Source organism: Cannabis sativa, chromosome 4 (assembly GCF_029168945.1).
Source record: "Cannabis sativa cultivar Pink pepper isolate KNU-18-1 chromosome 4, ASM2916894v1, whole genome shotgun sequence".
Lineage (NCBI taxonomy): Eukaryota > Viridiplantae > Streptophyta > Magnoliopsida > Rosales > Cannabaceae > Cannabis > Cannabis sativa.
Window position 1 is genome coordinate 63,718,991 of NC_083604.1, and position 72,089 is coordinate 63,791,079.

Consider the following 72,089-nt stretch of genomic DNA (forward strand, 5'->3'; position numbering starts at 1 on the left):
ATGCATATCATTCACAATATAAGCGCCACTGCGCATACTCTACGTGCTAATCACTGTCTTACCTGATGTCCTCCAATGATAGAGATTCCAAATCCCCCGGTGCTCCTGATCAGGTGCCGGTAATCCTAGTCACACAATCCGGGATTTCACAAATAGGGTTAACTCCTAACTTCATTTTCATAAATATTCACATGGCATTTAAAACTCACATATTCAGATAGAGCTCGAAAAGAGCTTTCCAACGGTATATAGAACACCCAAATCGGAGTCCGGATCACAAAGTTATGGCATATAGAAGTTTGCAAAAAGGGTCTGTCCAGAAAGAAATGGGCGCGCCGCGGCATGCTAAATACCATGCCGCGGCACGTGGGTTCAAAACCCAGAAAACTCAAAAACCAGCAACGATTTTCATGCCCAAAACTCATCCAAATCACCCCAATTCACAACCAAACTCTTAAATCAACAAATAGGGTTGCTAGCAATTATTAAGGGGTCAAAATAACATATTTCATGCATCAATTCCAACATAAAACCCCCAAAACCAGACTGCATATATATCACAAAATCATGTTTAACTAAGGAACTTCAAGCTCTTGAACAAGAGCTTCATCCTCAACAACTCAAATAATTTTCCAGCAATAACACATCTTAGAAACACATGATTCCAAGCTAGAAAATACCATAAAATCGCTGCCCAAATTCATCAAAGAAGCATACAACAACAACAAGCTCAATTTTAACAAGATTACCACTAATCCACTTAACATGCAACAAAGAACATTCAAAACTTAAAACATGCTTTTACCCCAAGAATTTCAGCAAGAATTCAACAATCAATTTCAAATAATTTCAGCAAGAAACTACCTCAATCCCAAGCTTAAAATCCTTCCAAATCAAGCTCCAAAATCAAGTAACACCAAGCAATTTTCTTCAATTCTTAAAATTGAAAATCAAGAGAGCAAGAGAGGGAGAGAGGGTCGGGTAAGAGAAAGGGATAACACCAGAAATTAATCCCATTTTTTCCAAAAAAAAAATTATCTTTATCCATCATAGAAAATAAAGGTCAAATGACCAAAGTGCCCTTAGGGCTAATGCACACTTATTCACCCACACAAGGGTATTTATGTCATTCCACACTCATTTATTTCCAAATAAATTTCAGATTTCATATTATCAAATAAAATGCCAAATAATTCAATTCAAATTGCATTTCGGGCCCGAACCCCGTTCAGCCTGAAATACCCGGTTGTGACTATACAGCGCCAACTTGTCAGAACACACCTGAAAAGACAACACAGGCGTACTATATAATAATATAGTTCTATTAAGCACATAATTAAATTAATTTCATCAATTTACCCTTCTCGGGTCATAATTACCAAAATGCCCCTGGCTCACCAACGGGGTCTTTAACATACTAAAATTCATATAAATTCACATATATTGAACTATATAATAATATAATTCCTCAATTACTCATAATTGTCTAGTCAGGGCTTTGCTAATCCTTTTTCTTAATTCCGGGTATTACAGTCAACACAGTGGAATGTGATTGTGATCATATGAATCAAAAGAATAAGTCCCTGTTTCATCAGTGTTTTTAGATTTACACTAATGTGATAATCAGCGATGATGTGTACTTACACTTCGAGTAAGTGTTATGTTCTTTCCAAGACATTAGTAAAGTATACTAGTTTCGAATGTATGGAGTATACAATGGACTGAACCGATATTGCAACTAAGTTAAGACATTACAAACTTACCGTTATATATATATATATATATATATATATATCTTTCCAAGTCAATATCAGTAGTTGATCTTAAGATTAAAAGAATCTAAATCTTGATATGCTTAGGCTCAACTCAAGAGTACTATTCATGTTCTTTGATTTATTAGTTAAGCCTACTTTTGGGTCAGGGTGATACGTATATTTTGGGAACATGATTGTATGATTGAGTGGGAGTGCTGAACATAAATATGGAATCTATAGCTTCTACTGGTGTATTGAAGTCAAGTGATGATTCCCTTCGAGCTTAGCAAATAGAAGTAAATGGATGAGCTCTTGTTTAACTGACTAATTATTAGATCACTAAACACCATTTACAGGTAGCTAAGTGTTTTAAGGGGCAAAATACATTAAGGGGTGAGAACGGTAAAGAAATCCCATCTCGATGTAGATCATCTATATAGAGGATCTTTAAATCACAATAAGATTATAACAATGGTTAAATGAGATAGCATATTGATATCGTGGAACATATAATATGCTCTATATAAGTCTAAGAGTCCAATTCTAAGTTCTAAGATTGGATTCAACGAAGAATTAATAAGTAGGAATTTACTTGGTAAATTTGGTTCACTTATTGGAAGCTCAGCATATAGATCCATGGTCCCCATTCTAGTTGAGAACGTTCTGCTTGTAAGACTCATGAATTGATTCGTGATTGATCAATTATAATTCTAAAGTTAGACTATGTCTAATTTGTGAATTTTCACTAAGCAGGGGTGAAATTGTAAAGAAAAGAGATTCTAGATTTATTTATTTATTAATGGACTTTATATGTCTAGTTAATAATTAAATTAAATGACAATATTATTTAATAATCTATTTTAGCTATTAAATAATTAGTTTTGGCATTTAAATGGTTAGAATTGGAAAATTGGCATTTTTGAGAAAATAGAAATAAAATTTGTTAAAACTGCAAAATTTAGTGGGGCCCATTATCACACCATGGCCGGCCACTAATTGTGGAAATTCAAATTAATATTTTTATTATTTTAATGCCAAATAATTCATAACCTAAACCTAGTAGTTGTCTATAAATAAAAAGTGATGGCTCAGTCAAAACAACACATTCATTAGTTATCTGACAGAAATTTCTCTCTTCAGAAAAACTGAGCCTTCCCTATTCTATTCTATTGGCCGAAATCCCTCTCTCTCTTTTCTCTTCGTATATTTCGAACCCTAGTGAAAGAGTAAGTGCCCACACACAGCAAGCAGTAACTCAATCATAGATTGGAAGACTGTGAAGGATCAAACTCAAAAAGAAGGACATTCGGGCTCAGATCTTGATAATACTCTGCGATAGAAAGGATACAAGGGTTACAGATCTGAGTGGAAGGAGACATTAATTCCGCTGCATCAATGTAAGGTTTTCTTAACTTTATATGTGTTTAATTTATCGTTTTAGAAAGTTCATATTTAGGGTGTTAAATAACATACTTGTGAGTAGATCTAAGATCCTGGTAAAATAATTTCCAACAACTGGATTCAGAGCCATGGTAATGTTGGGTTTTATGCCCTAAATAAAACTCATTTCAATATAATCAGATTTATTTATTAATATAGATCAGAAATAACATTTAATGTTGCATGGTTCACATGATTTATTTACTGATTATATGTACATAATGTATAAATTCATCTGAAACCCTTTTCACATACATGATCCTGTTTATTGTGTCGTCAACACATTGGAAAGTAAACATGACTATGTGAATAAAGTTTCCTAGATTTATCAGACATAGGGTTTTACTGATATGATAATCTACAACAGAGTTTACTTGCATTTGGAGAAGTGCTATGCTCTTTCCAGAGCATTGGTTAAAGTAAAGCTCAGGTTTGATGCATGGAGTATGCATCAGAAGGGACCAGTATTGAACTTTGACTTAGATTTAATTAAACTTACCATAAAATCTATTCAAGTCAATATCGCCAAGTTGATCCTAGATCAAATGTTCTTAATCCTGTTATGATTAGGCTCAATCTTGAAAGGCTATTCGTGTTCTTTGATTTGTTAGTTAAGCCTACTTTTAGGTCAGGGTGATACGTACATTTTGGGAACACGGTAGTGCAATTGAGTGGGAGCGCTAACATAAACATGGAATCTATAGCTTCTATCTGGCGAATAGTAAGCAAAGGATGATCTCCTTCGAGCTTGACCAAACGAACATAAATGGTGGAGTACTCATTTCACATAAGCTGAAATATCATTTATACGGGGTCAAGTGTTTTAAGGATAAAATACATTGTAGGGTGTTACGGTAATCTAATCCTTTTACAGTGTAGATCATTCATATAGAGGATCAGTGATCAAATTAGGATTATAACAATGGATAACTAATGATGCGTCTATATGGTGGAACATATAGAGCATTCTATATACTTAGAGTGCAATTCTAAGTTCTATGCGTGGATTCAACGAAGAATTAATAAGTTAGTGAATTTTAGTGCTAAATTCTTGATCTACTTATTCGAAGCTCGGTTATATAGACCCGTGGTCCCCCCACTAGTTGAGATAATATTGCTTGTAAGACTCATGTAATTGGTTTTGATTAATCAATTATAATTCTCAAATTAGACTATGTTTATTTGTGAAGTTTTCACTAAGTAAGGGCGAAATTGTAAAGAAAGAGTTTATAGGGGCATATTTGTTAATTATGATACTTTGTATGGTTCAATTAATAAATATGATAAATGACAATATTATTTAATAATTATTTATAGTTATTAAATAGTTAGAATTGGCATTTAAATGGTTGAATTAGAAAATTGGCGTTTTTGAGAAAATCAGATGCAGAAAAGATAAAAACTGCAAAATTGCAAAAAGTGAGGCCCAAATCCACTATGTAGGGCCGGCCACTTTTGTAGGGGTTTTCCCTCTGATATTTTCATTATTTTAGTGCCAAATAATTCAAACCTAACCCTAGTGGAATGCTATAAATAGATAGTGAAGGCTTCAGGAAAATTACACTTAAATTTTCTATTTTTCCTTCAGAGAAAAACCTGAGCCTTTCTCTCTCCCTATCTTTAGCTGCCACTTCTTCTTTCTCTTCCCTCTTGAATTTCAAAATTCTTAGTGTATGAGTAGTGCCCACACACAGCAAGTGATACCTCAATCATAGTGAGGAAGATCGTGAAGAAAGACTTTCAGCAAGAAGGAGTTTCAGCATCAAAGATTCACAGAAAGAGATCCAAGTTCAGATATTGATAATGCTCTGCTACAGAAAGGAATCAAGGGCTAGATATCTGAACGGAATGAGTCATTATATTCCGCTGCACCCAATGTAAGGTTTCCTAAACTTTATATGTGTTTAATTTATCGTTTTAGAATGTTCATATTTAGGGTGTTAATAAACATACTTGTGAGTAGATCTAAGATCCTGGTAAAATAAATTCCAACAACTGGCCTCAGAGCCATGGTAATTGATTTACTTGCAAGAAAATTGGACTTTAAAACGATTGTTTGTATGTTTTTGGATGGTATCATGTTGTATTGAGTGTTATTTGATGATTGATTGATGTTTGTAAATTTTCATGAAAAATAATTGCGATTCTGTTTCTGACATTATTTTTATTGGATAGTATGGAAAAAAATTAAGCAAGTTAGCCTTTTACATAACTCAATTTCGATTTTATTTGAATTAGTTATGAATTTTTGAAGATTTGAAAAAATCGGAGCTGTGCTGAAATTTTCATGCGATCGCGAAAACTGTCCGTACAGCTCACAATTTTTTCGTTTTTCTTCGATTTTTCATGCTTTTTCATGGAATTAACTTCCGATTTTTTGTGTAGTTCTATATTTATACTATTACTATTCCTAATTCAATTCTAATTATCATTTTGAATTAATTTAATAATTTTTAAATTTAATTCAAGATATTAGTGTAATTTGAATTTGAATAGAATTAGTATCTATCTTCTTGTTTTATCTATCTTATTTTAAAATTTGATTATATCTTATCTTATTTTAAATTTAAAATAAGATAATTATAATCATGTAATTTTTAAATGATATAAGATATTTTGCTAATTTTTTAAATTTTGTTATTTTATTTATTTAAATTACATTTAAAATTTGAAAAAGATATTTATTTATCTTTTCTAATTTTTTATTTAATTTTTATTTATAAAATAACATTTAAAATTTAAAAGTAGTTAGCAAATTTTTTTTTTTGAAATGATATTTAGGTTGGTTGAAACCTAATTTTTCAAAAATTGTAGGTTTAATTTTAAATTTAAATATTTAATTAAATTTCAATTTTTTTTTTAATTTTCAAATTTTTTTAAATTTTCGAAAATCTTTTTTTTTTTAATAATTTTTCGAAATTAATTATTTAATTTAAAATTAAATAAATCCTACATCCAACTATCCAACTAACCTTGTTGCAGGAGTATGTGTTTTAACTTGTGTGTAAGTTTTAAAAACCTATTATTACTTGATTGCAAATAGCCATGGTTACTTTTTGCCAGATCTAATGATCTGATGGCTCCCTTGGTCAAGATAATAATTTGTAACAGGTATATTTAGAATCTTCTTTCATCTGTGTATGACCTAGCAACATGATAGGACCAATCCAAAGTCTGCTTATGTGTTTAATTTTATTATAGATGCATATAGGTTGTTGTTGCTAAAATAAATTATCATAGTTCTTGATAGAATTTATTTAGGCCCATTTAGTTATTGGGCTTATTCAATTAATAACAGTTGTTCTTATTAAGGTTAAATTCCTCTCTTTTGGGCCTTGTGTGAGAGTTGGGAGCCATAGAAGTGGGTACGACATACTGAACCCAGCACCCCCTCACATGAACCACCCCAATTGTGAAGGCCCATTTGCCTGATTTGAACAACTGTACTAGGTTAATTACACTAGTTTAACCTAATAAAATTGATTAGCAACATAATTAATTTTATTTATTTTGAAATTAATTTAAGAAAATTATAGTTTAAAGAATTCTTTATTCTAAGCTAAACTATATGTATTTTCTTGTATTTAATTAAATATAGAATTATAACCATCTAGATTCTTTCTGGAGCTTAATTTAAATTTTTCATTAAATATTCCTATTTAAGTTGATATTTAGTTATCTACAACTAACCAACTTAAATCTGAATATCTTTTGAATTTCAAATTTCAAAATTAAGTTGAGAAATTTTAGGCATTGGTTATTAAGATTCTTTAGATATTTTTTAAGTTAATATCTTTTCAAATATTAACTTAAAATGGATTATTGAATTAAGTGGTTACAACTTAATTTTTGATATTTAATTAAATTTAAATTTGAAAAATATTTAAGTTCTATATTTTTTCTAATACAACTTAAATAGATATTTTTTTCAAATTTTGTGGAAAAGATACTTAGTCAAATAAGATATTTTCTAGATAGTTATTTCTAGACTACTTATTATTTCTAATATTCAATAGGAAAATATTATACATTGTGAAATTAATTATTTAAATAATTAATTTTGGTACAATTTATTTTTTCCTAGTATTAAACTAGAGATTAATAATTAAGCCTTCTCTACACTTAATTATTTATTTCTTGAATTTAATACATTTAATTAATTTGAAAATTAAATATCTAAGTTGATTTTCATCATGATACTTAAATATTTCTTTTTCATGACACTTAATTAAATAGAAAATTATTTTTAGTTGAAATTTATTTTTTCAACTAAATTTAAATAATTTTCAAAATATATTTTTTCTTTATTTTATTAATCAAATTTCGAAATTGCATTTCTTAAATGCTGGAATTTCGAATTTTATTTGAAAAATAAGATTAAGTTGTAAATTAATTATTTATTTTAATTAATTCTTAGATCAACTTAAATCAATGATTTTTTCATTTATTGATTAATTTAAAATAATTTGAATTAAAGTATATTGTTAGAAATTGAATTAATTAGTCAAAGAAAAATCTAGATAGATGATATTTTTGCTTGAAGTATTTTTCTAGTGTATTTAATTAAATAGAAAATTAATATTTAAGTTGATTTTCATCATCATACTTAAATATTTGAAATTTTTCTTATATATTTAATCAAATAGGAAAATTATATTTTTTGTTGTAAATTAATTTTATTAATTAATTTTGGGCCAACATTAAATTAGAATAATTTTTTCAGGATTTATTTTTTATTTTAACATGCATTTTTCGAAAATTGTATTCTTAAATACTTTAATTTTTCGAAATGCAATATATATTTATAGAAAATAAAATTTGAGTTGTAAATTAATTTAAATTAATTTTGTAACAACTTAAATTGAACATTTTTCTAAATATTTATTGGAAATTATTACTAAGATGGAAATAATTCATGTTATTTTCATATCCATCTAAGTAAAATTTATAAATATTAAATTAAAATTTATATTTAGAATTTTTCATTCTAAATTGGAAATTTTAATTAAATAAATATATATTTAAAATAAATAGAATAAATAAAGAGAATCAAAGAAAATACAACTCTCTTTAAATAATGAGCTTTATTATTAAGATATTCGATGTCCATTGTGGGTTTTACACCGCGTTTGTTTTAGTGAGTAATCCTCCCTAATGGAGGAACGTTCATTAGCAATTTCGCACCGTTTAACCTCGCATGATAAGTAGTTTGTAAGTGTTTTGTATGGTATGGATCACCCTAATGGTGGCGACCATACTTGACTTGCAAATTATGAAACAATGGTGGAAGCTCATAAGATAGAATTGCCTTGACTCTCGCCTAAACGGGACAACGCTGAATTCCAATCTTGATCGAATAAAAGGTTGCTAGAATATTTAACATTTTAGACGAGCTGACAACTCTATTCAATGAATGGTAGCTTTGACTCTCGCCTAAACGGGACAGTGATATCAGTTTGTTGAAAACTTTGGAAATTATTTAGGATTGTAAGTTTTAGTATTTTCACTTGTCATTCCTACTTGCTATATGTTTATAATTTCTGAATTGTGTATGAATTTATATTGAACCATGTTATTTTCTGTTATTAAGTTGTAGTTTAATTTCGAATCTTCATTGTTGGTCTAACTTGGCTTGTTTATCTAATGAGATAAATCCCTAGTGGATTTTCACCATTAGACATACATAATAGTGTTAGATCTCGAAAGATAAATATTGTATATGCGACATCTAGCTGTTCATCAATTGATGACACCTTAGACTAGTATTTTTACGATATGAAACAAGAAGATTGTATAAATAAGATTACTTTGACTTTCGCTAATCGAATCATCGTTGGATTCTTATTTTAAACGAAATTATCCTAATTCCTCTTAGCTTATTCATTTCGAACTAGCTCAATAATATATCATTGGAAGAATGGTCTATAAATCATTTCATGTCATTATATTTTCTCTTAAGAAATTAAATGACGCATATGATTATAATCCCGAAATTCTATTCCCAATTGATATAAATCCTCAATCTTAGAAATTTCCTACTTGTATGGGCAAATCTGACTTAGAGTTTGTATTAGTAGTGCTGGTCCAAGATAGAATTACTCATTATATTTGGTATAAATTTAAGTCTTTGACTTTAATTTTAGATTCCAAATAGAAATTTTCTTATATTTCTAATTCCAGAATACAATACAGTTACACTTTCTCAAGTGTTTAATATCCATCTTCTATTAATGGATTAAAACTGTATGGAATATGAGTTAGGTATTCTGTGACCAGGATCCACTTGCAGTATTCTAAGAACTCTTTGATGTAACTAAACCTATGTCATCAATAGACACTACCACATTTTTTTAATTTATGGCATTTGTATCTTGTTCATAGTGGATTTGACAAGATCAATCTCTGCAAAGAGTTGAAAAGCCTATATCCACTGAAAGTAGTTCATCTCATTCGCAGATGGATGTACATTCAGGGGTGGATATGAGTTTTTCGTTGTATTCTTAAAACGATAACTCTAGATTATACCTTTTACCAAGAAATTTGAAATGTTTAAAAATTTCATTAATTTCTAGCAATGGTTAAAACCATTAAGGTAAGTGGTTAAAGATCTTGTGAACTGATAGGGGTGGAGAAATAGTTAGTAGATATGCAATTCAAAGATCATTAAATTGATTTTTGAATTATATCCAAAACTTACCTCCCCAGAAATTTCAAGTTGCATATTGATGATTAGTTACTAGTCGTTACCTAATTCCTTCTATGGTAATACAATTTCAGAATGATGTAATGGTTGTATACTTAATGTAAATCATTACTAATGGATGACCTAATCAAAATCTTAAGAAAAGCTAGAACTGTTAACCATGGTTTGTTAGCTATTCTAAGTGATTAGGGGTGGACTATCCCATTGTCAATAGATAAGAAAGTGTTTGTTCAAACAAATACTACTTTTCTAAGATAATGACTAAGTCTGAAAACAAGTAGCAAATAAAGGAGATATTTTTCTTGATTCCAAAAGTGTTCTATCATCTTATATAACATATGATGATCCCACTGCCTCTGTTGTCTTGTCACAACTGAAGAGATCAATACCATTTAGTTTTCTTCGACATAATTCACGGTACCTTGTCGTAGTGGGAGAGTTTCTAGGAATTCACCTTCTCATGACTTGGGAGACACTAGTGATTAATATCCATTGTGAGTTTAAACAAATAATGGATTGTCAAGATAAGAAACTAAGAAGAAAGCCAATAGAATTATGGTTTAATCCATTCACATGGAGTAACCTAAAGTTTTCTATTACAAGGACATAAAAGGAAATTTTAGTTAATAAGTCTATTCTATGGACTTAACAAACTTCCTGTTCCTAGTATTATAGGTTTGAGTTTATCTAAACCTATGGCTTGTGGTATACCTGGTAATTGCTTACTCTAATGCAAGCAACTTACTTTAGTAAGATGCTGAAGCATTTTCTTTCTAATGGCAATCTATAGAAGCTTCACAACTTCTTAGGCATAGATTTTATTTATCTAAGGAAAAGTCTCAACTATTCCAGAAAAGATAAAGCCATGAAAGAATTTCTTATATCAACAGTGAGAGGTCTTAGATATGCTTTTGCATGCCTTAGACCAGACACCTGCTGTTGAGTGGGAGTAATGAGTAGGTATCAGATTAATCCAGGAGAAGAACATTGGAAGACAATCAAGTAAATCTTAAGATAAAGAAGAGGAACTATATGTTAGTCTATAAGGGTGTGTTTAAAACTCTTAGACTACACCATATCAGATTTCGAAATTTGCCTTTGTGCTAGTAAATCTTTCTAATAATATGGTGGTTACTCTGGGGGTGGAATAGTGATTTTGGAGAAGTGTAAAAACCTATCTGAAGTCTCTAGGTCTACCAGAGAGAGACTGAATGTTAAAGCTGCAGGAAAGGTACTTATTCAGTCTAAGGAAAGTTCTATACATTTTTCGCATCATTCCAAATTGCCTTAAACTACTAGTGTTAATTTTCTGATTAACAAAAAGTAGTTGCCAAAGATATAGAATCCAGTATCCCAAGAGAGTAGACATATAGAGAGGAATTTCACATTATCAATGATTTTGTGATTAAAGGAAGAGTAATGGTGGAGAAAAGGTTGTGTTTAATTCAACCTTTCAGATCCTATTACGAGGAGTTTACTACTACTACACTTGATTTGTATATCAAGGTGTTGAGATTATTTGAAATGCACTTTTTGTTTTATATTAGTGCAAGTGGCAGTTTGTTGGGTTTTATGCCCTAAATAAAACCCATTTCAATATAATCAGATTTATTTATTAATATAGATCAGAAATAACATTTAATGTTGCATGGTTCACATGATTTATTTCATGATTATATGTACATAATGTATAAATTCATCTGAAACCCTTTTCACATACTTGATCCTGTTTATTGTGTCGTCAACACATTGGAAAGTAAACATGACTATGTGAATAAAGTTTCCTAGATTTATCAGACATAGGGTTTTACTGATATGATAATCTACAACAGAGTTTACTTGCATTTGGAGAAGTGCTATGTTCTTTCCAGAGCATTGGTTAAAGTAAAGCTCAGGTTGGATGCATGGAGTATGCATCGGAAGGGACCGATATTGAACTTTGACTTAGATTTAATTAAACTTACCGTAAAATCTATTCAAGTCAATATCGCCAAGTTGATCCTAGATCAAATGTTCTTAATCCTGTTATGATTAGGCTCAATCTTGAAAGGCTATTCGTGTTCTTTGATTTGTTAGTTAAGCCTACTTTTAGGTCAGGGTGATACGTACATTTTGGGAACACGGTAGTGCAATTGAGTGGGAGCGCTAACATAAACATGGAATCTATAGCTTCTATCTGGCGAATAGTAAGCAAAGGATGATCTCCTTCGAGCTTGACCAAACGAAAATAAATGGTGGAGTACTCATTTCACATAAGCTGAAATATCATTTATACGGGGTCAAGTGTTTTAAGGATAAAATACATTGTAGGGTGTTACGGTAATCTAATCCCTTTACAGTGTAGATCATTCATATAGAGGATCAGTGATCAAATTAGGATTATAACAATGGATAACTAATGATGTGTCTATATGGTGGAACATATAGAGCATTCTATAAACTGAGAGTGCAATTCTAAGTTCTATGCGTGGATTCAACGAAGAATTAATAAGTTAGTGAATTTTAGTGCTAAATTCTTGATCTACTTATTGGAAGCTCGGTTATATAGACCCATGGTCCCCCCACTAGTTGAGATAATATTGCTTGTAAGACTCATGTAATTGGTTTTGATTAATCAATTATAATTCTCAAATTAGACTATGTTTATTTGTGAATTTTTCACTAAGTAAGGGCGAAATTGTAAAGAAAGAGTTTTAGTGGCATATTTGTTAATTATGATACTTTGTATGGTTCAATTAATAAATATGATAAATGACAATATTATTTAATAATTATTTATAGTTATTAAATAGTTAGAATTGGCATTTAAATGGTTGAATTATAAAATTGGCGTTTTTGAGAAAATCAGATGCAGAAAAGATAAAACTACAAAATTGCAAAAAGTGAGGCCCAAATCCACTATGTAGGGCCGGCCACTTTTGTAGGGTTTTTCCCTATGATATTTTCATTATTTTAATGCCAAATAATTCAAACCTAACCCTAGTGGAATGCTATAAATAGATAGTGAAGGCTTCAGGAAAATTACACTTAAATTTTCTATTTTTCCTTCAGAGAAAAACCTGAGCCTTTCTCTCTCCCTATCTTTAGCTGCCACTTCTTCTTTCTCTTCCCTCTTGAATTTCGAAATTCTTAGTGTATGAGTAGTGCCCACACACAGCAAGTGATACCTCAATCATAGTGAGGAAGATCGTGAAGAAAGACTTTCAACAAGAAGGAGTTTCAGCATCAAAGATTCAGAGAAAGAGATCCAGGTTCAGATATTGATAATGCTCTGCTACAGAAAGGAATCAAGGGCTAGATATCTGAACGGAAGGAGTCATTATATTTCGCTGCACCCAATGTAAGGTTTCCTAAACTTTATATGTGTTTAATTTATCGTTTTAGAAAGTTCATATTTAGGGTGTTAATAAACATACTTGTGAGTAGATCTAAGATCCTGGTAAAATAAATTCCAATAGGTAATTGATTTGCTTGCAAGAAATTTGGACTTTAAAACGATTATTTGTTATTTGGATGGTTTCATGTTGTATTGAGTGTTATATGATGATTGATTGATGTTTCTGAATTTTCGTGAAAAATAACTGAAATTTTGTTTCTGGAATTATTTTATTGGATAGTATGGAAAAAATTAAGCAAGTTACCTTTTTACAGAACTCAATTTCGATTTAATTTGAATTAGTTATGATTTTTTGAAGATTCGAAAAAAGATAAGGATGCTGAACATCACCCACGCGAGCGTGGACAGCATGAATTCAGACAAGCAACGACCGAGCTTGCTGTCTGAATCCCCCCATGCGCGCGCGAAACCTTGTCTGAAATCCCCCTACGCGCGCAGGAATGCTGCATGTTCCCCATTCCGCCGAGTTTTCTCGGCCAGCATCCCTGTGAGCGCGCGCGGACGGTATGCGCATACCGTCCGTACAACTCACAATTTTTTCGTTTTTCTTCGTTTTCTCATGCTTTTTCATGGATTTAAGTTCCAATTTTTTGTGTAGTTTTGTATTTATATATTTACTACTCCTAATTCAATTCTAATTATCATAATTAATTTATTTAATATTTTTTTTATTTTAATTAATGATATTAGTGTAATTTGAATTTAAAATTAGTAAATATCTATCTTTTTGCTTAATTATCTATCTTATTTTTAAATTTGATTATATCTTATCTTATTTTTAAATTTAAGGTCAGATATTAATTTTTTTTTAAAATTAAATTTTTTTAAATAATTTGACCTTATTTAAATTTAAAATAAGATAACTATAATCATGTAATTTTAAATAGATGTAAGATATTTTGCTAACTTTTAAATTTTGTTATTTTTATTTAAATTAAATTTAAAATCTGAAAAAAGATATTTAATTTATCTTTTTAATTTTTTATTTAATTTTTATTTATAAAATAACATTTAATTTTTAAAAGTGGTTAGCAAATTTTTGAAATGATATTTAGGTTAGTTGAAACCTAATTTTTCAAAATTGTAGGTTTAATTTTAAATATTTTTTTTTTAATTTCGAAATTAAATTAATTTTATTATATTTTTATTTTTCGAAAAATAAATTAATATTATTATTTTATTTATTTATTTATTTAATTATTTTCGAAATTTAATTATTTAAAATTAAATAAATCCTACTTCAAACTATCCAGCTAACCTTGTTGCAGGAGTATGTGGTTTTAGCTTGTGTGTAAGTTTTGAAAACCTATTATTACTTGATTGCAAATAGTCATGGTTAACTTGTTGACGGATCCAATGATCTGATTTTAACTCATGGCTCCCTTGGTCAAGTTAATAATTTGTAACAGGTAAATTTTACGATCTTCTTTCATCTGTGTATGACCTAGCAACATGATAGGATCCATCCAAAAGTGTACCTGTGTGAGCCTATATGTTTATTTTATTATATAGATGCATATAGGTTGTTGCTAAATAAAATGTCACACCATGATAGATTTTATTTAGGTCCATTTAGTTATTGGACCTATTCAATTAATGACAGTTATTTATTTTAAGGTTAAATTCCTCTCTTTTGGGCCTTGTGTGAGAGTTGGGAGCCATAGAAGTGGGTACTACATACTGAACCCAACACCCCCTCACATGAACTACCCCAATTGTGAAGGCTCATTTGCCTGATTTAAATAACTGTACTAGGTTAATTATATTAGTTTGACCTAATAAAATTGAATTAGCAACATAATTAACTTTTAAAATATATGAAAATTTATTTTCATTTTAATATTTTAAAGTTAATTTTAAGAAAAACACCTTTAGTTTTAGATATTATTTCTAGACAAAACTATTTGTATTTTTCTTGTATTTAATTAAATAAAGAATTTTAACTAACTAGATTCTTTCTGGAGCTTATTTAATTAAATATTCATATTTAAGTTATAAATTAGTTGTATCAACTCATTTTTCTTATCTAACTTAAATTTGAATATTTTATTTAAATTTTTAAATAAAGTTGAGGAATCCTAGGCATTAGTTATTAAAGATTCTTAAAATATTTTTTTAAAGTTAGTTTTAAACTTAAAATGGAATATTTTTCAAATTAAGTGGTTACAACTTAATTTTTGATATTTAATTAAATCTAAAATTTGAAATTATTTAAGTTCTAGATTTTTTCTATACAACTTAAATTAGATATTTTTCAAATTTTTGTTGAAAAGATACTTAGTCAAATAAAGATATTTTCTAGATAGTTATTTCTAGACTACTTATTATTATTAATATTTTCATAGGAAAATATTATCCATTGTGAAATTAATTATTTAAATAATTAATTTTGGTACAATTTTATTTAAGTATATTTTTTCTAGTATTAAACTAGAAATTAATAATTAAGCCATCTCTACACTTAATTATTTATTTCTTGAATTTAATACATTTCATTAAATTGAAAAATTTAAATATCTAAGTTATTTTTTATCATGATACTTAAATATTTATTTTTCATGACACTTAATTAAATAGAAAATTATTTTTAGGTTGAACTTTAATATTTCAACTTAAATTTAAATAATTTTCAATATATATTTTTTTTATTAATCAATTTCAAAAATTGCATTTTAATTATGTAATATTTTTGAATTTATCTTGAAAAATAGATTGAGTTGTAAATTAATTATTTATTTTAATTAATTCTTGGACCAACTTATATCAATGATTTTTTTATTTAATTGATTAATTTAAAATAAATGAATTTAAAATATATATTATTAGAAATTGAATTAATTAGTCAAAAGAAAATCTAGATAGGTGATACTTTTTTTTGCTTGAAGTATTTTTCTAAGAATTTATTATTTTCGAAATTTGTAAAGTTTTTATACTTTATTTTTCGAATACAATAAATATATTCTCAAGGAAATTTTTAAGTTGCTAATTAATTTAAATTAATACAACTTAAATTAATTTCCTTAATATTTATATTTAAAATTATTACTAAGATGGAAATAATTAATTTTATTTCAATCACCATCTAAGTATAATTTTATAAATATTATATTAAATTCGTATTTTTTTAGATTTTTTAATTCTAAATTTGATATTTAATGAGTATATTTATTAGAATAATAAAGAAAATACATTTTAAGGAATGAGCTTTATTATTAATAAGATATTCGATCTCCATTGTTGGTTTTACATCGCGTTTGTTTTAGTGAGTAATCCTCCCTAATGGAGGAACGTTCATTAGCAATTTCGCACTGTTTAATCTCAAAAGATAAGTAGTTTGTAAGTGTTTTATATGGTATAGATCACCCTAATGGTGGCGACCATATTTGACTTGCAAATTGCAAAACAATGGTAGTAGCTCATAAGATAGAATAGCCTTGACTGTCGCCTAAACGGGACAACGCTGGATTCCAATCTTGATCGAATAAAAGGTTGCTAGAATGTTTAACATTTTAGATGAGCTGACAACTCTATTCAATAGATGGTAGCTTTGACTCTCGCCTAAACGGGACACTGATATCAATTTGTTGAAAAACCTTGGAAATTATTTAGGATTGAATTTTTTTTTAAGTATTTTCTCATATCATTCCTACTTGCTATGTGCTTATAATTTCTGAATTGATTTTGTGTTAAACCATTATTAATTTCTATTTATTGATTTCTATTATTTTGTAGTATCCTATATTGTCATAATGAATCTCATGTTATCACTGTTGACTGAAAATAAGCTGAATGGATCTAACTTTCCTAAATGGAATGAGAACATTAATATTGCTCTCATAGGAGAAAGTGCCTTGTTTGTTTTAACTGAGCCGTCACCTGAAGTGCTTGGGGATAATGCATCCAAAGCTGTGAAAGAAAAGTATGAGCGTTGGCAGAAAGCAAATGACAAAGCTCTATACTTTATGCTTTCCAGCATGGTTGACACCCTCAAAACCCGGTTTGCTAAAACCGAGAAGGCTGCTGAAGTTATGACGAAGTTAAATGAGCTATTCGGTAAGACATCACTTCAGTCACGCTTTGACGCGACTAAGAAGTACATTAATGCACGGATGGAACCTCATCAAAACGTGCGTGACCATGTTCTCCTCATGGCAAGTTATTTCCAAGAAGCCCAGGATCATGGTGCTGAAATGGATAGTGCTACTCAAGTAAGCCTTATCTTGAATAGCCTGACTCCAGCATTTCTACCATACACATCAAATTATGTCATGAATAAGAAGGAAATAGACTTTCATGAGTTAGTCAATGACCTTCAAACTTATGAAAATTTGATTGGAGGACCCAAGAAGAAAGGGAGTGAACCTCACAATCCTGGGAATGGTAATGGGACGGTAAAACCTGAAGCAAATGTTGCCTCTGCTTCGAAACCCAAATCGAAGAAGAAGTGGAAGAACACCAAGAAGCGTGCAAAAGCCATGAAACACAAAAAGGCTGCTGCTTCTGGTGATGCTACACTTAAAGGAAAGTGTTTCTACTGCAATGAGAAAGGTCATTGGAAACCACAATGTCCTAAACTTCTTGCAAAGAAACAAGGTATTTCTATTTATAAACTTTAAGAGTTTTAGTGAATTATTATCCATTTGGATTTATGATTCTGGACTAACTTTGTTTATTTGTTTTCTTCTTCTTATAGGCCAAGCTACTTGAACTCAAATGAGTTGGATCGGAAAGCTGGACCAAGGGTGAAATCGTCCAGATGAAGATGAAGCTCTTCAAATTTTATTTGATTTAATTGTTTTAGTTTAAAGACAATTTGGATCTCAAATTTTAGTTAGGGATATTTATCCCTGTTTCTCTCATATTGTTGCAATACTTTTTTTTTATTAATAAAGTTTATAATTTTCGAAATTTACTATTGCAAATTATGAGATTGAGCTTCATTTATTTTATCTTCATCAACTATTACCAGATTATATTTATATGTTTGTATGTGTAAGTGTTTTTATTATTGATGCAAAATCTATAATATTTACAACTCTTCATAGAGTTATAGTAAATAAACACTAGAAATTAATTCTATGTTTATTAATAATTGTTAAGTCTAGTACAATTATTAAGAATTTGTTTAATAAAAGGATCTTTTGATCTGATAGGGGTGGAGAAAAGTAAAGAAAACTATGCAGTTCAACGATCTTTTATATCTAATGAACTCAGGATAGTATTCAACTCCACATAAACTTTATCACACTTAGAGAATCATGATCTTTACAACCTTCAGGGGTGGATCATAATCTCTATATACTTAGGGGTGGAGTTTATCCACAATACCCTATATGTATATGCTTAGGGGTTGAGTCTATTCCACAATTTCTATGTAACACATATTTTCTTTAAACATGGAAGTAATATAATGAATTAGCTATTATCAATATAAATCCTTGATCTTGATTGTATGTTCCATTTCGTTTTACTGTTGTATGTAAAAGTTTGATACCTATAAAAGTTCTTTGATAAAGTTTCACACTACCTTAATTGAGTGGGAGAATTTTAAAATTCTATACCCATTTTCATCAGGTTGATACTTGTGATAGGTACTTAAGAACTCTACTGAAAAGCAAATCTAACCATACACATGGATAGGTATAACTTATCAGAATTATGAGAATAAGATAAAGAACTCTGTTTCAGTCTATTCGAATGACTTGAACCTAGAATTCTTAATCCTCATAAAATTTTATGGTATCTTAATTTTGATTACTCAATCTCTGGCATGTATTTTTCACTTCAAATACTAGTATGCTATGTTGATGACTTAGTCTTAACTTAAAGTTTCAGACTAATACAAAAGTCACAACTAGGTAACTCTCTAAACAATCAGAGGTTAAAAGTATTATTTAACCAGACATCTGCTATTGAGTGGGAGCTATCTGAGATGTAATCAAATAGGGAACATTAGAAGATATTCAAGAAAGATTTATGAAAGTGATCTATATGTCAGATATTAAGGAACTGTGTATCATTTGTCCTTGTATCTCACCATCTAATTTCGAAACTCTTGAGATGGTGCTTACTTTGGGGGTGGAGGAATTATTGAATAATAATTCAAGCTCTACCAGAGAAGAATTGTAACTTGGTCTATTCGAAAGTACCAAAAATTTATATCACTGAAGAAAAGTCTACACTGTATTATCTCAATTACATATTTTAAAATATGAGAGATATGTCTTCTGTTTATCCAGATTTACTTTTAAAACAGTAAAGATTTTAGTATCCCTTGATGAGTAAAGCATATAGTAAATGATGTTTCATAAGTGTATTTATGAACTAGTTTCCAGATGTTTGGGTGGATTTAAATATACTACACTTGATCTGAAGATCAAGACATCAGATTGACCTATTTGCACAGTTTGTTTTATATTAGTGCAAGTGGGAGTTTGTTGGGTTTTATGCCCTAAATAAAACTCTTTACAATCTGATTAGTTATCAATATAAGAAATTTGAAGTGATTGATGTTTGCATGAATTCTACATGCTAATGGTTTAATATGTTTGATATGTTTATTACATTCATACACACAAAATCAGTTAAATCCAGATCATATGTTTATTCACAATTACAGTATCGTCAACACAGTGGAATGTGATTGTGATCATATGAATCAAAAGACTTGGTCCCTGTTTCATCAGTGTTATTGGATTTACACTAATGTGATAATCAGCGATGATGTATACTTACACTTGGAGTAAGTGTTATGTTCTTTCCAGGACATTAGTAAAGTATACTAGTTTCGAATGTATGGAGTATACATTGGACTGGACTGATATTGCAACTAAGTTAAGATATTACAAACTTACCGTTATACATATCTTTCCAAGTCAATATCAGTAGTTGATCTTAAGATTAAAAGAATCTAAATCCTGATATGCTTAGGCTCAACTCAGGAGTGCTATTCATGTTCTTAGATTTATTAGTTAAGCCTACTTTTGGGTCAGGGTGATACGTATATTTTGGGAACATGATAGTATGATTGAGTGGGGAGTCTTGAACATAAATATGGAATCTATAGCTTCTACTGGTGTATAGAAGTCAAGTGATGATTCCCTTCGAGCTTAGCAAATAGAAGTAAATGGATGAGCTCTTGTTTAACTGACTAATTATTAGATCACTAAATACCATTTACAGGTAGCTAAGTGTTTTAAGGGGCAAAATACATTGAGGGGTGAGAACGGTAAAGAAATCCCATCTCGATGTAGATCATCTATATAGAGGATCTTTAAATCACAATAAGATTATAACAATGGTTAAATGAGATAGTATATTGATATCGTGGAACATACAATATGCTCTATATAAGTCTGAGAGTGCAATTCTAAGTTCTAAGAGTGGATTCAACGAAGAATTAATAAGTAGGAATTTACTTGGTAAATTTGGTTCACTTATTGGAAGCTCAGCATATAGATCCATGGTCCCCATTCTAGTTGAGAACATTCTGCTTGTAAGACTCATTAATTGATTCGTGATTGATCAATTATAATTCTAAAGTTAGACTATGTCTAATTTTATGAATTTTCACTAAGCAGGGGTGAAATTGTAAAGAAAAGAGTTTCTAGGTTTATTTATTTATTAATGGACTTTATATGTCTAATTAATAATTAAATTAAATGACAATATTATTTAATAATCTATTTTAGTTATTAATATGTTTATTACATTCACACACAAAATCAGTTAAATCCAGATCATATGTTTATTCACAATTGCAATATCGTCAACACAGTGGAATGTGATTGTGATCATATGAATCAAAAGAATAAGTCTCTGTTTCATCAGTGTTTTTGGATTTACACTAATGTGAGAATCAGCGATGATGTGTACTTACACTTGGAGTAAGTGTTATGTTCTTTCCATGACATTAGTAAAGTATACTAGTTTCGAATGTATGGAGTATACATTGGACTGGACCGATATTGCAACTAAGTTAAGACATTACAAACTTACCGTTATATATATATATCTTTCCAAGTCAATATCAGTAGTTGATCTTAAGATTAAAAGAATCTAAATCCTGATATGCTTAGGCTCAACTCAGGAGTACTATTCATGTTCTTTGATTTATTAGTTAAGCCTACTTTTGGGTCAGGGTGATACATATATTTTGGGAACATGATAGTATGATTGAGTGGGAGTGCTGAACATAAATATGGAATCTATAGCTTCAACTGGTGTATAGAAGTCAAGTGATGATTCCCTTCGAGCTTAGCAAATAGAAGTAAATGGATGAGGTCTTGTTTAACTGACTAATTATTAGATCACTAAACACCATTTACAGGTAGCTAAGTGTTTAAAGGGGCAAAATACATTAAGGGGTGAGAACGGTAAAGAAATCTCATCTCGATGTAGATCATCTATATAGAGGATCTTTAAATCACAATAAGATTATAACAATGGTTAAATGAGATAGCATATTGATATCGTGGAACATATAATATGCTCTATATAAGTCTGAGAGTACAATTCTAAGTTCTAAGATTAGATTCAACGAAGAATTAATAAGTAGGAATTTACTTGGTAAATTTGGTTCACTTATTGGAAGCTCAGCATATAGATCCATGGTTCCATTCTAGTTGAGAACATTCTTCTTGTAAGACTCATTAACTGATTCGTGATTGATCAATTATAATTCTAAAGTTAGACTATGTCTAATTTGTGAATTTTCACTAAGCAGGGGTGAAATTGTAAAGAAAAGAGATTCTAGGTTTATTTATTTATTAATGGACTTTATATGTCTAGTTAATAATTAAATTAAATGACAATATTATTTAATAATCTATTTTAGTTATTAAATAATTTGTTTTGGCATTTAAATGGTTAGAATTGGAAAATTAGCATTTTTGAGAAAATAGAAATAAAATTTGTTAAAACTGCAAAATCTAGTGGGGCCCATTATCACACCATGACCGACCACTAATTGTGGAAATTCAAATTAATATTTTCATTATTTTAATGCCAAATAATTCCTAACCTAAACCTAGTAGTTGCCTATAAATAGAAAGTGATGGCTCAGTCAAAACAACACATTCATTAGTTATCTGACAGAAATTTCTCTCTTCAGAAAAACTGAGCCTTCCCTAATCTCTTCTATTGGCCGAAATCCCTCTCTCTCTTTTCTCTTCATATATTTCGAACCCTAGTGAAAGAGTAAGTGCCCACACACAGCAAGCAGTAACTCAATCATAGATTGGAAGACTGTGAAGGATCAAACTCAAAGAGAAGGACATTCGGGCTCAGATCTTGATAATACTCTGCGACAGAAAGGATACAAGGGTTAGAGATCTGAGTGGAAGGAGACATTAATTCCGCTGCATCAATGTAAGGTTTTCTTAACTTTATATGTGTTTAATTTATCGTTTTAGAAAGTTCATATTTAGGGTGTTAAACAACATACTTGTGAGTAGATCTAAGATCCTGGTAAAATAATTTCCAACAAATGATTGGGTTCTAATCATCTTTTGCTTCAAAAGAGAGAATAGTGTAATGCTTGTATTTTGAATTTTAGAGTTTTTACACTACATACTGAAATTTTTAATTTTTTTACTTTTTTACTGTGGGATGGAATTTTTTTTAAACATGTTGCGTACTGTGTTAATTTTTCACGATTGTTCTATGGTTGTTTTTTAGTTGTTCCACTGTTGTTTCAATTATTCTGTTTTGTTATTTTACGGTTATTTTATAAAAAGACAGTATTTTTGTAAAAAATTCCGCGTAATAGTAAAATTGTAAACTTTTATTCAAAATCTAGTATTTTTGTAAAAACTCCTTGAACTTTTTATTCTGTCTGGGTTCGCATTAACTGGATAGTTCATTTTTTTTGTTAATAATATATTTATGGTATTTTTCGATAAAGTTGCGGTATTCATGCGAAAGTATTTATAATCCATTTAAGAAGTTAACAGGTGATGGTAAAAAAAAATTAATATTTATAACTATATTTATTTTAATTTTAAATTTACACCTTTACTGAATCATTAGGATATTTTTTTTTCCACCACATAAATATATACCATAAGATTAATTTTTTAGCATATATCTATTCTATATAAAGTGTGCCTATATAACTGAAATTCTTGGTTTATGATAAATTTATGGGTGACTTTTTATTTTTATTTAATAAAATAATAAAATATTATTTATATATAATAAAATAAACAAATCCTATTAATATTTGAACTGATATTAAATATTCGCTTATACCATCAAAATTTGCACTGCCGATGCAAAGCTTTCGTTAATCTACGCCGGTGACGCAGGGAATAGGTACTGCTATTCTGGGTCTCTCATTGCCTCTAAAGTCGCCGGAAAGATTGTCGTTTGCGACCGTTATCTTATACCAGCGACCATGGTTGGTCAGATTAATGGTGATAAAATCAAATAGTATATAAAATCAATTGATGATCCCGCGGCACCATTATGAGTATGTCTTTCTCCCTTTGTAATCGATTTCTTTTTTTTACTACTTTGGTTTGAGTGTGGATCATTGAGCAGCTTATGATTTAGGGTTTATGAGTTGTTTGTTGTTTTCTTTTTTTCTTCCTTATACTTGTTTTCAACGGTGATTTGATTTTCATCATGTTTGTTTATATTTGGTGCTGATCGCTTTCAAATCATGATTTTCATCTTGTTTGTTTGTATGCATAATGTTCTTAGTCATATATGTTATTTCTTACTGTTTCTTTATTAATCTCTCTTTCTTGAACTTGTTATAACTATTTCATAATACTCTTCAATGTTTTACTTAACTGCTATGAATCTTTAATCCTATTTACTTCTTTAATTCCAAGATTATGAGGCTGTCTCTCTCAGTTTGTAATCGATTTCTTTTTTTCACTACATTGGTTTGAGTGTGGATCATTGAGCTTTGTGTTGTTCATTCTTTCCTGATTTGATTTTCATCCTGTTAGTTTATATTTGGTGTTGGTCGTTTTCAAATCATGATTTTCATCTTATTTGTTTATATGCATAATATTCTTCGTCATATATGCTATTTCTTACTGTTTCTTTATTAATCTCTCTTTCTCGAACTTAGTACATTAACTATTTCATACTACTCTTTAAAGATTATGAGTCTGTCTCTCTTCGTTTGTAATCAATTTTTTTTCACTACTTTGGTTCGAGTGTGGATCATTGAGCTTTGAGTTGTTCGTTTGTAATGATAGGAATCATCATCCGGTACGTTGTTTTTTTATAGTAAGTTTCACAATATATAATATATACTAAGTTTCACAATCATCATCCGGTACGTTGGTTTTTTTTTTTTTTTTTTTTTGTTTTTAGTACTGTAACTCAAAAAATCTTAAAGAATAGTATAAGGAGGGTATTAATCCGACCTGTGACCAGAGGCCAACACGATAAGAACTACACCAAAAATATAGTCTACACAGAGTTATTAGAATTATCAAGTTCAAACTAATTTGAAGTAATAACCCCATACTTATTTTTATCTATGCCTTTACTTGGGCTTTTTGAACCAAGATGAAATGAACATTTTTAAGTGTATCACCTTTTTTGAAGTGATAATTATCTTATAATGGAGTTCACTATTTTTTGGGTTTATTAAAAATATTTCGAACAGTAATAATATTTTTCTCTCAGTTATATTTGTTTAAAATTTTAAAATAACACTGATATAAGTAAAAAAAAATGTCACGCTTATAGTGTGTTTTTTAAAATAAAAATTAGTGCACCTTTTTTTGCTCAAGTTTTTCAAATGAATATTTAGTACTTACATGATAGTTACATACTACAGAAAAAAAAAAAAATAATAATTGAATGATAGTCCTAAAACATCGAGCAATTCGTAAAAAAAATATTTTTTTAAAATAAATAAATAAATTAAATTAAAGAAACGCACCATACATGCATGAGGCATGTAAGGTAAGCCTCCACTTAATTTTTATTTTTTAATAAAATTTAATCGGAAACAGAAATACATTACCTAAAACAGAAATACATTACCTAGAACAAAAACTAAATATAACAATACCTTCAAACTATCTTATTTACATTTTAAATCTTTATATATTAAAATTTAATTTGAAAAAGCTTAAAAAACAAAAATAAAGTAAAAACGTAAGAAAAAAGAAGATTTAAATAAGATAGTTTGAAGATATTTTTCCATTAATAAATTAATAATAAATAATTATTAAAATTTCATATAATTAGAATATATATTTATTCTTCTATATAAAGTGTGCCTATATAACAGAATTCATTGGTGACTTTTTATTTATATTAAAAATAAAATGATTTATTATTAAAAATAAAATAGTTTATGAGAAATTCATGGGTCACATTTTATTTATATATAATAAAATAAAAATAAAATAAATCCCATTAAATTAAAAAAAAAAAATACGGTTCTAGATTTTATCGAATTAATACAATTTTTTTTTTCTATTAATATATAACGTACGTGTGTGTACGTACACTCTTGCGATATTGAATATATATTAATTAATTATAGCTAACCTTCTAAAACTACTAACTAATTAATTAGATTAAACTAAATTATATATTACTATATATTATAGTGAAACCATATTTTTATTTGTACCCGTGAAAAAATCTTAGTACGTAGACCTACCTGTGAATATAAATATGCACAAATAATCATCATACATATTATATATATATATACATTAATTTATTAATTTTGAATAAAAAAAAATCCAAATTCATCTACAACATCTATATTTAAATGGATATTCAAATAAAATAAAAAAAAAATTAATTTATGTATATATATATATATATTACTTTTTTATTTGTTATTAGTACCTAAGGTGAATCAATTGATATATAGTGTAAATCTATATCTTACTATTATAAAAGTGTCTTAATTGTGTGATAGTTCTATAGACAATTTTGCCCCTTTGTAAAAATAAATATTAACAACTTTACCATTTTGTTGACTGGTCAAAAGTCAATTTTTAACTCTTCTTTTTTCTTCTCAAATCTAAATATTAACAATTTTCCCATTGTGTTGACCAAGTCAAGTTTTAACTCTTTTCTTTTTTTTTATTGTGTGATAGTTCTGTCTTAATTGTGTGATAGTTCTATAGACAATTTTGCCCCTTTGTAAAAATAAATATTAACAACTTTACCATTTTGTTGACTGGTCAAAAGTCAATTTTTAACTCTTCTTTTTTCTTCTCAAATCTAAATATTAACAATTTTCGCATTGTGTTGACCAAGTCAAGTTTTAACTCTTTTCTTTTTTTTTATTGTGTGATAGTTCTATAGACAATTTTGCCCTTTGTAAAAATAAATATTAACAACTTTACCATTTTGTTGACTGGTCAAAAGTCAATTTTTAACTCTTCTTTTTTCTTCTCAAATCTAAATATTAACAATTTTCCCATTGTGTTGACCAAGTCAAGTTTTAACTCTTTTCTTCTTTTTTTTGATAATTTTTTCTAAGTCTTTTTCTATCTAACCACGTCAGGATCTCTTCCTTCTCTTTCTCACCACACTACTAACATCAGATTGATGATAATAATGAAGATTATTAATGTGAAAGATGAGTGGAATAGAGCCATAGCTGACATGTATCTTGGAAAGAATGCAGCCATAAAGGGTCATCACAGTGAAGGCGCAGTGTCTTGCCTTTTCACCTTTATTTAATTCTCTCTCTTAATTGACCACTCATCTCAAAAAGTGTAATAGTCAATTGACAGCTAATGTTTTGGTTAATGTACAATTGACAGCAAAGCGTGAAGGTATATTTAATGCTTTTAATTAAGACTAAGAAATTCAAAAGCTCAAAAAGTGTAACAATTGACAGCAAAGCGTGAAGGTATATTTAATGCTTTTAATTAAGATTTTCAATTAAGATTTTCAAGGTAAAAAAAGTGTAAGAGTCAATATTAGATTATATTAACAGCTCACATATTCCTATTTTCTAATATTATATTATATTTAATTCTTTCTCCTAATATTTTGAAGGTCAATATATTAATCCTCTTTTGATATTTCTGGAAGTTTCCTTTTAAATTTTTATCTCTTCCTCTTCTTCTCTCTCTCAGTTTCTCTGCAATTACTGTGTATAGTTGGAAAATGATGAAGACAACAAATAACAACGTCCATTAGATCAATGACAAGAGAAGGCTTGCGATGGCAGCAACCACCACCAGCACCACCGAATTCATCACGGCGGTCAATATTGTCGACATGCAAACCTCCACCAGGTATGTTTATTCATTTCAAAATCTCTAAAGTTTTTTACCGTTCTTTGTCTCCATTTGCACACAAAAATATAAAATCCCCAATTTTTTTATTTGTATTTCTCACTTTTTTCTTCCAATCCCTAATTTTTTACCCCTTTTTCTCTCTATCTGTAGATATAAATATCACATATGATGAAATTTATCTGCTTTAATGTAAGTTTTTTTGTTTTCAAATTTCTTGGACTGATGCATGGATAATTTTGCCCTTAAAAGAAAAAGTTAAAAAAAATTTAGATAACGTTTTTGATTCTTTTTTCTTTAAAAAGAAAAAGAAAAAATATACAACTATTAGCTTACTCATCAAATACGTGTTACAATATTAAATTTTTGACTCATCAAATACGTGTTACAATATTAAATTTTTGATTTTTTATAATATCAAGTTTTTACTTTTCTGATTATCTGTTGGTAGAGTTTTTAAAATATTTGAAGATAAATCTTGGGTTTTATCTTACATTTTGCTACGTGTTGACCTAATTGGTATATCACTGCTTAGTCATTATACATACGTGTTATATGAGTGAAAGTTACTCTCTCTTTAAAAGTTAGTATAAATATTCTATTCTAACATGATCAAACTTATCAAATAAATTGTTTTAAGAAATAGAAGTTTGCTTCTTCAAACTCTCAGGTTTGGTTTAGTGAATCATTATATAGACTTGTTTTGATGTATACTTAAATCATGCTTTCATGTATATATGATTTTATTTGGTGAAATTTATTATTATGTATTTAAGTTTTATGCTCTGATGAGTATTATATGTGTATGTTTTTTAGTTTGTGATTGAATCTTTGTGAATTTTTTCTTATTTATATACTGGTGTAGTTGCATATGAGGCTAAACATCTCTCTCTCTCTGTTTCCTTTTTCTCTTTTGCAGGCATGTTCTAATTCTGTTTTGGTGGATTTGTATTACAAAATTCTCTCATACCTTTAAAGGTTAATTCTTTGAATTGTAAAATATATTTACAGTAACTGATGTTCTTGTTTTATTTCAATTATTATTGGTAAAGATTTCAAATTTTTGTTTTAAGGGGTTCATTTATTTATTTTGTTAGTTTGCTCTGCTATCATCCAAATAACTTTGTAATTAATTGGGTTCTAAATTTTTATTATATACATAAAAAATAAATTCTTTTAAAGAAAAATAAAGATGGATTGTAGCTTAGCAAGTATAGATTTCTGTAGTTAATAACATTCTCAATTTTTAAAGGAAATGCTTATAAAAATAAATATTTACATTAAACATTAATTTTTTTCCCAAATTAATGCTTATATATATATATAGCCATCTCTTATAATTTGAGAAAGTCATTAATATTGTTGAGCTAGCCATTTTGTTTTCATTGGTAGGATATCTGTTAATAATTTTCATCTATGATGTTCTCATCGGTTTGTAGTTCTCTTTCTCCCCTTGGAACTAATTTTAAATTAGTTCCTCGTAGTAATTATTTTAAGGCATCATCATCATCTTATTATTACAAAATAAATAACAAACCAATTAAATTCTCATATTTTTGTTCAACACAAGATTGCTCTGCCAAACGTACTCTTGTATACACAGAAAACAATTTTACAAAATCATTTCTCCAAAGGAAAACCTCATTTAAAAGCTTTAAAAAAAATTCTCTTTTTTATTATTTTTTTTAATTATTGGCTGATTTTTTTTTTTTTTTAAATCAGTACTTGTTTTTGATGTTAGAGTGTGGATGTATAGGGTACACAATAATAATATACAATTTTTTGTTTTCGTTTTCTTTCAAATAAACTCATAATGCTTAATGCTTCTTGTAGCATTACCATCAGTTTTAAGGATGGTGTTAAAATAATTATTTATACAAATTCTTATTAATTGTATCTCTTTATTCTTTATTGGTTATTTTTCTCAACCAATTATTAATTGTAACAGCGAAAGATATTGGCCTGTTTGCAATTAAAACAATTTCCCTAAAGTGTATGGATGATACAAATATCATATAAATACATATATGTATATATTTTAAAATAACCATGTTTAGGAAAACTGAGAGAATTAACCTCTAAGCTGCTGCACAAGTCCTTTAAGTGTTTTCTCTTCATTTTGTAGATTTTATAGCTTTGCCTCATCCGATAGCTGTTCTTTCCTGTGAGATCTTTAGGTCCAAGATTATCTTTTGACTAAGAGAGAGAGAGAGACAGAGAGAGAGAGAGAGAAACCATGCACTTTATTAACTTTAATAAACATTTCAGACCAAAATTTTTGCTTCATAAACCTGAAGATATCTTTGTCTATGTAAGAGACATAGAAAATTAGAAAAAGTACAATCTAACTATAGAATCTTTACACATAAAAAAACACATTCATCATATTGGAAAATTTGGTTAAATATTGTTGTTCTTTACTAATTTTCAAAGTCTTATAGATATATGTATTACAAAAAATTCTTTTATGTGCATGATGAATGTTTTTTCATAAGTGATAAGCCAAAAAAAATATAGCATGCATATGTACCAATAGAATACATTTTATAAGAAAAGTAAATGATGTTCTAGATAAAAATCAAATTCAATTGATAAACTATAGATATATGTATTACGAAAAATTCTTTTATGTGTGCTATGAAATTATTTCATAAGTGATAAACCAACAAAATATAGCATCGATATATAGAAACAGAATACATTTTGCAACAAAAGTAAAGACTGTTATAAATAAAAATCAAATTCAAGTGATACACTAAACATAGAATAAAACCCATAACAATAATAGAAAAATTTTATTTTGTTCAATCTGTAACTTATCTTCTCAAAATTATAATAAGTTTCTGCTTGTATGAATAACTTTTCTGTAAATATACATTAACTAAGATTGACTTATCAGTTTCAACTACTATTTCTAAGTTTTAAAATTTATCCCAATAGTTATGATTTCGGTTATTTACAATTTTAGGAACGTTCTTATTGTTTTTTTATGTTTGTTAAGAACTTAGAATTATGATTATATTTAAATAAGTTTGGTTTGGACGGTGGATATATGCTTCATTTTCTCTATTTTCAAACTGCATTGCATCATTGTGATTTATGTTTTTTTTAAAAAAACAACACAAACACATAATTAATTATCTTTTATTAGTGCAATTCTCTAACAGTGTATCTATTACAATTCTCTAATAGTGTATATATTCAAATTGGTATTTTTTCATTAGTGTATATATTAATATCAATATCACATTTTATTTTCCTTTTGTAGATATTACAAGAAAAAAAAACCAGCTATATATTTACTCTCTACTGTTTCTTCAATTTCAACTTCAATAAAGGTATGCCTTTTTATTATTTACATAAATAATCAATTAACTTTTTTTCCTATTTTTTTACTACAACAATGTTTATTTTTTTAAAAACCTGTACATATATAATTCACGATTATAAAATAGTATTCTGCTTTTTAATTATAATAAATTCATAAACTTATTATATTATTGCTATACTCTTAAAAATAATAGATAATCATGCCACTCGATAAGGAAGAGAAAAGGAAACGGGCAAATTTAGCTACAAAAAAATGGCGCTCAAATCTATCGGAAGCTAGGAAAAAAGAAATAAATGAGAAAAACCGAATTGCATATCGAACAAAAAAACTCAAACAAACAGAAGCTCGTGGTTACCAAATAGGTTAGTTTATATTCTGAAAAAATTCATATTACACAATCAATAAATAGAAGAAAAAAAAAATCTAAATTACCCCTGCTAAATTGAAAATCCTATTTTTCAGATAAAACACCAACAATTGATGATCGTGACCAATATAGGAATACCGTATTTGAAGTCGGTTAGTTATATATACCCTTATCTCTTACTCAATTTTTATGTATCTGCAAAAAATATTAACTTAATAAATAAACTATTATAGGATCTACTTCTTCGCAACAAGAACAGAACAGATCTTACAATGGACCAAAAATACACACCAATCTGATTATACACCAAACTCTAAATGACATACCAAATGAACCAGCATTATTACCGCAACCTTCTACTTGCAAACATTGCCAAGCAAAGCGATTTACCCATGAACCTAATGGCTTTTGTTGCCTGGATGGTAAAGTCTCATTAAAATCAAATGATTGTCCGACTACACTTTATGAATTATTTACATCTTCAACAGTAGAATCTGAACACTTTAGAAAGTATGTTCGCACTTATAATAATCATTTTGCTTTCACTTCTTTCGGTGCTAAAAATGACAAAACTTTAGGCAAAAGAAACAAAGGAATATACACGTTTAGAGTACAAGGACAAGTTTATCATTATATTAATGAACTACTTCCACACGATGGCCGACCATCTTTTTTACAATTGTACTTCTATGATACAGAGCATGAAATAGAAAACCGAATCAATATATCATCAAAAATGAATCAAACAATAGTTTCAAAACTTATAGAAATCATAAATATGAATCCTTATTCTTTATTTTTCCGAAGTCTAAGAAACATTCCTAACTTACAGAACTACACAATTCACATACAGTCTAATGTAGGATTAGATCAAAGAGTATACAACGCTCCTTTAGCTTCACAAGTAGCTGCAGTATGGATCGATGATAACTCCTCTAGAGAAACAACAGATCGTGAGATTGTTGTATTTAGCCATGCAGGCTTTAGTCATAAAGTACAGTATTATTACGGTTGTTACGATCCATTACAATATCCTTTGTTATTTCCTTATGGAGAAACTGGTTGGCATGAGAAAATTAATCGAGCTGATAAAAATAGAAATCAAACTTCTCATGATAGTGAAATAGTTATTGATCCAACTAGAGCCACCTCTGCTGAACAATTGTTAGAAAAAGAGAAAAAATTAACTAATAAGAATAAAAAAGGATTGGTTGTTTCTTGTAGAGAATACTATTGCTATAAATTACAAATTCGAACAACCGACAAAGGGATACTACTTCATGCAGGTCGACTGTTACAACAATATGTTGTAGATATGTATGTGAAGCTTGAAACGTCTAGACTAGATTTTTTTCGCAAAAAACAAGATCAAATTAGGTGTGAACTATATCAAGGTGTAATTGATAGTATACAACTTGGAGAAAATCGAGGTTCACAAATTGGCAAACGAATTATTTTACCAGCTTCCTTTATAGGTGGACCTAGAGATATGAGAAAACGATATGTCGATGCAATGTCATTAGTTCAAAGATTTGGGAAACCAGATATTTTTTTAACAATAACATGTAATTCAAACTGGCCAGAAATTAAAGAAGAATTACTTCCAAATGAAGAAGTACAAAATAGACCAGATTTAGTTGCAAGGATCTTTAGAGCAAAATTAGAAGAATTAAAAATAGATCTATTTAAACGACAAATTTTTGGACTTGTAGCTGCCTATATTTATGTCATAGAATTTCAAAAAAGGGGCTTACCACATGCACATTTTCTAATTATCTTAAAACCACAATCAAAAATTATAGCGCCAGAATCATTCGACAGATTTGTCTGTGCTGAATTACCCGATAAAAATATAAATCAATATCTTTTCTCCATTGTCATTAAACATATGATGCATGGTCCTTGTGGTCAACTTAATCCAACAAATGTATGCATGATGAAAAATAAAAAATGTCGAAATCGTTATCCGAAATCGTTTTACCCTCAAACAACTTATGGAAATGATTCTTATCCAAATTATAGAAGAAGAGACAATAACATATCAGTTAAAATACGAGGTAGCAATCTAGATAATCGTTGGGTCATCCCTTATAATCCTTATCTACTTGCAAAATATAACTGTCATCTTAATGTAGAAATTTGTTCAACTATTAAAGCTGTCAAATATTTATACAAATATGTCTATAAAGGACATGATCGTATTGCTGTCCACATTAATTCAGAAAATGATCAAAATGATATTAATGAAATAGATCTCTACCAACTTGGTAGATGGGTCTCTCCTCCTGAAGCTACATGGAGAATATATGCATTTACATTAAATGAGATGCACCCACATGTACAAGTGTTACAAGTTCATCTTGAAAATAAACAATCTGTTACTTTTAAAGATACAGCTTATTTAAATAATGTTATAAGTGATAATAACATATCGAAATCTATGTTGACAGAATTTTTTGAAATGAATAAAATTGATGAAAAAGCTAAAACATTACTTTACAGAGAGTTTCCAGAACACTTTGTTTGGAACCAACAATATAAAATTTGGACCATTAGAAAGCGATTCGAAACTTTTGGTAGGCTTGTTACAGTTAACCCAATAGAAGGTGAGAGGTATTTTTTACGTTTATTATTAAATCATGTTCGTGGGCCAACCTCATTTCACTATTTAAAGACAGTTAAAGGTAAACAGGTAACCTCTTTTCGAGAAGCTGCTTTACTTAGTGGATTATTAGAGGCTGACACAAATCTAGAACAATGTTTATCAGAAGCCTCATCATTTAATATGCCCTATAGCTTACGTCGTTTGTTTGCTACCATCTTAGTATACTGTAAACCTACTAACCCTAAAGAGTTGTGGGAAAAATTTGAACAACCAATGTCTGAAGATTATTATACTATAATGAACACTCCATCTACAATCAGAACTCATGTTCTAAATCACATTAAATTTTTTTGAAGAAATTAATCAACTTTATTAATTGCAATCACACAAGATTACATGAAGCAATTCAGTAGATACATCATTGCTTGTAAGATTACGATCAGCAACAAAATAGGATGCCCTCGCAAAGGAGTGAGCAACACTATTAGCAGACCGTCTAATAAAATTAACAGAAACATCACCAATTTGTTCTAAAAACAGTTTGCAATCCGAAATAACACTTCCAAAATAGGATAACAAAGGAAGATTACTACGAATTGCTTGAATGACGGAGAGACAATCGGATTCCACCACTACACCTTGCCACGCCTTTTTCTTCACCCAACTTAGAGCCTCCCGCACCCCCATGGCTTCGGCCAAAGCTGGTTGAACAGTCCCTGCCCGACAGCAAGTGAGAGCCTCAATCAAACAGCCATTTTCATCTCTTGCAACACAAACAAAAGAGTATGTTCCATTGCTGTCAAAAGTTGCAGCATCTACATTGATTTTAATCTTTGTAGCAGCTGGTTTCATCCATTTTTCTAGACCATCAGCACTTGTTAAGTAAGCTGGAGTGGGCACACAGCTTCGGTCTTGAGCTAGAGACCAATTGGAGAGAGTAGTATGCGCAAGTACTGTTACATGCTCAGCCGTGGTGTTCTTCTCAGACCAAACCAGATCGTTTCTGGTCTTCCAAATCGCCCAGCAGGTGGCGGCAATCTTCTCTTTGGTGGCTGTGTTTTCTCTCTTAAATATGGCTTCCAACCAACTAGCAAAGGTTACAATTCCCTGAACATTAGTCCTTATTCCTCCAGAATCCCAACAGAGAGATGCAAAAGGACAAGTTACTAAGCAATGTAAAGGTGTCTCAGGATGATTAATGCACCTAGGACATTGATTAGTAATCGGCACATGTCGAGATTGCAGCCTTGTTTTCGTGGGAAGACAATTCGAGGTTGCACGCCATAACAGATCCTTCATTTTTGGAGGAACACGCAGCTTCCAAATGGACTTCCACACTTCCAAATCATTCAAAATCACCCCAGCCTCCTTCTTCAATTGCAAAAGTTTATATGTTGATTTCACAGAAAAATGCCCAGTATTTTCCAAATGCCAATACCATGAGTCACAAACCCGACTTGAAGATAAGGGAATGCTAAGTATTAAACTAGCGTCCCTGTTATTAAACAAATCTCGCACCAAGTCCACATCCCAGGCTATTTCTCCAGTAACCATCAACACAGAAACATTTTGATTCACCAAAGCCGGATGAATAGAAGTTACCTTTGGATTAGTTGAATCAGGCAGCCACGGATCCCGGAGGATACTCACCAAAGTACCATTTCCAATTCTACTTCTTACTCCTTCTCGAACCACTTCTTGAGTTTCGAAGATGCTTCGCCAAACAAAGCTCGGATTACCACCTAATTCTGCCGAAAGAAAGTTGCCATCCTTGTAGTAACGGGCTTTAAAAATCTTGCCTACCAACGAATCCGGATTACTTAAGAGACGCCATCCTTGTTTACTCAATAAACTCAGATTAAAATCTCGTAAGTTTCTAAACCCCATACCGCCTTTGGATTTATGAGTTGTCAACTTATCCCAGCTCTTCCAATGTATGCCTTTATTATTCTTAGTAGAGGATTGCCACCAAAATTTGCACATTAGTTGTTCCATTTCCTGACAAGTCTCTACAGGAAGCAAAAAGACATTCATTGCATAACTTGGAAGAGATTGGGCAACAGTTTTGATGAGCAATTCTTTTCCAGCCTTGGATAAGAATCTCCCCTCCCAACTTTGAATTTTCTTTCTCATTCGATCCTTCAAAAAACCCAAAAGAGCTGTTTTGTTTCGGCCTAGTGTATTCGGCAACCCCAAGTATAGGCTATTCTCACTTGCCTCATTAATACCCATCATTGCACAAATTCTAACCTTCTCATCATAGGAAATATTCGGGCTGAAGAAAAGAGAAGATTTCTGACGGTTCACTTGTTGACCCGAAGCTTCCTGAAAACACTCTAATAAGTTAATCACATTTCGGGCACCTTCCTCAGAGGCTTGACAATAGATGTAACTATCATCTGCAAATAGCATATGAGAAACCAAAGGAGCTCCCCTAGCCACTTTACAACCCCGAATCTTGCCTCTTCTCTCATAATCATGAAGCAAAGCAGAAAATCCTTCAGCACATAATAAGAAGAGATATGGAGATAACGGGTCACCTTGCCTTAAACCTCGTGTAGGAATAATAGGGCCAACCTCATGCTCTCCAACCACAAACTTATAAGCAACCGAACTCACACACTTCAAAATGAGCCGAATGCATTGCTCATGGAAACCCAACTTCCTCATCATTGCTTCCAAAAAGCCCCATTCAACTCTGTCATACGCCTTGCTCATGTCGAGTTTTATTGCCATAAATCCCTGTTTGCCCTTTTGTTTTCGTTTAAGATAATGCATTATCTCATACGAAATCAAAATATTATCAGTGATAAGTCGTCCAGGCAAAAAGGCGCTTTGGGTTTCTGAAATAACCTTGGTGAGAATTCCTTTGAGTCTGTTAGCCAAAACCTTGGATAATATTTTGTAAATAACATTGCACAAGGCAATTGGCCTCAACTCATTCATACTTTCAGGGTGGGATTTTTTCGGAATAAGCACAATATTAGTATTGGAAAGATAATCAGGAAATTCACCACAAGAAAAGAAACGTTGTACCAGACTTGTGACATCTTTGCCGACTATATCCCAATGTTTCTGATAGAACCCAGGATTGAAACCATCTGGCCCAGGGGATTTATCAGGATGCATCTGAAACAGCGCTCTCCGAACTTCTTCCTCCTCAACTATTAGTAGTAAGTCTCGGTTCTGATCGCTAGACACTCTGGTAGCCACACAATCAATAACAGCTTGCCAATTCGAACAAGAAGAGGTAAACAAGTCAGAGTAATAATTGCTCATGACCTCCGAAAGACCATTATCCCAGTCAACCCATTCCCCATCCGCATTCTTCAGCCTAACAATCTGATTGTTTCTTTTTCGACTACTAGCACAAGCATGAAAGTACTTAGTGTTCTGATCTCCGGCTTGTAACCACAGTTGTTTTGATCGTTGTCGCCAAAAAATTTCTTTCTTAGACAGCACTTCGAACAACTTAGATTGAACTTCCTTATATCTCGAAATAGACACTTGATCTCTTCTCCCTTTCAACAGCTTCAGAGTCTTGTTACATTGCCTTATTTCTTTATTAAAGTTGCCTGTGATGTCACTACCCCATTCGGCCAGAGCTGAGCTACACGCTTCCAATTTCACTTGTAAGGAATCACCCAAACCATTCTCCCAACGAGCTTGTACTATTTGCCTACACATCGGTTCTCGAGACCACGCATTTTCATACCGAAATCTCTTCTTAACTTGAACCGGTTTAGACTTGGCGAGATTTAACCATATAGGGCAATGATCTGATACTGTGACCTCCAAATTCTCCAAAATGGCCGACGGAAATAGAGCTTGCCAATCATAAGAAACTAAAGCTCTATCCAACCTTACTTCAACCCATTGGTCCGTACCCTTACCCTTCTCCCAAGTGAAAGGATGCCCTTGTATTTCCATATCAATGAGATGACATTCCGACACAACATCTTGAAAACCAGTTAATAACCAATTAGGATATGGGCGGCCCCCCCTCTTATCACTATGGTTCAAAGTATTATTTAAATCTCCCAACAAACACCACGGTAAGGAAGACTCACCTGAGAGTTGACGTATAGCACGCCAGGTGTTAGCTCGAAGATGCCTCTGAGGTTCTCCATAGAAACCGGTTGCACGAAATGTTGGGTAACCATCCATGTTGAGCTCTAAGTCGATATGGTTTGTACTGAAGCTAATCAACTTACCCTCCTCCTCTTTCTTCCATAACATAGCTAGGCCTCCACTATGGCCTCGGGCCTCTACCACAAAGCTCCCTTCAAAGCCCAACGCCCTTTTCACCAAATTAATTTTGTCAGTTTTGCAAATTGTCTCACACAAAAAGACAACATTGGGTTTCTTTTGGAAAACGATTTCCTTTAGGAATTGAACAATCCTCGGGTTCCCAAGCCCTCGGCAATTCCAACTCAAAAGACTCATAATGGATGGCGGGACCCAAAATGAGTGCCCGCCATTACATCGTTTTTTGGAAAAGTACCATGATTAAGCTCCATCCTTTCCTCTGAATCACTTTGCAAAGCTCCTTCCGTATCACTAGGCCCAATTACACAGCCCACTATTGAGTCCTTTGTGGCTTCAGAAATGACATTGCTAATGGGCTCAATCTCATTCACCATGGGCCTATGTACTTCTTCTAAGACCCAATTCGGACCCACCTCCTCACTATTTAACTGCTCCAATAAACTTTCCTTATTCATACGCCTTCTTTTTAAATCTGTAACCACCAGGCCATCTTTGACATTATTCCCAATATTTCCCTCATTTATTCCAATTGTCAATCTTCCATGATCTCCTCCCTTATTTCTTTCTAGCATTAACTTCAAGCTTTCCTCATTCTTCTCTCCTGGATTCTCGCCCATCTCCAGCCCATCAATCATAATGACATCCCTTGATGATCGGCTATGATTGTTCATCTCTTCCCTGTAGATCTCCGACGACTTCTGGCCGGCAACCACTCCCAGCGACTGGCCCATATTGTCTCTTAACCATCTTGCACCAATCTGCTTCCCCTGCCTTCGGTCTGGAGCTTTCATAAATAAACCATAAGGTTTAGCAATAGTCTCAATGGGTTCTTCAAACAATCGATGACAAAATTTTTCTGAATGGCCTATGATGCCACAAATGAAGCAAAACGTTGGCACCCTCTCGTATTTGAAGTCAGCCCAGAACCACTCCGTCTTACTCTTATAGATCCGCATACGTCTTTTTAGTGGTTTTTCCACATTAATCTTAACACGTACTCGAAAATAATCTCGCCAAATTCCCGTAAAGTTCTTCGGACAAGACGAAACATATTTGCCAATATAAGCTCCCACCCCTTGTAGTACACGGTCAGATCGAAAACCAACTTCAAGATTATAAACTTGAACCCATATTTCCATACTATTCAGTGTTTTAAGTCTGGGATTGTCTCCACTTTGGACACGTTCGATTAGTAGGAGACTCTTATTGAATGTCCACGGGGTGCCTTCAAGGACTCTCCCAATATCCACTTCATGAAAGAATTGGAATAGAAATCGGTTAGTTTCCAGTTCTTTGACATACATACCTTTCCCCGGCCGCCATAAAGACGCCATCACATTTCTTAAAGAATCGAAATCGGCAGGCCTATCCGATAACAGCTTTCCTACCAAACACCACCTTCCATCAACTTCATCGGCCAGCCTTTCCTCCTGATCAAACAAGAGCCCTCCTTCCTCCTCATCTTCCACTTGTAAATCAGCCCATCGTTGCCCCAAATCTTCCACTACCCGACTGCTAGACGCCATACGAATCGATCGAAAATCACAACCCAACAACGAAATACTTTTACAACCTCATACACATGTCACTAGACAAGACATATTGTTAGAATTAAATCACATTAAATTTATTCTAGAATCAATGGGAAAAGATATCAATGATTATAACTTAGTTGATAATTACATAACTGATAACGAAATTGATAAACAATATAAAGAGATTAATGAACAATTAGCAATTGTTGTTAGCAAAGAAGATATATTAGCTGCTAATTTATTAAATTTGAAACAGAAAAATGCATTCGACTTAATATTAAATACAATTTTCAACAATCAAACTGGCCTTTTCTTCATTGATGGCCCTGGAGGAACGGGAAAAACTTTCTTATATAAGACTATTTTGGCTGCAGTTCGTTCAAAAAAAATAATAGCTTTAGCTGTTGCATCTTCAGGTATTGCAGCTTCTATTTTACCTGGTGGTCGAACAGCTCATTCTCTATTTAAAATAGCCCTTCACTTAGATAATTATAGTTCTTGTTCAGTTAGTAAACAATCAGGTTTAAGTAAATTATTACAACTAACAAAACTTATTATTTGGGATGAGGCACCAATGTCAAACAAAGAAGCTATTGAAGCTTTAAACTATATGTTAAAAGACATAAATAATTCCACTCTTCCTTTTGGTGGTAAAGTTATAGTTTTTGGAGGTGATTTCCGTCAAGTATTACCTGTTGTTCCTAAAGGTACAAGAGAACAAATGATTAATGCAAGTTTAGTAAAATCTGAGTTATGGCCCTTATTTACTAAAATTACATTAACAGACAATATGCGGGCCAAACAAGATCCCTTATTTAGCAGTTATTTATTAAATATTGGCAATGGAACCGAGCCAACTATAGATGGAAAGATACAGCTACTCTCATCGATGATTTTACCTTATGAGGATGATGATACTTCGCTAAATAACTTAATAGATTTCGTATTTCCAGATATTAATAACTACACAGAAAATATGAATACAATACTCAATCGCGTGATTTTAACTCCGAAAAACGAGTATATTGACCATATTAATAAAATTCTTATTAATCGATTTCCGGGTAACTCCATAAAATATTATAGTTTTGATGAAACCGTAGATAAAAATGAACAGGGAGTACAAGAAGACTTCATGAATAGCTTAACACCAAGTGGATTCCCTGCCCATGAATTAACACTAAAATTAAATTGTCCAATTATATTACTTCGTAATATTAATACTTCTGAAGGATTATGTAATGGAACACGTCTAATATGTCGACAATTTGGCTCTAATATTATTGATGCTGAAATAGTTACTGGTGATCATTGTGGAAAGAGAATTTTTTTACCCAGAATACCTTTTACTCCATTGGAAAATGAAAAAAATATATTCCCATTTAAACGCACTCAGTTTCCCATTAGATTAAGTTTTGCTATGACTATTAACAAAGTTCAAGGACAAACATTAGATTCTGTTGGTGTATTCTTACCAGAGCCTGTTTTCTCTCATGGACAATTATATGTTGCTCTATCTAGAGCAAAAACTTTATCAGCTTTAAGAGTTCTCATTAGACCACCATCAGGCAACGAAGCTGACAATAATCATACCTTGAACATTGTTTATGAAGAAATCTTATTATTAAGCAATACTATATAAAAGTTCTTATGTATGATTCTCTTCTTATACATCTTTTCACTGTTTATTATCAATATTGATTATATATTTTAATTTAACTTATTACTGTTATTTCTTTTTACAGATCAAAGATGAATCCTCAGTATAAATTACTACGAGAAATTACACCATCTACTAGAGGATGGATAGCAAAAGTTACTGTTATTGAAAAACTTATCCCACGTATCTCTCGCAATGGAGTATTGTACCAACGTATAATTCTTGCTGATATTGAGGTATATTTATTAGAACTCATAAATCTATATAAGCTATATAAATTGAATGTAAATTTTGTTTCAGCTATATAAGATTATTAATTAATTAGCTATAAAATCTCTACAAAAAATACTTTCTGACATCATTCTCTATATTTCTGATTCATTATAAATAGAAAAATCGTATACAAGCTACTTTGTATGGCAATGCAATCCATCATTTCGGAGATACCTTAAATGTTTCACAAGTCTACTTAATTTCCAATGCTTATATAAAGCCAGTACAAGAAGAGTTTAGAATTGTTGATAACCAATTTTGTAACGTCCCCGCTTCAAGCCTCCATTGGGTCCTTACACCCACGGACTAATGGCTCTTATACACGAGTTCGTCACTCTGGCTGGTTCATGGATTGATGACTCACCCTACAGACCAACACGAGTGTTTCCAGCGTGCTTTGTCCTCACTCACACGCATCCTGGGAAAACTTCCCAGGAGGTCACCCATCCTTAAATTACCCCAGGCCAAGCACGCTTAACTATGGAGTTCTTTCGAGATGGGCTACCGAAAAACAAGATGCACCTTGTTGACATAGGTAGTACCAATCAATCCATTTAAGCTCTCTTCAACTGTGTAGTCCCATACCTACACAGTCTCAGAATCATCCCACTTGACCTTCCCCAGGCGGTGTGGGATTGCACAGCTTACCCGGTGTTTCCCCTTACGGATCACGGGACTACTGACTGTCACAATCACCCCCCCCCCCTTACGGGGTCCGACGTCCTCGTCGACCACACTTCCGGCTGGGTCAAGGCTCTGATACCATTTGTAACGTCCCCGCTTCAAGCCTCCATTGGGTCCTTACACCCACGGACTAATGGCTCTTATACACGAGTTCGTCACTCTGGCTGGTTCATGGATTGATGACTCACCCTACAGACCAACACGAGTGTTTCCAGCGTGCTTTGTCCTCACTCACACGCATCCTGGGAAAACTTCCCAGGAGGTCACCCATCCTTAAATTACCCCAGGCCAAGCACGCTTAACTATGGAGTTCTTTCGAGATGGGCTACCGAAAAACAAGATGCACCTTGTTGACATAGGTAGTACCAATCAATCCATTTAAGCTCTCTTCAACTGTGTAGTCCCATACCTACACAGTCTCAGAATCATCCCACTTGACCTTCCCCAGGCGGTGTGGGATTGCACAGCTTACCCGGTGTTTCCCCTTACGGATCACGGGACTACTGACTGTCACAAATTTGAATGGAGCCTCAATACTTCTACATCAATTGAGGAAACTACTGACGAAAACCAATGGAATTTTGAAGATCTCTACAACTTGTATTATCTTGATCAACTAGATGCCTACGTTGATACAAAAACTTCTGTTGGTAATATTTATATAATTTTAATTTTTCATAATCATTATTATTGTCAAATTACTAATGATATTGTTTTCAATGTTAATTACAGATATTGTTGCAGTTGTATTAAGTGCTGATCCAATAAAAAAAATCCACACAAAGTCTGGACCTGCAAATATTCAAGAATTTCTCCTTGTTGATCAAAGGTTTAAAACTAATATGTTTTATAGTTTTAAAAAATTACTGCATATGTTATGTTAATTTTTAACAAAATATATTTGTGCAGCTTACAACCCAAAACTTTAACTATGTGGGATGAACTAACTGAGACCGTTGGAAAAACAATATGTGAAATTCTTCCACAAAATCCTATTATAATAGGAACACGCCTGAAAGTTGTTTCACACAACGGTTAGAATTATTTCAACTAATTATTTAGTATTATTAAAAGACATCTTATAATATATTTTTTTTAACAATTCAATAGGTATATCTTTATCATCCAAACAACAAAGTTCATTTATTATTAATCTTACAAATATTCCACAAATAAATGAGCTTCGTCAATGGTAAACTAATTCATACTTATTTTTTATAAATTATTCTTTATTACACCTATCTATAAATAATTCTTATATATCTGATAATTTAATCCTATAAATTAATAGGAGCATTAACAATGAAGAATACCTTGCTGCCATTATCAATGAGAAAAGACTCTTCCCAAGTCAAACTGTTCTAAGAACTCCTCAATATAATAATATCATTACTATTAATGGCATTCAAAATCTTCCACAAGAGGTACGTACAATATTTTTATTTAATTTTTAATTAACTAATTAGTTTCTTTTCTCGGTATTTATAGTGCTTATAATTATTTTTGGCTTTACATAATATTATATACTTTATTTCAATAACTATATTATGTTTTATTAGCAAACTACTTTTTGGATAAATGCATCAATCTCCATCAAGAATTTAAGACAACCCTTCTGGTACATGACTTGCATAAAATGCCGTCAGAAAGCAGATCTTGACAATCAAACATCATGTTTTAACTGCTACAACTGCAACGAATCATCTGTTGAGACAATTCCAAGGTTCATATTAACTCAATTAAGCACAAATCTTACTATCATAATTTGTGATTTAAATAAATTTATTTGTATTTGAATTTATTAGGTGCCGCTTTCAAGCTCAACTAACAGACCACACAGGCTCACTAATAGCAACGTTCTTCGGCGAAAATGCAGAAAAGATGTTAAATTGTACCGCACAAGAGCTTATTCACATCCCAAGTGTAATTTGTACTACTTAAATTCATTTACTTCATTAACGTACATTAATATTATTATCTTTCTCAATGATATTATTAATAACAGGATCAAAACATATCATCGGTTGCAAGGCTTTCTACAGTGAGTAAATTTTTTATTTACTTAAAAGCAAGAGCGGATGCATATAGTGGTGGGAGTCAAACCAAATACAATGTTATCTCACTGCTCGAAAGTGATAGTGAATCAAGCACTTCAAATACTACGAATGATACTTGAAGTATCTGCAAAATAATATAAATAAATATATAAATTATGTACAAATATTATAAATACTATGTAAAATATATTTAAATAATAAACATCTTATGTAGGACACGTTATATATGTAATTAAAACGCGTAGCATTAAGTAACTAGCTTATAATTATTATTGTATAATATAATATATATTTACACTTTTTAACTTCATTTTCAAATATTAAATCTTAATTTCACATTTTATATTTTATCACAATTAATTAGGCATTAAAAATGAAGATAAAAAATTAAAATGAAAAGTTTAACACGTGCAATTGCACGTGGAAACTCACTAGTATATATATATATCGTTATTGATAATGTTAAAAATATTATTTATAAGAAGATGAGGTTTGGTGTGGGACTATATATATATATATATATTTATATATATATATATATATATTTGCTCATATATTTGAACTAAAACCTTTTTAAATTATGGTAACTGAAGTTTTGTTTCTTTTAGGTACTCTATTATAAAAATCTGTATTACATATATTATTTATTTTTGACTATGAGGAGGTGGATTTCTTTATTGGGAAACATATAGTGTGACAAATTATTGTTCATATATTAAATAATTATTTTTGATTAATGGGATTCTTATATATAACTGTGTATATTGAATTTTTTATTCAAATAATTATTTTTTTATTTTTCCGTGATTATTTATTGTTCATATATCTAGAAGCCTCTTTGATTAAAGTTAAGATTATAAGATTAATTAATTTATGATTTCTTTCTATACACATAATAATAATCTCACCTAATAACTAATAATATTTTTTCTTTAATTTTTAATTGTATTGCTTTCAAATAACATTAAAAAAAACTAGCATAAAATTTAATATATGTGTCTCGCACGTAGTATTTTTGCTAGTATTAATAAAGGTTAATTAGAAAACGAAAAACTTTACAAATCTTCCCTTCCTTGTCCTTAATCGCCCAAATATTATTTCGCCTCTTTCTGATAACTGCTGCCGCATGAAAGTATCGTGTGTTTCTATCCCCCAACGAAAGCCATGTTTCTCTTGATTTTTGCCGCCACATACTCTCTTTCTTGGCCCAAGAAATTAATAGCTGAGATTGAATTCTGCACTCTTCTTCTTTTAAAGCTGCTGTGATAGATTGGCTTTGAATCCATTCTAATCTCTTCTCCAAGTTTTGTTGGAATTTATTTTACCAGGATCTTAGATCTACTCACAAGTATGTTTATTAACACCCTAAATATGAACTTTCTAAAACGATGAAATAAACACATATAAAGTTTAGGAAACCTTACATTGGGTGCAGCGGAATAATATGACTCCTTCCGTTCAGATATCTAGCCCTTGATTCCTTTCTGTAGCAGAGCATTATCAATATCTGAACCTGGATCTCTTTCTACGAATCTTTGATCTTTGAAACCTCCTTCTTCTTTGAAAGTCTTTCTTCACGATCTTCCTCACTATGATTGAGGTATCACTTGCTGTGTGTGGGCACTACTCATACACTAAGAATTTCGAAATCTCAATGAGGAAGAGAGAGAGAGTGGATTCGGCCAAAGATAGGGAGAGAGAGAGAGGCTCAGTTTTTTCTGAATCAGAAGTGTAAGAAGAAAAGTGTAGAAATTTAGTGTAAATTTCCTGAAGCCTTCACTATCTATTTATAGCATTCCACTAGGGTTAGGTTTGAATTATTTGGCATTAAAATAATGAAAATATCAGTTTAAATTTCCTACAAAAGTGGCTGGCCCTATACTAGTGGATTTGGGCCTCACTTTTTGCAATTTTGCAGTTTTACCTTTTCTGCATCTGATTTTCTCAAAAACACCAATTTTCTAATTCAACCATTTAAATGCCAATTCTAACTATTTAATAACTATAAATAATTATTAAATAATATTGTCATTTATCATATTTATTAATTGAACCATACAAAGTATCATAATTAACAAATATGCCCCTAAAACTCTTTCTTTACAATTTCGCCCTTACTTAGTGAAAAAATCACAAATAGACATAGTCTAATTTGAGAATTATAATTGATTAATCAAAACCAATTACGTGAGTCTTACAGGCAATATTATCTCAACTAGTGCGGGGACCATGGGTCTATATAACCGAGCTTCCAATAAGTAGATCAAGAATTTAGCACTAAAATTCACTAACTTATTAATTCTTCGTTGAATCCACGCATAGAACTTAGAATTGCACTCTCAGGGCCCGTTTGGTTGATGGTAATGGACCAGAAAGGAATGGAATGGAATACTAATGGGCCTTATTATTTTGTTTGGTTGAAAAATAATAATTTTGGAAAAGAATTCCATAGTAATGGTATTCTCCCAAACTAATGGAATTGCTATTCCATTTTTTATTTGGTGGAATTATAATTCCATTCCAATCTCTCTTCTACTCTAGCCATGGGCCAAGCCCAACAAACCCTAACCCTAGCTGAAGATTAACCTGCCATTGATACCACTGTGACCGTCTCCTTCTTCTTTGATCAGACTCACGCCGCTGCAAGTGCCGGGATCCTTGCTAGTCTGGTAGTGTTGCCAGAGGTAATTCTCTCTCTCTCTCTCTCTCTCTCTCTCTCTCTCTCTCTCTCTCTCTCTCTCTCTCTCTCTCTCTCTCTCTCTCTCTCTCTCTCTCTCCATTCTTTGGTTTGGTGGTACCGCCATTGTTTTATGTCGTAATCTAGTTTTGACTAGTCTAGTAAATTCGAATCTAGTAATTGTCCGTACGGTTCCAGTGGCAACTGTGAGTTGAGAATAGGAGAGATCTAGAGGTGATGAGGTGACATGGACCCCAAAAAATGTAGCTGTGTTACGAAATGTGAGCTTCATTGCTCTGCATTTAAATACATAAACAACAACAAATTAATATATATTATAGGAATTCTCTTATTAATTTTTACACTGGAATTTTACTCAAGACATGTATGGATACTGATCCAACAATAAAAAGTTATTTAGACATAGCAGAGAGAGCATTTGAGAAAAAGGGTAGAATCATAGTGATGATTATAATGAATTCAGAACTTTATTTAGTGGCTATAGGACTTATGATTTTAGAAAGTGACAACTTAAGGAAACTTTTTCCAAAATTTATGATAAAGATTGTGTATAGTGTATTGTGTCATATTATACCTAAACTAAAATGTAGTCTAGTTATTTGTTGAAATGTTTATTACATATGAAGCTCTCTTGTATAATGTTAATCATGTAAACTATGATGATAATGATGATGGTGATGATTCTTGGCTCTGTTTGAAATTATGATCTGCACAATCTCATTTGGGATTACTCTTGTGTTTTACTGAACTAGTCTGGTTAAACTAAGATTTATGTTTCTAGATTTACCATATTGTATTGAGAGATTTTTGTGTAAATTAAACTAAGAGACTCTTTATTTTCCATAACAAAAGATAAGAAAGAATTGTACTAATTCTATAGTGGGATTGCTTTGACATACATTATTATTATGGTTATTTTGTGAAAAAGAGATTTATCTGTTACTATTTTGTATGTAAAAAGTTGTAAGTTATGTCCTTGGATTGGAGTATTGGACAATGGACTCCCTGCTGATTATGGACGTCTCCTCACCCCATTTTTAGTTACATGAGAAATATAAAAAAAAATTGGCATCATTTTAGCACAGGAATAGGCTCAATAATTTGGAGTAACAAACACAATACTGGATTATATATTATTAATCAGATTGTGAAAAAAAAATTTGGTTTTGGATTAATAGTTCATAAATGGTTGGTTTGATCTTCCATGTGATTAGAATATTTGGTATTATTTTTATGTATATATATATGTATATATAACATTCCCTGATATTATTGAGGCTCTTATCATGGACATGTAAATGGTGATCAAGACATTGAGATTGCCTAGCCACTTCTATTTGGTACAAATGTTCATTAAAAGTGATAATATAAAAAAGGATAATTTGACTTGAATGATAATTTGATGTTAGATTTGCCTAAGAAGATGAACACCAACAAAGTAATGTCATGTATGCTTTAAGGATATATGGTAAATACTGAGAATTTAGATTTGAGTCATAATATAGTTGCTTAACTTTGAAAGTGCAAAATGCACAACTTTTTATATATTATATATATTTATATGTACCTAAAAAAGTTTATTTATTAAAAACATGTAATTGTTGTTGGTTTCACAATTCAGATTTTCATATAGAATTTGGTACTCTCTGACTTTGGTACTAAAAGGGCATTTCTAGTTTGTTGTATGTGTGTATATTTTTTTTTTTTTTTTGTGCTATGATGAAGAATTATTCAGTGGATTGTATGAATAATGGTAAGTTTCTTTTGCTCAATTATTGTCATTGTAGGATAATGGCTCGCTTAACTGTAAGTGAAAGACAAATTTTGAGAAAGAAGAAGATCATAACTCTTTATATGTATTGGATGAATGTGTTGCATGTAGTGCAATGGTTTTTTAAATTATGGGAAAAAATTATTGAACATAGTATTGAATCAAGCTCTTTGGGAAGACAATTATACATACTTGATATTTTTGTCAATAGGCAAATTGTGCACCAAATAGCTTATGAGAGTGATGTCATTTGTTTTGATCAACTTAGGATGAATAGGAAAGCATTTAGCACTTTATGCATAATGCTTGAAACTAGGGGTGGGTTAAAAGCATCTAAATATTTACAAGTAGATGAACAAGTGGCTATGTTTTTACATGTAATTGCTCATCATGTGAAAAATAGAGTCGTTAGATTTCGATTTATGAGATCGGGTGAGACAATTAGCAAATATTTTCATAATGTGTTACATTCAATCATTCGGCTACATGGAGAGTTATTGAAAAGACCTGAACCTGTTCTTGAAAATTCAACAGATGAGAGGTGGAAATGGTTTAAGGTATAATATATATTTCTTGAATTTCTTGAATTAAAATGATTTAGGTGGAAATGGTTTGTTTGTTTGAAATACTAATAAAAAAAACTTTGTTTATGATATGGTAGAATTCCTTAGGAGCACTAGATGGAACTCATATTAGAGTGAGAGTACCTATGAATGATAAACCAAAATATCGTACTCGAAAAGGTGAAATAGCTACAAATGTCTTAGGTGTATGCTCCCAAGACTTGCAATTCATATATGTGTTACCTGGTTGGGAAGGCTCTGCAGCAGATGGTAGAGTTTTACGTGATGCCATACGTAGAACAAATGGTTTGTGTGTTCCAAATGGTAAGCTTAGTGTTTTAGATTGTACATTTTTTATTTTTGATTAGTAGCTCATTTAGGAGACAACTTAATCCCCATCTTTATTTTATTTTAGGTTATTATTACCTTGTAGATGCTGCATATACTAATTGTAAGGGATTTCTTGCTCCATATCGAGGCCAACGTTATCACCTCAACCAATGGGAAGATGGAAATCCTCCTAGAAATTCACAAGAATTTTTTAATATGAAGCATTCATCTGCTAGGAATGTCATTGAGAGATGTTTTGGTGCAATTAAGAGTCAATGGGCAATTCTTAGGAGTCTGTCATTCTATCCAATAAAGACTCAAAATTGAATCATTTTGGCATGTTGTTTGCTTCACAATTTTATTAGAAGAGAAATGCCTACTGATAATACTTATATGCATTCAGAGAATGAGATTAACAGTGGAGACGAAGAAGATGTTGATGGATCCATAAGAAGTATTGAAGCTTCTAAAGAGTGGACAACGTTTAGAAATAATTTAGCACATGAGATGTATAGTGAATGGAGGGAACGTAGGAGAGCAAGCTAGTTTTTTTTCTTAGATTAAATGCACAATGATTATCTAGGTTTTTATATTTGTTTTCACTTGGCTATGCCAAGTTATTTGACTGGTTGTGTAATTGACAACATTGAAATTTATCTTTGAATTTATGTTTTGTTATTGGTGTGTATATCAATTCAGTTTTGTTTATTTACTGTTGAATGTCTTTATTTTTCACTCAAGTTCAACATTTCAATTCTAGTTTTTAGTTTTACATTATTTTGATTCCTTATTTCAGCATGGAGACTTCAAAAGGAAGAGGTCCAGGACAAAATAAAAGATTCTGGAGTGAAGATGAAGACAAACACTTGATTGAATCACTTATGGAGCTAAATATTGAAGGGAAGTTTAAAGCTGAAGGAAACTTCAAGCCAGGTCATCTTAGAGCTATTGAGATGAAACTAAAAGAGCGAATGCCTGGATGTGACATACAAGCTAAGCCACACATTGAGTCTAGAATGAAAACTTTGAAGACTCATTTTCAAATAGTACATGAAATGTTGACTGGACCTTTTTGTAGCGGGTTTGGATGGGACAGTATTAGAAAAACTGTAACTGCGGAAAAACCAGTGTGGGAAGCATATTTGCAGGTATTTATGTTTATATATGCTATATTATAATATAACTAGTGCTTTAAAAATGTTAAACTTTTTAACTTGGCATAATGTTTGGAACTTCTTATAGAATACTTTGCTATGTATACTTTAGAGATATGTGAAGTAAAAGATAGGTTATGCGGTGTGATTTATTGGTTTTTATTTTGTATACATGCAGAGTCATAAGGAAGCAGCTCCATTCAAGATCAAGTCATTCCCTTGGTATGACGACTTGTGTGCAGTTTTTGGCAAAGATCGTGCAACTGGAAAACATGCAGAGACTGTAACAGATGTTGTTGAAGAACTTGAAGCTGAAAAGGAAAACACTACACTTGGAGAAGATGATTTTAGCAATGCTAATAATGTGGATGAAGTGGAATCTATGTCTGTTTCAGATGCAACAAGAGGTGCTCAATCTCACACTCAATCAGATGGGTCTTCAAAGAAGAAAAGGAAAGCTGCAAATCATGAAGAACTTTCAAATGCACTTACTCAATCAGCTTCTATTCTCGCAGAGGTAATTGAAAAAGCTTCAATTCGTTTGAGTAAAGCTATTGGTGAAGACTTGAATGAAAAGCCTATGCAGCTCGGGAAAGAGTTAGAAAGGACCACTACACTTACTACAACTTAACGTCATAAGGTAGCTCGCATGATTATGCAAGATAATGCTCTGGTTTCTTACTTTTTCAGTGTCCCAGATGATGAGAAGGATGAATGGGCGAGACTTCTGATTGATGGCTCTCTTTAGTACACAGCTCGGGAAAGAGTTAGAAAGATCATGGTTATTCACTTTGGTCTAAAATAATTTGCAGGACAATATATATTGCCTTTGACATTCAGTAGTATACAAATTATAATCTTTTGGATCTGGTGTAATGTGTTATGCTCATAATTTTGCACACAATTATTTTGAGCATAAATATGGGTATTGGACATGAATACTTATACTTTTGAACAAGTTTTTATGTGATTATATAGTTTTTTTAAAAAAAATATATGTTAGGTTTTTTTTTAAAGAAGTAATATTTTATAGTAAATTCAATAAATATAAATTTATATATGTCAAATTTTTTAAATAAATATTAATTTTTTTTAATACATATTAGTTTTTTTTAAAAAAATATAAATCAATTTTTTTTTAAAAAAAAAAAAAATATATATAAGTTGAATATATTTAATTTAATTTTTTAATCATGTTTTAAAAATAATAGTATTTTTGTTCAAAATTAATTTATTCCATTCCATTCCATTATATAGTCAACCAAACATAAGAATTGTATTCAATTATTGATTCCATAAATCTAACCAAACAACCTAATCCTATTCCTATTCTTATTCCATTCCATTACCATTCCTATTCTTATTCCTATTCCTATTCCATTACTTTCATTACCTCCAACCAAACGGGCCCTCAGTATATAGAATGCTCTATATGTTCCACCATATAGACACATCATTAGTTATCCATTGTTATAATCCTAATTTGATCACTGATCCTCTATATGAATGATCTACACTGTAAAGGGATTAAATTACCGTTACACCCTACAATGTATTTATTCCTTAAAACACTTGACCCCGTATAAATGATATTTCAGCTTATGTGAAATGAGTACTCCACCATTTATGTTCGTTTGGTCAAGCTGGAAGAAGATCATCCTTTGCTTACTATTCGCTAGATAGAAGCTATAGATTCCATGTTTATGGTAGCGCTTTCACTCAATTGCACTACCGTGTTCCCAAAATGTACGTATCACCCTGACCTAAAAGTAGGCTTAACTAACAAATCAAAGAACACGTATAGCCTTTCCAGATTGAGCCTAATCATATCAGGATTAAGATCATTTGATCTAGGATAAACTTGGCGATATTGACTTGAATAGATTTTACGGTAAGTTTAATTAAATCTAAATCAAAGTTCAATATCGGTCCCTTCCGATGCATACTCCATGCATCCAACCTGAGCTTTACTTTAACCGATGCTCTGGAAAGAACATAACACTTCTCCAAATGCAAGTAAACTCTGTTGTAGATTATCATATCAGTAAAACCCTATGTCTGATAAATCTAGGAAACTTTATTCACATAGTCATGTTTACTTTCCAATGTGTTGACGGCACAATAAACAGGATCAAGTATGTGAAAAGGGTTTCAGATGAATTTATACATTATGTACATATAATCATGAAATAAATCATGTGAACCATGCAACATTAAATGTTATTTCTGATCTTGTATATTAATAAGTAAATCTGATTATATTGAAATGAGTTTTATTTAGGGCATAAAACCCAACAAACTCCCACTTGCACTAATATAAAACAAAAAGTGCGTTTTAAATAATCTCAACACCTTGATATACAAATCAAGTGTAGTAGTAGTAAACTCCTCATAATAGGATCTGAAAGGTTGAATTAACCACAACCTTTTCTCCACTATTACTCTTCCTTTAATCACAAAATCATTGATAATGTGAAATTCCTCTCTATATGTCTACTCTCTTGGGATACTGGATTCTATATCTTTGGCAACTACTTTTGGTTAATCAGGAAATTAACACTAGTAGTTTAAGGCAATTTGGAATGATGCCAAAATGTATAGAACTTTCCTTAGACTGAATAAGTACCTTTCCTGCAGCTTTAACATTCAGTCTCTCTCTGGTAGACCTAGAGACTTCAGATAGGTTTTTACACTTCTCCAAAATCACTATTCCACCCCCAGAGTAATCACCATCTTATCAGAAAGATTTTCTAGCACAAAGGCAAATTTTGAAATCTGATATGGTGTAGTCTAAGAGTTTTAAACACACCCTTATAGACTAACATATAGTTCCTCTTCTTAATCTTAAAATTTACTTGATTGTCTTCCAATGTTCTTCTCCTGGATTAATCTGATACCTACTTATTACTCCCACTCAACAGTGTACGGTCTAAGGCATACAAAAGCATATCTAAGACCTCTCACTGTTGATATAAGAAATTCTTTCATGGCTTTATCTTTTCTGGAATAGTTGAGACTTTTCCTTAGATAAATAAAATATATGCCTAAGAAGTTGTGAAGCTTCTATAGATTGCCATTAGAAAGAAAATGCTTCAGCATCTTACTAAAGTAAGTTGCTTGCATTAGAGTAAGTAATTACCAGGTATACCACAAGCCATAGGTTTAGATAAACTCAAACCTATAATACTAGGAACAGGAAGTTTGTTAAGTCCATAGAATAGACTTATTAACTAAAATTTCCTTTTATGTCCTTGTAATAGAAAACTTTAGGTTATTCCATGTGAATGGATTAAACCATAGTTTTATTGGCTTTCTTCTTAGTTTCTTATCTTGACAATCCATTACTTGTTTAAACTCACAATGGATTTTAATCACTAGTGTCTCCCAAGTCATAAGAAGGTGAGTTCCTAGAAACTCTCCCACTACGACAAGGTACCGTGAATTATGTCTAAGAAAACTAAATGGTATTGATCTCTTCGGTTGTGACAAGACAACAGAGGCAGTGGGATCATCATATGTTATATAAGATGATAGAACACTTTTGGAATCAAGAAAAATATCTCTTTTATTTGCTACTTGTTTTCAGACTTAGTCATTATCTTAGAAAAGTAGTATTTGTTTGAACAAACACTTTCTTATCTATTGACTATGGGATGGTCCACCCCTAATCACTTAGAATAGCTAACAAACCATGGTTAACAGTTCTAGCTTTTCTTAAGATTTTGATTAGGTCATCCATGAATCTAGTAATGATTTACATTAAGTATACAACCATTACATCATTCTGAAATTGTATTACCATAGAAGGAATTAGGCAACGACTAGTAACTAATCATTAACATGCAACTCGAAATTTCTGGGGAGGTAAGTTTGGATATAATTCAAAAATCAATTTAATGATCTTTGAACTGCATATCTACTAACTATTTTTCCACCCCTATCAGTTCGCAAGATCTTTAATCACTTACCTTAATGGTTTTAACCATTGCTAGAAATTAATGAAATTTTTAAACATTTCAAATTTCTTTGCATAAGGTATAATCTAGAGTTGTCGTTTTAAGAATACAACGAAAAACTTATATACACCCCTGAATGTACATCCATCTGCGAATGAGATGAACTACTTTCAGTGGATATAGGCATATTAACTCTTTGCAGAGATTGATCTTGTCAAATCCACTATGAACAAGATACAAATGCCATAGATTAAAAAAAATGTGGTAGTGTCTTTTGATGACTTAGGTTTAGTTACATCAAAGAGTTCTTAGAATACTGCAAGTGGATCCTGGTCACAGAATACCTAACTCATATTCCATACAGTTTTAATCCATTAATAGAAGATGGATATTAAACACTTGAGAAAGTGTAACTGTATTGTATTCTGGAATTAGAAATATAAGAAAATTTCTATTTGGAATCTAAAATTAAAGTCAAAGACTTAAATTTATACCAAATATAATGAGTAATTCTATCTTGGACCAGCACTACTAATACAAACTCTAAGTCAGGTTTGCCCATACAAGTAGGAGATTTCTAAGATTGAGGATTTATATCAATTGGGGATAGAATTTCGGGATTATAATCATATGCGTCATTTAATTTCTTAAGAGAAAATATAATGACATGAAATGATTTATAGATTATTCATCCAATGATATATTATTGAGCTAATTCGAAATGAATAAGCTAAGAGGAATTAGGATAATTTCGTTTATAAATAAGAATCCAACGATGCTTCGATTAGCGAAAGACAAAGTAATCTTATTTATGTAATCTTCTTGTTTCATATTGTAAAAATACTAGTCTAAGGTGTCATCAATTGATGAACAGCTAGATGTTGCATATACAATATTTATCTTTCGAGATCTTACACTATTATGTATGTCTAATGGTGAAAATCCATTAGGGATTTATCTCATTAGAAAAACAAACATGTTAGACCAACAATGAAGATTCGAAATTAAACTACAACTTAATAACAGAAAATAACGTGGTTCAATATAAATTCATTCACAATTCAGAAATTATAAACATATAGCAAGTAGGAATGACTAGAGAAAATACTAAAACATACAATCCTAAATAATTTCCAAGGTTTTCAACAAACTGATTCAGTGTCCCGGTAGGCGAGAGTCAAAGTATCATTCATTGAATAGAGTTGTCAGCTCATCTAAAATAGAAACCATTCTAGCAACCTTTTATTCGATCAAAATAAGAATCCAACGTTGTCCCGGTAGGCGAGAGTCAAGGTTATTCTCATTTTATGAGCTTCCACCATTGTTTCATGTTTTATGAGTTTATCTCTAAGTAGTCACCGTAGGGGAGAGTCTAAATAGAGACGAAAACTCACAAAACACTTATCAAATGAAATCTTACGGTGTTAAATGCGTTCAACGAATAACCATCCATAGGGGGACGAAGTCTAGCGTCTCGAGGTTATATTGAAAACATTTAACTTTTGTAAGACCAACAATGGAGATCGAATATCTTAATAATAATCAAGCTCATTATTTAAAGTGAGTTGTATTTTCTTTGATTCTCTTTATTTAATCTATTTATTTTAAATATATATATTTATTAATTAAAATTTCCAATTTAGAATGAAAAATTCTAAATATAAATTTTAATTTAATATTTATAATTTTTACTTAGATGGATAAGAAAATAACATGAATTATATCCATCTTAGTAATAATTTCCAATAAATATTTAGAAAAATATTCAATTTAAGTTGTTACAAAATTAATTTAAATTAATTTACAACTCAAATTTAATTTTCTATAAATATATATTGCATTTCGAAAAATTAAAGTATTCAAGGACACAATTTTCGAAAATGCATGTTAAAATAAAAAATAAATCCTAGAAAAATTATTCTAATTTAATGTTGGCCCAAAATTAATTAATAAAATTAATTTACAACAAAAAATATAATTTTCCTATTTAATTAAATATATATAAGAAAAATTTCAAATATTTAAGTATGATGATGAAAATCAACTTAAATATTAATTTTCTATTTAATTAAATACACTAGAAAAATACTTCAAGTAAAAATATCATCTATCTAGATTTTCCTTTGACTAATTAATTCAATTTCTAATAATATATTTTAATTTATTTATTTTAAATTAATCATTTAATGAAAAAATAATTGATTTAAGTTGGTCCAAAATTAAAATAAATAATTTATAACTTTAATCTATTTTTCAAATAAAATTCGAAATTCCAGCATTTAAGAAATGCAATTTCGAAATTTGATTAATAAAATAAAGAAAAAATATATTTTGAAAATTATTTAAATTTAGTTGAAAAAATAAATTTCAACTATAAATAATTTTCTATTTAATTAAGTGTCATGAAAAAAAAATATTTAAGTATCATGATGAAAATCAACTTAGATATTTAATTTTCAAATTAATTAAATGTATTAAATTCAAGAAATAAATAATTAAGTGTAGAGAAGGCTTAATTATTAATCTCTAGTTTAATACTAGGAAAAATATACTTAAAATAAATTGTACCAAAAATAATTATTTAAATAATTAATTTCACAATGTATAATATTTTTCTATTTAATATTAGAAATAATAAGTAGTCTAGAAATAATTATCTAGAAAATATCTTATTTGACTAAGTATCTTTTCCACAAAATTTGAAAAAATATCTAATTTAAGTTGTATTAGAAAAAATCTAAAACTTAAATATTTTCAAATTTAAATTTAATTAAATATCAAAAATTAAGTTGTAACCACTTAATATTCCATTTTAAGTTAATATTCGAAAAGATATTAACCTAAAAAAAATATCTAAAATATTCCATTTTAAGTTAATATTCGAAAAGATATTAACTTAAAAAATATCTAAAGAATCTTAATAATCAATGCCTAAAATTCCTCAACTTAATTTTGAAATTTTAAATCCAAAAGATATTCAGATTTAAGTTGGTTAGTTGAAGATAACTAAATATCAACTTAAATAGGAATATTTAATGAAAAATTTAAATTAAGCTCCAGAAAGAATCTAGATGGTTATAATTCTATATTTAATTAAATACAAGAAAATACACATAGTTTAGCTTAGAATAAAATTCTTTAAACTATGATTTTCTTAAATTAATTTCAAAATAAATGAAATTAATTATGTTGCTAATCAATTTTATTAGGTTAAACTAGTTTAATTAACCTAGTACAGTTATTCAAATTAGGCAAATGGGCCTTCACAATTGGGGTGGTTCATGTGAGGGGGTGCTGGGTTCAGTATGTCGTACCCACTACTATGGCTCCCAACTCTCACATAAGGCCCAAAAGAGAGGAATTTAACCTTAATAAGAACAACTGTTATTAATTGAATAGGCCCAAAAACTAAATGGGCCTAAATAAATTCTATCAAGAACTATGATAATTTATTTTAGCAACAGCAACCTATATGCATCTATAATAAAATTAAACACCTAGGCTCACACAGTCACACTTTGGATGGGTCCTATCATGTTGCTAGGTCATACACAGATGAAAGAAGATTGTAAATATACCTGTTACAAATTATTAACTTGACCAAGGGAGCCATCAGATCATTAGATTTGGCAAAAAGTAACCATGACTATTTGCAATTAAGTAATAATAGGTTTTGAAAACTTACACATAAGCTAAAACACAAACTCCTGCAACAAGGTTAGCTGGATAGTTGGATGTACGATTTATTTAATTTTAAATTAAATATTTAATTTCGAAAATAATTAATTAAATAAAAAATAATAATTTTCGAAAATTTAAAAAAAATATTTCAAAAATTCGAAAATTTAAAAATAATTTAAATTTAAAATTAAACCTACAATTTTGAAAAATTAGGTTTCAACCAACCTAAATATCATTTCAAAATTTGCTAACTACTTTTAAAATTTAAATGTTATTTTATAAATATAAATTAAATAAAAAATTAGAAAAGATAAATGAATATCTTTTTCAGATTTTAAATGTAATTTAAATAAATAAAATAACAAAATTTAAAAGTTAGCAAAATATCTTACATCTATTTAAAATTTCATGATTATAGTTATCTTATTTTAAATTTAAATAAGGTCAAATTATTTGAAAAAATTTAAATTTAAAATATATAAAATCTGACCTTAAATTTAAAAATAAGATAAGATATAATCAAATTTAAAAATAAGATAGATTATTAAGCAAATAAGATAGATACTAACTATTTTAAATTCAAATTACACTAATATCTTGAATTAAATTTAATTCAAAAAAAAAATATCTTGAATTAAATTTTAAAAATATTAAATTAATTCATAATGATAATTAGAATTGAATTAGGAATAGTAATAGTATAAATACAAAACTATACCAAAAATCGGAAGTTAATTCCATGAAAAAGCATGAAAAATCGAAGAAAAACAAAAAACTTGTGAACTGTACGGACAGATTTGCGATTGCATGAAAATTTCAGCACAGCCCCGATTTTTTCAAATCTTCAAAAATTCATAACTAATTTAAATAAAATCGAAATTGAGTTCTGTAAAAGGCTAACTTGCTTAATTTTTTCCATACTATCCAATAAAAATAATTCTAGAAACAAAATCGCAATTATTTTTCACGAAAATTTACAAACATCAATCTATCATCAAATAACACTCAATACAACATGATACCATCCAAAAACATACAAACAATCGTTTTAAAGTCCAAATTTCTTGCAAGTAAATCAATTACCATGGCTCTGATACCAGTTGTTGGAATTTATTTTACCAGAATCTTAGATCTACTCACAAGTATGTTTATTAACACCCTAAATATGAACTTTCTAAAACGATGAAATAAACACATATAAAGTTTAGGAAACCTTACATTGGGTGCAGCGGAATAATATGACTCCTTCCGTTCAGATATCTAGCCCTTGATTCCTTTCTGTAGCAGAGCATTATCAATATCTGAACCTGGATCTCTTTCTCTGAATCTTTGATGCTGAAACCTCCTTCTTGCTGAAAGTCTTTCTTCACGATCTTCCTCACTATGATTGAGGTATCACTTGCTGTGTGTGGGCACTACTCATACACTAATAATTTCGAAATCTCAATGAGGAAGAGAGAGAGAGTGGATTCGGCCAAAGATAGGGAGAGAGAGAGGCTCAGTTTTTTCTGAATCTAAGAAGAAAAGTGTAGAAATTTAGTGTAAATTTCCTGAAGCCTTCACTATCTATTTAGAGCATTCCACTAGGGTTAGGTTTGAATTATTTGGCATTAAAATAATGAAAATATCAGTTTAAATTTCCTACAAAAGTGGCTGGCCCTATACTAGTGGATTTGGGCCTCACTTTTTGTAATTTTGCAGTTTTACCTTTTCTGCATCTGATTTTCTCAAAAACACCAATTTTCTAATTCAACCATTTAAATGCCAATTCTAACTATTTAATAACTATAAATAATTATTAAATAATATTGTCATTTATCATATTTATTAATTGAACCATACAAAGTATCATAATTAACAAATATGCCCCTAAAACTCTTTCTTTACAATTTCGCCCTTACTTAGTGAAAAAATCACAAATAGACATAGTCTAATTTGAGAATTATAATTGATTAATCAAAACCAATTACATGAGTCTTACAAGCAATATTATCTCAACTAGTGCGGGGACCATGGGTCTATATAACCGAGCTTTCAATAAGTAGATGAAGAATTTAGCACTAAAATTCACTAACTTATTAATTCTTCGTTGAATCCACACATAGAACTTAGAATTGCACTCTCAGTATATAGAATGCTCTATATGTTCCACCATATAGACACATCATTAGTTATCCATTGTTATAATCCTAATTTGATCACTGATCCTCTATATGAATGATCTACACTGTAAAGGGATTAAATTACCGTTACACCCTACAATGTATTTATTCCTTAAAACACTTGACCCCCGTATAAATGATATTTCAGCTTATGTGAAATGAGTACTCCACCATTTATGTTCGTTTGGTCAAGCTCGAAGGAGATCATCCTTTGCTTACTATTCGCTAGATAGAAGCTATAGATTCCATGTTTATGATAGCGCTCCCACTCAATTGCACTACCGTGTTCCCAAAATGTACGTATCACCCTGACCTAAAAGTAGGCTTAACTAACAAATCAAAGAACACGAATAGCCTTTCAAGATTGAGCTAATCATATCAGGATTAAGATCATTTGATCTAGGATCAACTTGGCGATATTGACTTGAATAGATTTTACGGTAAGTTTAATTAAATCTAAATCAAAGTTCAATATTGGTCCCTTCCGATGCATACTCCATGCATCCAACCTGAGCGTTACTTTAACCAATGCTCTGGAAAGAACATAGCACTTCTCCAAATGCAAGTAAACTCTGTTGTAGATTATCATATCAGTAAAACCCTATGTCTGATAAATCTAGGAAACTTTATTCACATAGTCATGTTTACTTTCCAATGTGTTGACGGCACAATAAACAGGATCAAGTATGTGAAAAGGGTTTCAGATGAATTTATACATTATGTACATATAATCATGCAACATTAAATGTTATTTCTGATCTATATTAATAAGTAAATCTGATTATATTGAAATGAGTTTTATTTAGGGCATAAAACCCAACAAGTTTTTGATCTCATCTTCATTAATTCCTTGAATTTTCTTCCTCCAGGATTGGAGTGCTTTCCTTAGACTAGAGACATTTCCAAGAAAGGTGGCAGTAGCAGTAGCATTTAATCCTTCAGGAAACCAGTTATTAATCACTTCCTGCTTGCACGAAGGTTCCCAAGACCATGCCTCAAAGAAACGAAAAGGGATATAGCCTCTATTAAGATACAGATGAGTGTCAAGTACAATGGGGGCATGATCAGAAATGGTGATAGGCAAATTCTGAACTCCCGCTGACGAATAATTCAACACCCAATCGGCTGAACAAATGGCTCTATTGAGTCTTTCTCTGATAAGATCTCCTGTAAATCGCTTGTTTTGCCAAGTGAACCGGTTCCCAATGAAATGAAGATCAACTCCTCCTGTATTATCCATAAAACCCCGAAGTCTCTTAGTGTCAGCAGGGAACACTTTCCTACCCCCCATCTTTTCTTCAGAGCTTCGAATACAATTCAAATCCCCTAAGAGAACCCATGGAATTTGACTAAGGTTAACCTCTTTCTCTATACTGTTCCAGAAAGTCTCCTTCACACTTGCATATGGAGTACCATATATCGCATATAGTTTCCAATGTGTCTGAATTTGATAGTCCCAAACAGTAGCCTCAAAAAAGCCATCATCAAAATAATTAACTACCAAATTAACGGTAGTGTTTCATAAGAGGCACGAACCACCAGCTGTGCCATAAGCACCAACACAAACAACATTATTAAAACCCAAAAACCGAGCCCACTCCTTCATCTTTCCTTTTGATACTTTAGTTTCCATCATAAAAATACAATCAATCTTGTATTTTTTAACCCAAGCATTTATTGCTTGGGGTGTCGGGTCTCTAGCGAGGCCTCGACAGTTCCACGAAGGCACTTCATGGGGCTGGGGGGGGGGGCTTGATAAGGGCCGCCTCCTCGCCCGAAACAAAAACCTGAGAACTTTCAACTTGTACTTCAACCAGATTCAAAGAATCTAAGAGATTTTTCTGGGTTGTAGTAGCTTCCGAATCCACTCGAGCTGAACACTTGCCTTTATTTCTTGAGGATGTTCTGGTCTGGACTCCTTTCTTCCTGCATTTATCATGTTTTGTTGTAGAGGAAGAAGCACCTGACCCTATTTTAAATTGGGAGTCTGGGGCTAGTGAAAAGGGAGGGAGTACTGGAATTTCTTGGTCGAATTCCCTTGAATTCTCAGCAGTATGTTGGATATAAGGGATCAAAGTGAGACTAGCCTTTCTCTTTCTGGGCTGGGTGCACTCGTGGACCAAGTTTGAGACATCTATTGGGTCATAGAATAATGTAGGTATGGGCTCAAACTTATCTATTGGTGCTGGGCCCATAAGTTCCTCTGCAAGCCCAATTTCTTCAGCATATTCGAGCCAAGGGAAGTGTGTGGGCTCAGGGTGTTTATGGGGCTGTCTTGAAAGGCATAACTCAGCATGAGGCTTCTCCACCATTTGATTATAAGTGGGCCCAATATTTTCCATAATGGTGGTAAGAATACCATCATCAGCACTATTAGGAGGGGGCCTTGAAGAAAAGTTAGTAATAATGTCATTTTCAGAAAGTGTACTATTATTACCTTGTGAATGTCTTCGTAAAGTCCTAGGAGATACTGATCGTGGTCTCCTTCCCTTTTCTAGACCTCTTGAACCAGATGCTTCAAATTCCTTGCTTCTCCTCCTTTTATCCTTCGAGTAAGAGTTTGTCACGTCCACCACTTTCAATTTTTTGCCTATTTTGGCACCTAGGTCTTTAATCTGAACCCTGATGACCTTCCTGGAAGGTTTAGTGCGAATAGGCTGTTGCAGAGCCAACCCTCTGTCCCCTTCATTGACAGGTCTTTTTCCTTGCTTCTTGGACTCCGAGTTAGCCGTTGGAGGAAATTTTGCCGGTAGAGGGGTCCGGCCACCATCTTGACGGAAGTATTCCAGCTGATTACGGGTATTAAAACAACTGAAAACCGCTGACTCTGCCTTCATCCACGGGCCATACGCTGGAACCGCCGCTCCTTGTGGTGGATAAGCATAAGCTGTTTGCCTAAAGCAAGCTTTTTTATCATGGCCAAGATATCCACAATTATAGCATAGCTTTGGCAATTTCTGATATCTGAATTGAATCCACTCTTTTCTTCCCCTTTTAATATCAAGAAAAAAACAAGATATTAGCTTATGAGAGGTATCGATTTCTACTTGGAACTTCAGGAATCCTCTTCTTAGAACAGTCCTTCGGTCTGCTAGGTCGCTTGTTACAAATCTTCCTGCTTTCGCAGCCAAAGTTCTGGTGTTAACTCCATTCAGATAAGGAGTAGGCAAACGTGATACTAACACCCAGAAAATAGCCTTTCCCATATCCATGTTAAACCAATCCCCATTTGCTGGCCATTCTCTAATTATTAGCAGCTTTCCATTGATGATCCAGGGCCTGTTACGAAGAACTGCAGCGCAGTCCTTAGCCAGGTCAAAGAAAATGCCCCACAAACCAGGTTTCATCGTCTTGAACTTCCAGTGTCCCTTAAGCTTCCAAATCTGGTTTAGGATGTCTTTTAGTCTTGATCTTGAGACACCTTTGCCATCAAAGAAGCTTGCTAGGACCCCGGTGCTAACGACCTCTGCAATGAGCTCAAAATCCGGTTCAAGGTCAAGAGTCATAGACTCTAGAAAGTTGTTTCGCAGTATCTCGAGTTCATCATTTCTGTTATCATTGTCTTTACTGGGGGTGTGTACACCCATTCCTCCTGCATCTTCATTTTCATTAACTTCCATCATAATGTCGGGTGGTTGTGGTGGTTGAGACGAAACAGTATTTGCATTAACGCCAGGAACTTCAATCGAAGGATTAGAGTTATCATTCTGTACTTCACGAGGGTTATCATTATTGTCTCCCATAACTACCTCAAACAAAAGCCTCTGATTGTCTTGAGCAGTAAAGGAGACAAAAGGAATCAAAAACCTAAGGGAATAAGACCAAGAATGAGACACAGGTCAAACAGGGCTTTGAAAATCAAAGGTGCTGAACTATGAATGTTGACATTGATTGTCAAGTTGGACTTCCAACACTCTCAAGAGAGAGAGAAAAACCATCCTCTTATTTCCTACTTAATTTATTTGTCCATCATGGTTGGAGGTTGGAATTTATACATAGGTCCACATAGCTAGATGTACCACATTGAAGTGCAAACTAATGCCATTCTAATTGAAGAAATATAATTCATCAATGAATTAGAAGGAGATCTTATAAATCTACAAAAAACTAGAAGTATATGTGGAGAGTGCGTGCCTAAATCCTTACACAAAAGTATAAGAGATAAAAGTTGCTACCAAAATCTTAGAGACTAAAGTTGAGTTTGTATTGAATAAATATTTTGACTAGAATGCTAGAATTGAGCAAGAATTGTTAGAACTTTATATATGGTGATGATTAGTGCTCCTGCTATTGAAATCACAGTGCCCATGACTTTGATCTTAGAAACCAAAATCCAATTTTTTTCATTCTACACCAAACAAGACAAATTCTTTAATTCAAATTTAATATAAGAAAATCACATGATTGGGAGAGAAAGAATTTCACATCTCCTTTTTTATCTTAATCTTTCTTCTATAAACAATAAATTACTACTTGAAGAAATTTTCAATAGTCGCTTAATCTTTCAATCATCTAACATCACTGATCTCACTGCTCATGTAGTAGTTTTTGGCTTCAAATCCACATGTCCATCTTCACCCTTTAATACATTAACCACCTATATTGATTTGGTCAAAAAGATAAAAAGTGCAGAATCTATCAATCTTGGCTTGTTTTGGATACGGAAAAATTAAGCTAACTTGAAAGTGAAGAATTAGGCTAACCTAATTCATATACATGCATTTAGAAGATTGATGGTGAATGCACATCAAAATATCCCACTATATTTTCTGACTACATTTAAAAATAAAACTAATATAAAAAAAAAATATCTTACTTCTAAAAATACTATATAAAAAAAGATGCAATCTAATAAAAGAACATTTTAATCTTAAGTTTAAAGACTTGGATATGTTTATTCTCTTCACTATTAATTGATAAATATATTAATTATTTTTTTATTATGTTCACTCATCTTTTGAAGCTCAAAAGAAACATCATGACACAATATCTTGTTCTTTCATATATGGATTCAAAGCCACTGGAAATCATCAACACATTGTATCTTTTCGGGTTGGCCATATGCAGTTGTAGAAGATGAAAAAGCCATCTAAATGCCCACAAAAACAATATTATGATATGATAAAATAAAAACAAGCAAAATTGTAATATTTGAAGACAAATTGCAACTACATGACAAAAATCAAAATTGAAGATTGTAAAAATTAGATGGCTAACCTTTTGACAATCGTATTTGGTCATAACCTCATAAAGGTTTATAGTGCCAATCAAATTATTATCTAAATATGCAACACTCTCGCATAGCATCAAATGTTCTGTTAGCCCAGATCACAAAGTTAGAATCCAAAACAATGTTCTCTAGTACTTGGAACACTAAAACACAAGATGCAAGTAAAAATGGAAAATATAAAGATTAATAAAATTGAAAATATAAAGATTAATTATCATATTATACACACCTAATTTGAGAAAACAACTTCTTTAGACCATCCTTATTCCTTTAATCACCCTGAAATACAACCTAATCTCAGTAATCCATATAATCTAATCTAAAGCTCATTTGTAGTGAGTATAATGACTATTAAGAAGAATCAATTTGAAACAAAATTTCTAAATTTTTGAAAACCCACTTCTTTTAAAAAAATTAATCATAAAACTTACCAATAAAACATTTGAAGAAAGTTATTTTTCCCAAAAAAATATTGTTATTATAATTATTATTATTATTATTATCAATTTCCTAAGAACCAAATGCTCCTAATCGGTAAGAGAAAGAAGCTAAAGGCAAAATACCAGATGACAACGAAGTTTTTTGGAGAGAGCAGGTCCCATAAATTCTTTAACCCTATCAACAGCTTCAATGAAAGAATTGTCAAGATTATCAATAACTGAAACTGAAAACCCTTCTTTGAGGAGTTGAACTCTTGAGTGGCTTCCAATAAATTTAGTGTTGCTAGTCACGAGAATCCTCTGCTCCACCGAACCTATTATTGATATTTTCCCAATTCACAATCGAAACAAAATCAATTCACAGTGTCGTCGTCTTTGTCATCATCATTGGTGTTGACTGCTAAACCAGCCCTCAATCGCAAAGAAGCGGTTATTAAAAATTTCAATTGTTGAAGTTTTTTTTCTTGCTACCTCAATCACATTCAATTTCAAATGAAAATTTTAACAATAGTGAAATTCTGTTTTTATAATTACTAAGAGAAATTATCAAACCATTTTAAAAATGCGAAACTGTAATATAATTGTTTGAACAGTAATTATCTCTGTTCAGAATATGATAGATCAAAAATATACTGCATAAAGTAAAAATACAGAAAATAAAATCACACAATATTTTATACGTGACATTAGCAACTCTTTCGAATTGCTCCTAGTCCACGGGGCCACTCTCAGAGAATGAAATTTATTAGATGAATCTCAAGTGCTTACAAAACTAAATTGACTTATGCAAATAAAGACTCCCTCTTTGAATTTGCCGTAGCTGTTGTAATCTATTCTTCTAATCAAATTTCTAAAGTGTCAAGACCTTTAACTCGCTTCAAATCGTAGCACTTGCACATTTCATCCTGAAGAGTGACTCACATGATATCTTCCTCTCGAAGAGTGTCTAACTTGCAATCTTCCTCCCAAAGAGTGACTCACTTGCAATCTTCCTCTCAAAGAGTGACTCACTTGCACTTTTCCTCCCAAAAAGTGACTCACGAACAATACTTCTCCCAAAGCTTGATGAACAATATTCAAGGTGTTCAACCTGTACAATTTCAATAAGAAACAATACAGAATAACAAAATAATAAAACACTAAGCACTTGTTGGACTCAAGTTCTTCACATAACAAAAAAAACATTCTCTAATTTTGAAAGAATTTAGTAAATGATACACCAAGAGAGCTAACAAATACCAGCAATCTAAGGCTGTATTTAGGGCCCGTTTGGCACAGCTTTTGGAAAAGCTAAAAGCTGTTTTTTAAAAAAGCTGTGATAAAAATGTGTTTGACAAGCAGCCAAAAAATAATTTTTTGAAGAATTTTTAGAGAAACTACAGCTAAAAGCTAAAGCTGCTCCAACCGAACTTTTAGAAAAAGCTGATTTGACTAAAAGATTATAATAAATTTTTTTTGTACTAAAACCATATTTACTTATTTATTATATATTTAAAAAATAATTTTTTTTAAAAAATAAACTAATTATAATAAAATAAATAATTATTAAATTTGTTATTTTTTAAATAAATAATTTATATTTTATTTTAATATTAACAAACAACATATTTTTTTTTATATACTTGAGTTTCTAATTTTTTTACACTTGATAAAATATAATAAAAAAATACTATAAATTATTTTTATCAAATACATATAAATTTATATTTGAAAAAAAAATAAAAATTTATGATAAATGAAATATTATAGAAAATAAGTTTATCATAATTGTGATTATAATAAACTAGATTATAACATTATCATTATCATTATAATAGATTTTAACAACTCATAGTACTTTGCAATTTATAATTTACCAAACACTCAGCTCAGTTTTTTTTATGCTACAACTGTTTTTTCTCACAGCACAGCTACAGCTGTTTTTTCCCCAGCACAGTTGTGCCAAACTGGCCCTTATAGACTTTGGAAACCCACTAGATCATGGTCAAATAACCAAGAAATAATCAAGTCAATAAATGAAAAATTTTCCAAAATAGGAAAGTGAAAATCTATTTAAACAGACAGCCAGTCCGTTCAAATAGGTACATTGAACCTGGACAGTTTTTGAACAAAGTTTCCATAAATAAATAAGACAACTTTGACTACATTAACACACATAGCTATATACAATTTCTTAGTCAAGAAATTAAATAAAAAGAATAAAATATGATTTAGAATAGATAAAATTAAATATTCTAAATAAGAAAAACTCCTATTTAATTAAGGGTTTTTTACACAAAATGACAAAAAAAATATATTTTTTACATTTATATTGCCACACGGCAATTTTATCTTTTTTAATGTTTATACTTTTCATTTATACTACTTCAAGTTTTCTTAATTACAAATTTACTGATTCGGTCTTCCACTAGTGTATAAAGTCTCTTTCCCAACGACTTGACTTCACTCACACAGCTCAACTCCATCTGCATCGTGTAGAACCTCACCTGATTATAACCCTTAATCTCATGATCTAGCTACTATGAGAAAAGAAATGCTAGTGTAGTGTAAGTAATATCATGTATAAATACTTTATATATTAATGGTATTTTTTTATTTTGTTGAAGTTGTTTTCATGCCTATATAATTTACATATTGAAATGGAGTTGTTATGTAATTTTTTTTATTTAGTTTTTTAACCAAGAGAAATAAATATATGTATACATGTTTTTTTTTCAAATTCGTATATTGTTTTTATTTTATTTTTTAAGTTGACGTAAATGTTAATGTCCAATTAATTTTCATATTAAAATGGAATAATTATTGTGTTATATTCATTGCTATTAGGTTGTTTAACTAAAAGCAAAATGAGTATATATACATATATATATTTTTAATATGTAGATATATTTTTGAGTTGGTGTACAAGTATTATGTAGTTATTTTTAAATTTATTTTATAGATTATTTGTGTGTTATTTTCTTGGATTTGATGCAATTTGTGGAGCTATTTTCATGCCTATTTAATTTGTATATTATAGCAGTAAATTGTTACACAGTTGTTCATTTGTTGTTATTTAGTAATTCAACCAAGTGAAAATGAATATATTATAATATACATGTTTATTTTATTTTAGACATTAGTGGTATTTTTTACTTTCTTAGAGTTGTTTTTATGCTTATGTAATTTGTATATTGTAGTGGAGTTTATGCAGTTATTTTTTATTGCTATTTAGTTGTTTAACCAATAAAAATAAATGTATATATACATGGTTTTTTTATCTGTGTGTTGTTTTTGTTTTATTTTTTAAGTTGACATAAGTGTTGATGCTCAATTAATTTTTATATTAAAATAGAATTGTTATTGTGTTGTTTATTCGTTGCTATTAGGTTGTTTAACAAAAAAAAAAAAATTAGTATATATTTATTTTTTAATGTGTGGGATATATATTTAAGTTTGTGTATAAGTGTTATGTAGTTGTTTTTAAATTTATTTTATAGATTATTTTTTTATTTTTTTCTTGGATTTGATGTAATTTATGAAGTTGTTTTCATGCCCATTTAACTTGCATATGATAGTAAGTTGTTATACAGTTGTTTTATATATATGTTGTTATTTAGTTATTCAACCAAATAAAAATTAATATATATATATATATATATGTTTATTTTATTTTATACATTAGTGGTATTTTTTACTTTTTTAGAGTTATTTTCATGCCTATGTAATTTGCATATTTGTAGTGGAGTTTATACATGTAATGACCACTCTAGTTTTTGAATTAGAAAAGGCAATTAGCACTAATTGTTATTATTTTATTATTATTTGTGAATTAAATTTTAATGTGGACCCCAATATTTAGAAATAAATATTAGAGTTATAATTTCTCAATTTTGGAGATTTTATTAAACTCTAGGGGTATTATTTAGCTTATATGTGAAATATGTTAATTTTGTAATTTTTGCTCGGCGACAACGGAAAATTTTTGGATTTCTGCAGATGAACCGGAATTCCGGTTCTGGGTGGTCTGTACCAACCGGTCGACCGGTTGGTGACCCAGAACCGGGATGCCGGTTGGATCCGGTCTGCCTGATGGGGATTTTTCCAGAACCCTAGTTTTGGCCAATTTTGGGTAATATAGGGTATTGCCATGAGGTTTATTGATAGGGGAACATTTAGTTTCGGGTTTTAAGTCCCGGAAAGTGATTTGGCGAGTCACTCATCTGTGTTACCGTTATTGTGATTAGGGCATCCATCTAGCACGTGAATTCCGTTCAGGTCGGCCAGCACACTTGAATTCGGAAAACAGGTAAGAACTGTGTATAATGTATGATGTGATTATCTGAATGTATGTATATGTGTTTATATATGCATGCTTGAAATATGTTAAACACTACCAATACTTGTGTGCGTGTATTGGTACAGTGATTGTTGTTAATTTGAGTACGATACAGTGATACCAACACAAGCATAGAAAATGCTAAGGTGTGTGGTACATCACTCAGTGATACTCAGTGATCGGGATAAACCCTACCAACTCTCGTACAGCGAGGTACGTTGTGTATGTGGTATAGTGGTTGTACCCTGGTATTGAACGTTCATGCTCATCTGTTAAGCTCTGTAAATAGGTGTATGGGCGCCTATTTACAGGTCGGAAATTATATGGTATGTTATATGCATTTCTTACTGAGTCTGTTGACTCACAGATTCTGCTTTCATGTGTAGGTAAAGGAAAGGCGAAAGCTGAACAGGAGTGAACCTGAGCTCGGGTGAGATTGTACATGTCAAGGAGCGCGACCTGGAGTGTTCGGTCTCGGGACATCTGGGTGTTGTATTTTGAAAGTCGCTGTGCGACCCAGAGCTTGTATATTTTGAATGTAAAGTTTTAAATAGCAAATTTTCAAAAGTTTGAAATCGGGATCCCGGGATTTGTAAATATTATATTATTTTATAAAAGTTTAATGTTTAAAGCATAAATTTTAATTTGACACGTTTTTTAAAAAGAAATTACTTTGATTAGCAAAGTTTGCACAATAATTGAAAAAGCACTGTAGCATGCCTTAGCATTAGGGTGTTACAATACAGTTGTTTTTTCGTTGTTTTTTAGTTGTTTAACTAAGAGAAATAAATGTATATATATATTATTTGTGTGCTGCTTTTATTTTATTTTTTAAGATGACGTAAGTGTTGATGCTCAATTAATTTTTATATTAAAATAAAATTGTTATCGTGTTGTTTATTCGTTACTATTAAGTTATTTCACTATTGTATTTTTTGAAGTTTTTGTCTTATAAATTTATTTTTGTTTGCATAATATGATAAACTTTAATTGATTTATATGCTATAATTAAGTTGTTTTCTAGTTGTTTTTGTGTTGTTGTTTAGTTGTTTTGTGCTGAGAAAAAAAGCCTTATACGTTAAAATTCACTTTGTTCGAATTCGCCACGTGGCAACTACTGCTGCGTTCTGACGCTACAGTTTGTGAGTGTCAGGGAAGTCTAAATGCTTTGTCCCTCACTCGTGTGTGAGTCTCACTCGCCCACATAGCCACATGTGTGTCACACATCTCTTTGCGCATCTGGGGGAGTTTATTTACTGTATTTTTGTAAATAAGAAACTTTAAAAATAGTATATTTGAAATTAATAAACAATATAAATGTTTTTCTTTTTTTTTTGTTGTGGTAACCGATAAAGGTTATTAAAATAACAAGGGTAACAAAAGTTACACAAAAGGTGGGGAGGTTTCTTTCATCCAAGAAAGTTTATTGTCTATCCTAAAGGCATGCTTAGCCAATCTATGAGCCTCA

At 30.8% G+C, this 72,089-nt stretch overlaps 4 protein-coding genes and 1 long non-coding RNA gene across 7 annotated transcripts; all 5 read left to right on the forward strand.

Annotated features, from left to right (window-relative positions):
• The first annotated feature begins 27,207 nt into the window (after positions 1-27,207).
• LOC133036540 (uncharacterized) lies at positions 27,208-28,574 on the forward strand. The gene is made up of 2 exons (XR_009687150.1): positions 27,208-27,537; positions 28,457-28,574. It is a non-coding gene; the product is annotated as an uncharacterized LOC133036540 (long non-coding RNA).
• An 11,176-nt stretch (positions 28,575-39,750) lies between these two features.
• Positions 39,751-40,783, forward strand: LOC133037063 (ATP-dependent DNA helicase PIF1-like). Its single transcript, XM_061113872.1, has 2 exons — positions 39,751-40,664; positions 40,762-40,783. Exons 1-2 carry the CDS (start codon positions 39,751-39,753, stop codon positions 40,781-40,783), a joined length of 936 nt encoding a protein of 311 aa, XP_060969855.1.
• A 2,000-nt stretch (positions 40,784-42,783) lies between these two features.
• On the forward strand, positions 42,784-44,529 carry LOC115697057 (replication protein A 70 kDa DNA-binding subunit B-like). Its single transcript, XM_030623966.2, has 8 exons — positions 42,784-42,911; positions 42,994-43,090; positions 43,171-43,295; positions 43,372-43,453; positions 43,553-43,685; positions 43,821-43,984; positions 44,067-44,184; positions 44,267-44,529. Exons 3-8 carry the CDS (start codon positions 43,193-43,195, stop codon positions 44,435-44,437), a joined length of 771 nt encoding a protein of 256 aa, XP_030479826.2. The 5' UTR covers positions 42,784-42,911; positions 42,994-43,090; positions 43,171-43,192; the 3' UTR covers positions 44,438-44,529.
• A 2,253-nt stretch (positions 44,530-46,782) lies between these two features.
• Positions 46,783-50,368, forward strand: LOC115721403 (uncharacterized). 2 transcript variants are annotated; one of them, XM_061114287.1, is made up of 4 exons: positions 46,783-47,002; positions 48,804-49,344; positions 49,449-49,674; positions 49,766-50,368. In XM_061114287.1, the coding sequence occupies exons 2-4, from the start codon at positions 48,808-48,810 to the stop codon at positions 50,005-50,007; spliced, it is 1,005 nt and encodes a 334-aa protein (XP_060970270.1). In that variant the 5' UTR covers positions 46,783-47,002; positions 48,804-48,807; the 3' UTR covers positions 50,008-50,368. The 2 variants fall into 2 exon arrangements, with proteins under 2 accessions (XP_060970270.1, XP_060970269.1); XM_061114286.1 differs by lacking the exon at positions 46,783-47,002 and having other exon boundaries at positions 48,720-49,344.
• LOC133028989 (uncharacterized protein At2g29880-like) lies at positions 50,363-51,702 on the forward strand. Of its 2 annotated transcripts, XM_061114288.1 has the most exons (3): positions 50,455-50,828; positions 51,013-51,351; positions 51,525-51,702. In XM_061114288.1, the coding sequence occupies exons 1-3, from the start codon at positions 50,478-50,480 to the stop codon at positions 51,534-51,536; spliced, it is 702 nt and encodes a 233-aa protein (XP_060970271.1). In that variant the 5' UTR covers positions 50,455-50,477; the 3' UTR covers positions 51,537-51,702. The 2 variants fall into 2 exon arrangements, with proteins under 2 accessions (XP_030506549.2, XP_060970271.1); XM_030650689.2 differs by having other exon boundaries at positions 50,363-50,828; positions 51,013-51,702.
• Positions 51,703-72,089: the final 20,387 nt, after the last annotated feature.

Bases quoted from the DNA above. Each gene is read 5' to 3' on its own strand.
- LOC115697057 (XM_030623966.2), top strand. From the start codon at position 43,193: ATGTGGGATGAACTAACTGAGACCGTTGGAAAAACAATATGTGAAATT. The intron at 43,985-44,066 runs GTTCATATTAAC...TGAATTTATTAG, and splicing joins TCTGTTGAGACAATTCCAAG to GTGCCGCTTTCAAGCTCAAC. The intron at 44,185-44,266 runs GTAATTTGTACT...TATTAATAACAG, and splicing joins AGCTTATTCACATCCCAAGT to GATCAAAACATATCATCGGT.
- LOC133028989 (XM_030650689.2), top strand. From the start codon at position 50,478: ATGGAGACTTCAAAAGGAAGAGGTCCAGGACAAAATAAAAGATTCTGG. The intron at 50,829-51,012 runs GTATTTATGTTT...GTATACATGCAG, and splicing joins TGTGGGAAGCATATTTGCAG to AGTCATAAGGAAGCAGCTCC.
- LOC115721403 (XM_061114286.1), top strand. From the start codon at position 48,733: ATGATGAAGAATTATTCAGTGGATTGTATGAATAATGGTAAGTTTCTT. The intron at 49,345-49,448 runs GTATAATATATA...ATGATATGGTAG, and splicing joins AGAGGTGGAAATGGTTTAAG to AATTCCTTAGGAGCACTAGA. The intron at 49,675-49,765 runs GTAAGCTTAGTG...ATTTTATTTTAG, and splicing joins TGGTTTGTGTGTTCCAAATG to GTTATTATTACCTTGTAGAT.
- LOC133037063 (XM_061113872.1), top strand. From the start codon at position 39,751: ATGGGAAAAGATATCAATGATTATAACTTAGTTGATAATTACATAACT. The intron at 40,665-40,761 runs GTATATTGACCA...AAAAATGAACAG, and splicing joins ATTTTAACTCCGAAAAACGA to GGAGTACAAGAAGACTTCAT.